At 46.6% G+C, this 65,487-nt stretch overlaps 3 protein-coding genes and 2 long non-coding RNA genes across 6 annotated transcripts in view; 2 read left to right on the forward strand and 3 right to left on the reverse strand.

Moving 5' to 3' along the window:
* Nucleotides 1-238, reverse strand: part of SETD1B (SET domain containing 1B, histone lysine methyltransferase) — a 53,111-nt gene extending 52,873 nt beyond the window's left edge. The window contains exon 1 of the mRNA XM_064466130.1: nucleotides 1-238. This exon is cut by the window's left edge and continues 427 nt beyond it. The gene's annotated coding sequence lies outside the window, so the exon portion shown is untranslated.
* A 506-nt stretch (nucleotides 239-744) lies between these two features.
* On the forward strand, nucleotides 745-3,124 carry LOC135315795 (uncharacterized). The gene is made up of 2 exons (XR_010375278.1): nucleotides 745-886; nucleotides 1,574-3,124. It is a non-coding gene; the product is annotated as an uncharacterized LOC135315795 (long non-coding RNA).
* A 13,235-nt stretch (nucleotides 3,125-16,359) lies between these two features.
* Nucleotides 16,360-29,282, forward strand: RHOF (ras homolog family member F, filopodia associated). Its single transcript, XM_064466134.1, has 5 exons — nucleotides 16,360-17,859; nucleotides 17,975-18,062; nucleotides 25,085-25,194; nucleotides 25,937-26,071; nucleotides 28,215-29,282. Exons 1-5 carry the CDS (start codon nucleotides 17,695-17,697, stop codon nucleotides 28,377-28,379), a joined length of 663 nt encoding a protein of 220 aa, XP_064322204.1. The 5' UTR covers nucleotides 16,360-17,694; the 3' UTR covers nucleotides 28,380-29,282.
* On the reverse strand, nucleotides 18,138-25,089 carry LOC135315797 (uncharacterized). The gene is made up of 3 exons (XR_010375280.1): nucleotides 24,130-25,089; nucleotides 22,004-22,181; nucleotides 18,138-21,546 (listed from the first exon to the last, which is right to left on the reverse strand). It is a non-coding gene; the product is annotated as an uncharacterized LOC135315797 (long non-coding RNA).
* Nucleotides 29,283-30,274: 992 nt separating the features above from the next.
* TMEM120B (transmembrane protein 120B) lies at nucleotides 30,275-45,694 on the reverse strand. Of its 2 annotated transcripts, none has more exons than XM_064466132.1 (12): nucleotides 45,535-45,694; nucleotides 41,082-41,200; nucleotides 39,989-40,105; nucleotides 39,179-39,238; nucleotides 38,491-38,586; nucleotides 37,353-37,442; nucleotides 34,790-34,855; nucleotides 33,782-33,843; nucleotides 33,438-33,530; nucleotides 32,953-33,017; nucleotides 32,667-32,735; nucleotides 30,275-31,659 (listed from the first exon to the last, which is right to left on the reverse strand). In XM_064466132.1, exons 1-12 carry the CDS (start codon nucleotides 45,601-45,603, stop codon nucleotides 31,546-31,548), a joined length of 1,020 nt encoding a protein of 339 aa, XP_064322202.1. In that variant the 5' UTR covers nucleotides 45,604-45,694; the 3' UTR covers nucleotides 30,275-31,545. The 2 variants fall into 2 exon arrangements, with proteins under 2 accessions (XP_064322202.1, XP_064322203.1); XM_064466133.1 differs by having other exon boundaries at nucleotides 32,663-32,735.
* Nucleotides 45,695-65,487: the final 19,793 nt, after the last annotated feature.

Consider the following 65,487-nt stretch of genomic DNA (forward strand, 5'->3'; position numbering starts at 1 on the left):
GCGAGTGGAATCTGCCCGCTGCATTTACCTTAGCGCAAACTGTTTCTAAACAAGATGGACCTATAGGTGGGACAAGTTGTTTTTTTTTTTTTTTTAGGGGAAGACTTCGGCGAGCCCCGACCGGGCGGCCGCGGGCGGAGCGCGGAGCTCACCGCCCTGCTGCGGCGGGGAAGGGGGGGGGCGCCGCCGCCGTTCAGGAGACACACGGCCGGGGAGGGGGTGAAGGCGGAGAGGATGGGGGGGGTGAGCAGTTTTGCTTATTAAAGGTCCGGGGCCGGCGGCAGCCAATCAGCGGGGAGCTTCCATTTTGTTTTAGGTATTAAAGGCCGGGCGGCGCGGTCCCCCCGCCGCTCGCCGGGGCGCGGAGCCGGGCGGAGCGCGGCGGGCTCATGGCGCGGCTGCGTTCGGGCCGCGGGGCCGCGGCAGCTGGCCGCGGTCGGGCAATTGGCTGGTTAAAGGCAGCGGGGCGGCCGCAGCCAATGGGCGAGCAGCTTCCATGGGGCTTGAGTTATTAGACGGCGATGTAAAAACATCCTTCAGCAGACAGCTAAGGAGAGGCCAACAGATCAGGCAGCCATTTTTCTGCAATGGAGCGAAATGGCCAACTGGGCTTTTCCTTTGTTCCAAAAGGGGGATCCGCCATGTGAATCCGCACCGTCCACTTGCGGGGAGCGCTCGGGGTGGTGTTCATATCTGGCACCATGCTAGAGGACTCATGAAGAAGGAAGACTTAAAAAAAAAAACCAAACCAAACAAACAAACAAAATCTTAAACAAAAAAAATGCGGACTTTTTTTCCCTTACGATTCAGGATCCATCTTTGTCTTGTGTAACTAGGTCATGGCACACCCTATGTCAGCAGTTAACAATTTCGAATGCCAAAAAAAGTAAATACATTCTTTTTAATTTTTTTTTTGTTCTTGTTTTGGGGGTTTTTAAGCTTTACAGAGCTCTCTGATGACTGAGCAATAAATTTTAAAGAGTATTTCCTGTATTAAACACTTGATTACTGGCCATTTTTATTAACTCCTTTGGTGCTTATAAGGTAATGTTTTAAATATTAAACATAGAAATAGTGCATTCCGGAAAAAAACAGGCAATTTTACTATGATAAGCTTTTTTCTTTCTTTCCTCTTACGTTGTAAGTACCCAATCCATTCTGTCCTTGCTAAGTGTAGTTTTCATGTTAATGTTACTGAAGTGGTCCTTATTGCTAAGCCTTCATTTGCATGTCTTACGTTTTCGTCTGCTTATCTAAACCAATTTATGCTTTTTGAAATATTTTACTTATAAAGCAAAATACCTGGCTAAGAGATGCTTAAAAGTTGTTTACAACCAGTAAACGTTAGCCAGGTGTTTTCACACTAACATGTGCAGCCTAAAATTGTTAAGAACATTTTTAACGTCTGCGTGCTCTGTGGAAAAACACTGAATGTCCTTTTTATGTACAGAGTAAATCTGCCACAGGAAGGTAGATTTAAGCCTCGAGTAGGAGTCCTCGATGCGTACGGTCAGTCAACATAGCTGGACAACTTTTTCTATAGCTTTTTTTCCCTTTTTTTTTTTTATGCTAGCCCACTGCCAGACAAAGATCCGTAACTATCTTGTCAAGATCCGCTTTGACTTGCAAACTTACGAGAGAAGTGGTGATCCAGATCATATATTTATAGCCGTTATTTAAAAAAAAAAACAAACGCGTTAACTTCACCTTCAGAGCTGCTTTCAACTATGGTGCGCGGGTAAGTAAACCCTTTTGCCCTTGCAGAGAAACATATAGACCAGGCCTGTGCGGCTAATGTTATTGTCCTGGGCGGAAAAATCCTAATGGTCGTCTTTAGGAGCGGTGGCGATCTCCTTCGCCTCAGATACATCTAACAGCGTCTCTAAAGCGTCTATTTTTCAGGGAGGGATTTCTTTTTCTGCACAAAGTGCTTGGTCGTCTGCAGCCCTGGGTTTTGTTTTTGGGTTTTTGGTTTTGGCTTTTTTTTTTTTTTTTTTTGCGGAGAGACGCCGTGAATCCATTGCAGGCGTTACGTGGCTGTTAAATTTGAACGCACACACACAAAAAAAAAATCTGCCTGCGAACAGTAAGATGTTACTGAGGTTGATTTTTTTAAAAGGCGAAAAGGCGTTGGTGGTGGTGGTAAGGATCCCTTACATGTTTTATCCGTCTAATTACTGAAGCTCGACAAAAAAAGCAACAAAATGGGGGGGTGTTTTTCAAGACGGTGAGTCTTAATGGCGGATGTATCACTAAAAAGCACTGTAAAATCCTTCATACCGAGAGGCAGTGACTTGGAGAGAGGGGGGAAAAAGGAGGTCTGGAAGTAAATCCAAAATGAGGGAGTTTCCTTCCAAGTGAGGGACCCTTTGCAGCCTGAGTTTTACAGTTGGAGAGCCGTGACGCAGTTGATATTCACAGCAGTTGTGCTTTAGTGCAGCCACCCAGCCCATTAAATGGCCTCCCCGCCGAAGTCTGGTGGTTTTATTATGTGAAAGCCTGCGGAAGCACCGTGTCCCGGGCGCCGGGAAGGGCGGTTGGCGGCGGGCAGGGCGCTCCCGGTCGCGCTCCATGTTGTGTGAGAGTAGCCGCCATCATGGCTTCTCCTTCGGTGCCGCGTTCTCCTCAGGGCTGGGGCGGCGGCGAGGCGGGCTCTCCCCCACTGCCTGGCGGCGCTTCGCGTCCCGATCACTGGAGGGAAATGGCCTTTTTTTTTGTCTTCCCCCCCCCCCCCCGCCCCAGTCTCCTTTTTCCCGCCCCCCCCTTCCCCCACCACTTTGTGAGGGGTTGTGGAAGGCGAAGCCGAGGAGGGAGCGGGGCGCCTGGCAGCTTTTTCTCCCCGCGGCTGCCGCGCACAACATGGCCGCGCCGGGGAGCGCCCTGCAGCAGCGGGAGGCAGCGCTGCGGGCGGCGGGGTTGGCGCCGCTCCAGCCCGGCCGCGGGAGGGGGGGCGGGCGCCGGCCGGGCAGGGAGGACAAAGGCAGCTCGCATTAATGCAGGCGAAGCCCTGGGTGCCTATAAATAACGCCGCCCGCCCTCGCCTTCCTCCCTTCCCCCCGCCGCAGCTTCCCGCTCGCTGGCTTTTATAAATGCCAAAAGATGAAAGTATCCTAATGCGGGGGGGGGGGGGGGGGAAGAGGAACAAATAACAGCCTTCCCCCCCCCAAAAAAAAAAAAAAAAAAACACCCAGGCAGTTGTGGAGGGGGGGAAGCCAAGCAAATGAGCAGCCGGCGCTGGCCGCGGGAGGAGCAGGGCGGCGTCGCCAGGCTCCCCGCCTGGAGCGGGCTGCGCTGCGCCCCGCCAACGCGCCGGGGGGAGCGCGGCCGCCGCTCGTCACATGGCTCTTTGTTGTTCTCCTTCTCCTGCCCCTCCTGGGCTTCCCCCCCCCCACCTCCGCCATCGCCCAGCCGCTCCGCCGGGGCAGCCGCTGCCCTGCCTCCTCCCGCCCGCAGCCGGGGTGGGATGGCCCGGCCCGGCCGGCCTGCAGCGCCCAGCTCTCCGGGCCCGGGCTGGCGCGGAGCCGGCTGCCGTGCTGCAGTGCGAGCCGCCATGGCCGTCTGAGGTGTTACATGTGCCTTTTTTTTTTTTTTCTTTTAATTTTTTTTTGTTCTTTCCCGAGCAGATTTTCCTGCAGCTCGCTTTGGGTGGAGGCGTGGGGGTTATTTCGGAGCTTCACAAGCCTCGCTGTGCTCTGCGGGGAGCTGCACCTTGTGCTCCACTGCAGACCCAAATTAGGTGAGCTAGGAAAGCCTGGCTTGAGCAACCACTTCAGAGGGCAGGACAGGGAGGAAAAGCAAACACTTGTAGAGAGGTGGCCTCCCTGGTAAGGCTAGAGCAGGACCGTCCTGCGGACCCTGTGGGAGGGAGAAGGTAAGTGGCTACTTGGCAGAGGCTGCCTGCGGGAGCGGCATGTGCCGGGCAGGGTGCGCCCTGCTCGCCAGTTCCTGCGGCTCAGGACCAGCCGCTCCGTGGGTTTGTAAAACCTGTGCTGTGGTATGTGCCGAGGCTCAGGGGTGTTTTCCTGCGAGGGAGCAGGGTGCTGCCGCGAAGGAGGCACCGCAGCCTGCGCCTTTCGCAACGACGCGAGGGATTACGCTCATCTCTTCATTTCTTGTTCCCCCCCCCCTTCCTCCCCCCCCCCCCCCGGGTCAGGCTCTGTCGAGAACAAGCGAGAAACCGTCCGCACAAAACATAACACGTATCCATGGAAGGGAAAATAAAAAAAATGTCTGCGCACTGCCAGGCTGGCTTTAAAACGCTTCCTCTGCGCCCCTCTCTCGGGGCCGCGGCGCTCGGAGCCATGGCTCGGACCGCCCGGTCCCTGCGAGACGCGCCTTCCCCGGCCAGACCAGCTCTGAGCGCCTGGCCCTTGCTCCTGCCAGCAGGGTAACTGCCTTCCTGGTTTACAATTGCTTTAAATAATAATCTGCTAATAAACTTGGAAGAAACGGTGACGTTATTCTTAGCTAAACACCATTAAAATGTGCTTCCACTATTTCTCAATAGAGGTGAAAAGCGTTTCAGCTTCCTGGAAATGGCCGAAACAGGCGACGTGTAGATCAAAGTACGGTGTAGATCTGGGCTCGGTTTATGCAGGGGTTTTTTGAACTGTAATGAAAACGTTTCTGCAGCTTGCATCATAATGAGTTAAGTCAGCACGTAAAGTGATTTAGAAAAAGCAGATTTAAACGGCGTCGGCTATTAACTTTCCTGGGATTTAAAATTTCTGTTTAAATACCTATTTGGGTATTAGTAATATCTGCATTGAAACCTTAACGTTGGTCTGTTTAACCCTGAAGCAAACTAGGGTATGCCTAACACAGGCTTTGAACAGATTCAGCCAGACCATAATACTGTGGGAGCTTAGACAGCTTTGTCTGTACTTGCACCTCTCTGCGCATTTTTCCAGGACTATGATCTTTGTCTGCAATTAATCATTGTTCAGGACGGCCGTTGCCGATGGTAGAATCCATGAACTGCTCCAGCAGGGAGAGGTCCTAAAGCGTGTGCCTGGCGCCGCGTACGTGCAGACCAGGGCCAGAAATTGCTGGGGCAGCAGGCGTTGTACAGGGAGCCCGCTTTGCGGACCCAGTGAATTGTGTGGGTCCTCAGCACTTCTGGAAATTGTTTTTCTAAGTCTGAGCTGAAAATTTATTTCCGTTTTTTAAGAGTTTCTAAATGACTATAATGTTCAATGTAGTTTAAAAGTCATCAAGGCAGTTGAGACCGGTTGCACTCCCGGAGTGGGTGGTTTCATGGCTGAACCTCGTATCTGAAAAGCTAAATGTTCTGGTACGGCGTGTTTAAATCCCAGAAAGGTCAAACCAGACTTTCATACTTGAGTTAGATTGACCCTGGTTTACTGCATGAGACTCTCTGGAGGAAGAAAGAGATCTTTCAGGGGAAAGGGGAGGGGAAAAAAAAAGTGTTTTTTTTTTCTCTCTGAACAGCTTGTGGTGACTCTCTGCACATTCTTGAAGCAAAGGGGTTTGTTCTTGCCCACAGTGTCCCTCCCCTGCATTGTGGAGTGGAAAACTCTTATGCTAATTATGTCACTGTCTGTTATCAATAAGAAGTGATTTAATTTCTTTGGCCAAGTGTTGCAACAAGAGCAAATTAGATTGAGAGCCAAGTGAAATGAAAAATATGCAGCTGTTCTGCCAAACAATGATCGTGACTGCTTACAACATTTTGTTTTAGACTGGCTTGTACACAGAATCCTTTATATTGAAGGTTTTCATGTCACAATCCACTGCTTGTGCAAGGAAACTAGATTAATAGATCATAAAGGACAAAAGAGACCTAGGTTCATCTGGTTCAACTTCCTGCATTATGCAGGTCATGAGATTTTTGCGAATTTGTTGCTTTTTCTCATTTCAAATAATTTAACTACAGCATTCCTGCATCTTAGAAAAATATCAGATTTTCATTTTAAAATGGGTTGTGAGAGAGAGTAAAATAAGAGTTAGTAAACTGTTTCCATCAAAATCTACCTGACAGACTAGAAATCAACATACTTTTCTAAACTTGTCTAGTTTCTGCTTTCGGTTTCTGGATGTTGCTGTATCTCAGCCTGCTTGACGGAGGAACTCTCCATTATCAGATTTCCGTCCCCGTGTAGCTGTGTACAGGCTGTTTAGCTGAGCATTTAACACTCCCATCGCAGACTTGCAGAGCTCCCCCTTGGGTCCATCTTTGCTAATCCTGTAATAGTTCTGTTGCGGTTTCCTATGAACACTCCAGTGTTTCACTATTTCGGTCTAGGCAGAAGGGGACAGAGCGATCAGCAGTGATTGTACCCGTGCCAGCAGCCCCCCTGGCTGAGGTGTCTCTGTCAGGCATCGAGGGATTACACCAGCCGTGTTCAGCTGGTTTCCCAGCATGGCTCCTAAAATACTCTCAGACCTGCTCCTTCTTGGGATGGCATCCCTGTCCCATTGGTTTGTGCTCTTTGTTCGGAAGGTACAGCTTCACACTTGGCCCTCTTGAAAAGGGCAAGTCCTTAGGCAGCATTGCTGCTTGCAATGGCTTTTTTTTTTTTTTAATACCCCTTCCTGCTACTGTTGAGTGTTGCCTACAAACTTGATTGGTAATGATTATTACCAATTATATTTTCATCCAGAGAAACAACTGCTTCTGTCTCCACTGTAGGAGTTTCCCGGTTCCGGGTGTGTGCACACCTCAGCTGTGTCAATATTGTGTCAGGAGGAGGTCTGAATGTACACCGTCCTCTTGCCACACCCCAGTTTTGTGGGAAGAAAGCCCAGTTTAGGAGCTGGAAGGGAGCCAGGAGGCACGCTGCGGCATTTCCCTGCCCTGGTGTCTATAACATAGCCAGTAAATATGTAGGGCCCAAAACAGGTAGTTGCAGGACCCATAAAAGAAAGATGACAGCTCTAGGACATAGTGGTTACAACTGCATTTTGAGACCTTCCTGCTAGATGGATTCTAATCCAATTGATTATGCCTTCTTGCTCTCATAATCCCGTAAATGCTTCACAGGCGTTGAAGTATGGCACATGAGCCCTCTTGCAGAAATCGTCTATTAGTGCTATTACCATTTACCACTGAACCTTAAAATTTCTTGGAAGTTTCTCTGTCAGCAGCTAAACTCATGAAGCTTTGTCTCCCATGGATTTGTGTCTGTAAATGCCCCCGACAAATATTCCAGCTCTTACCCAGTCTTGCTTGCCCTGTCTGGCTGAGCAAGCGGTAACATGCTGACTGGGAGCTCCACAGGGGCCAAGCCAGCAGCAGTACTGCCCCTCGGTATGGGCAAGGGCTGGATTCTGCCTGCCTTTCCGCGACACTACGGTGGTGCCTATACTACATATTCTAATCAGCTGTTCATTCAAGACCTAAATACGTTTGGGACTTCTTCCCCACTGCCAAATTTGATTGAGATTGGAGGAAGGAGAGGAAAAATTACATAGAACAACACAGTCACATTAGGCTGGTTTATTTTTAGGAAACCAGGCTAAGAATATCAAAGGAATATTGAGTGGGAATATGGACAGGGTATTTGCGTGTTCAGTTTATTTGCCATTAAATTTTTCATTTCTTCCTAAGAACAGCAGATGATCTGTCTAGGGAATTTCTCAGCCAAAATAAGCAACCTCCTGATGGATTTCACCTGTGTCCCAGCATGCTCTGAGGATGCATGGGATGTAAGCATTGAACAATGATGGGGAATTACTGCTCTGCTGTGTTGTTTGGCTGCCTGGGTGCAAAGAGGAGTATGGTGATACCCAGTATTGGAATAAACATTTATTTTTATTAAGATCCATACAACTTTCGATGGACATGTTGGATATTTGCCACGGCTGGGTTTTTTGGTTTCTTTTTAAACTGTATCTGTCCACTGTATTTCTGCTAGTTTTATGACAAAAGCCACCTGTGTAAGATAGGTAGTGAGTGCTTTCAGAGATCTAATAATTTGTGAGCTATAAACAAATAAAGAAGCTGTTTCAAGACTTGACCTGCAGAATGCTTTGTGTTGCTTCTTGCCTATTGAAATGCAGCTGCTATTGAAATGCTATGATCCCATCAGAATGTACAACTGGTTATTTTTTAGAATACTTTAAAGCTTATAAACTTGAAATAAATCAAGAAAGTTGGTAATTCTAATCAACATTCTAAAGTCACCAAATTAGTAAGCACTTCAGTTCAGTGCTTCATGGCCTAAACAGCACAGTTAAAAAAAAAAAAGTACCATTTAAAGAACTTGGGCATTCACAGAGCTTGCATCAAAAGGAAATGAAGATACAAATTAAGTAACCTAAAAATATATTTATGCATCAAAATACTTGTGTATCTGGACACCTATCATTAAGCAGTCTAGATGGCGATGGTAGCTGGAGACCTGCGAGCCTTTTTAACATGCAGCACATACAGGGAACATTCTCATCATAAGTGATGGCATATGAAATGTTGCAGCCGGAAAAGTGATGACAAAGATCAAATGGAATGAGTTTAGCTTACAAATCGGAGCGGTGTCCTCTAACTGGTGTGATACAAACAAGGTATGACACAAGGCTGAGACAGTTCTGCCCTTGACATTGTTGCCATTGCTCTCAAATCTGCAGTTAAGGATCCCCGTCTTGATTTATATTTTGACAGAACAGTTGGGAGTGCCCCAGCTGGTTCACTAAGCCACGGTTTTCAGCCGAGTGGGCCAGAACACCATGCAGAATTAGCGAATGCTGTGCCAGCCATTGCCTTTCTATGGTGCTGCGTAACAGCAGCTCCCAGTTGCTAAGCAGCTGCAGAGCTGTCCTTGCCTTCCCTAACAATCAGCTGTACTATGGGAGCAACATGGGTTCCCCTTGATCGGTGGAGAGGAGCCGGCAGCATGAAAACAGGAGCAGTGGCCATAGCAAAATTGTTCCTTTCCTGGCTGCCTGACGGGCCCCCTGGCAAAAATGCTGGAGTGAAGTGAAGGGACACTTGATGGCCCAGAAGCAGGGGGTGGCGGGGAGGGGGGAGGGAGAGCCAGCATATGTGCACAGCGGAGGTTACAAAGACAGCAGATCTTAGCAGAGCAGGGGGTGCGCACCGAGGAGAAAGAAGTGGGAGAGAGGCCAAATGCACAGTTCGGAATGAAAAAGACCCAGGAGGAGAGTGCGGCATATGGAGAGGGGAAATAAAGCAGAACTTGTACAGCCTGCGAATAATTGCATAGAAAATAGCAGAAGAGAGGGAAGGAGCTTGATTCATTACTGCCCTTCACCTTGTGGAGACAGCTACTCCTGGGAAGAGGAGGTGTGGAATACAACAGCATCGTTCGTATTTCACAGTGAACTGTAGGTTTTACATTTCAACCCCTGCCATTTGTGGTTTTCTTGCTGCATAGCCCCTGCCTTTTGTTTAGACTTTATTCCTGCAGGCTCTGTTCTTATCTTTGCCTAGTTTCTAATTTATTTTCATACTTGCTTTAGCCTTTATTGTTTTTTCAAGGTAAGTCTTTAAATACCTTTTCCACATACTTTAATTGTTTTAGCCTTCAAGAGGGTAGGCCATTGCTAAGTCCTAACTGAAGTTAGTTTCCACTAAACCCGCAAAGCCATCACTGCTTTTCTCCCCCTGTCCCTTTGGGAGCTGCTGATGGGAGAGCAGGGTTCCCTTCCCAACACCTTCCACTGCAGGTTGTCGTTCATTTTCCCTGCGCAATGCCTGCCAGCAGTCCGGAAAAACTTGCTGCTAGTAGCATGCAGGAAGTGGTTCCTGTGGCAGTAAATTATCACAACTGCCTGACATGTTGCATAAGGGGGGGTAAAAAAGTGTCACGAACATCTAGGGGAGGGGGGGGTTGTGACCAAAAGAGATTCTAGTTCCACCACTGCTCAGCTGTCCACATGAAAAAACACTTCATGGTTTCAGCACCTAACATACAATTGGCTGCATAATAGGAAATACCAGTAGAGCTGGCAGTGAAGCGGAGTGGCTACGCATTCCCCTTTCTGGCTCCTCCAGAGGATTGAGGGGCATATTTGCACGGGAGAGTGGGGAGAGGAATTAAAGCTTGTGCAGCTGTTGCCCTCCTCCATGGCCAGCCCTGGCTTGCTCGAAGGCCTGTCAACTGAGAACACTTTTTGCCAGGTCCAAAATTCGAGTCCTAAAAGGAAAACGGGTGCCCACCCAGATCTACAGTGGAAAGGATTTACCATGGGCTCTGTGTGTGTGTATTTCAAGCCAATAAAAAACTTGACAAATACTCAGCCAGATGTGTTTTATACTTGGAAGATTTTTGTCGAAGATACCTCATTCGGAGAGACACTATATTTGCTTCTTTCCATTTGTCTGGAGTCCTGTATCTTTGAACAGGCACTGTCTATACTATTGTTAGACTCCTAAGACCATTAAAGGTCTAGGGGCACTGACACAAGTAGATTCAGCCGCCTTTCACAGGGGCATTTTTAGCATTATGAGAGTTGTAAGTTTAATTAGAATCGTTTTAACCAGGAAATCTCCCCACCTTAAGAAATCAGAGCTACTGTGTTAATCCCAGTAAGCAACTGTGAACTTGACAGTGTGCCTGTTGTTACAATGAGAGTCAGGAAGGGTGAAATGCATGTAGGAAGGGAGAAACGCACAGGAAACATGCCATCAAGGACAGCGGTGTCAAGCTCATGTAGGGCAGCATGCCAGTCCACGTTTGGCGATAACCCATGGGCTGCAGCAGTGCTGGCAGGTTGCTGCCCTCTACGTGCCTTCACACACCAGACCACGCCACTGTCATGATTGCTCAAACACCTTCCCAACCTGCTTCAGTGGCTTGCAGTGAGCACCTCCAGCCAGGCCACTCTGCACTGCCAACCCATCCAGCTCCCACAAGCACAGCACAGGCCAAAAATCACAGCTCTAAAACAAATTACACAATTGCAACTGGGTTTATTTCCAGCGCCTCAAGTTATTAATTAGCCTGCTCTGAGCATCACTGTTTCTTTGCAGGGTTTGCTCTGGCTGGATTAATGGATACTCTCAGGTCTCAGATAAACTCAGTCTGGGCCTGTCCTTTGTCTAGGGATGCTCTGACAAGCCACAAACCTCTCTAGATCCTGGCAAAACTCCATTCCTACGTATGAGCTTCTTACCAGCCAGACAACGACAGAGCAAGTGCTTCCTGCTTAGCTCTCCCCACACATTTAGCACTGAACAAAAACGAGGCAGAAAATTATGGTGTCTTGTGTAAGGATATAAACAAAGGATTTTATCATCTCTTCAGTCTGCAGTTGCTGCCTTCCTGTAGGAAGTTTGCACAAATATTAGAGGGGAGGACACAAACTTCACACGTTAACTACCCTTCAATGTCAGTGCCATCCATTACTTAGCAAAAGCCTGTCCCTATTTCATCCACAACCCTTCTTATAGCCTACTTTGCCATCCTTTTTTCTCCTGTAAATATGCCCAGTTTCCCCACATTCTTGTCCGAAAGGTTTGAGAGCTTCCTGTCCGGGCCAGGTGCAAGAGGGATGACTATTGCATATCCAATGCAGCAATGCAAAGCCTGACTCTTCCAACGGCTATGAAAACACATGCTTGTTCAGATTGCATTGTAGCTCACATAGTAGAAAACATATTTAGCAAGCCAAACCTGGGATTATTTAAACTTGAGGTTCTCAAAAGCCTCACAAAAAAGTACAACCCCTCACATTTCAGGATTAGTGGAATCTACCAAACAACTTCTGGGGACCATAGCCCAGATTTGGCCATCCACAGAGGTCTCACCTACTCCGTACTTATCCCTCCTGCGCAAACTGAAGGAGCTGAATGCAACTCCTGCTCTGGCGCTGTGGTCATCCTAATTAATGTACACCTCTGTCGGTCTCAGTCCTGCCTCGTCTGTAAACCAGTAAGTATATGAAAAGAAAACCTCTCTCTACCAGGAACTGCCTACTTTGGGAATGGGAGAAAAAGGGGAAAATAATCTGAAGAAAGCAGATACTGCAGAGAGCACTCTGATTTTGAAAAAAACAACATCTCAGTGCTTGCTGGGTCAGGTGGAGTGTTGGGAAATGAAACCACAGGAAGGCATGTGCCAGAGGATTTTAGGGGTGTATACTAAAGAGAGGTGTTGGATATTGGGTTACAACACATTGTGTTGCAAGGAAAGCTATTTAAAGCCTCTTTCCCTATGTTTCCCAAAATTACTTCCTGATGGGGTTATTCTCTGCTGCAGATCTGAACGCAGAAAAGCATCTGATGCTGATTAATTTAATGCAGTTCTGTAGCAGGGCCCTGTGCTCTCACTCAGCCACAAGCAAGCCTGAGCATCACTCCTGAACTCACTGCTTCTGACTGTTCCCATGGTAAAACCAACCACAGCTACCAACGCAAACACAACCTGCAGATCTCGCCTAAAACGAGGCATTTTGAATCCCTCTCTCTCCGGCAAATCTCCAGATTCACTGTTAAGCACAGAGGCAGAGGATGAGATCCAGCATCACTGGGATAGCTCTGCCAGCCTGCGCTGACAAATTCCTCCCCATCACTCAGTGAAGATGTGCCAGTACATCTGGGAGACACACATACCGCCCAGATCCATGGGGGCAGAGTTATGGTGGTGTTGGCAGACACTTCCTTGTTCGTTTCATGCTTTTCAGAGATCAGTCATTGTGTTTGATGTTCCAGAAAAGCATAGGATGGTCTTGACTTTGTTAGTCATTTTTTACAACAGAACTTGGCTTAAGAAGTCACACTTCAGTGAGGAGCAGAAACTTGAAACTCCCCCTAAGCACCTACTGTATCAGGCTGAGACATTACCATGTTGATTTACACTCTCTTCAAATTTGTAAAGTGGAGGGTTTTTTCCCCCACAACTGCAAAGCCAAGAACTCAGTTTCTAATGAAAGGTGAGATTCAAAATACGGCACGTTGGCCACACATGCATCAGGTAGGGCATATTTGGCCCACATAGTTGGCACCCCTGATTTAAAGCATACCAGAGAAAATAACCCAAGAAACCGTGTGTGTTTCCTATAAATAGCTGCTCTCTAGGCAGTAGTCAGTGCGTGGTTTATGAAGAAAATCTGTCCAAACTACATCAAAGTGCCTGAATATTCGCTGCCTGATTTTGCCGAGTTGTGTGTCTAATTTGGCCAACACCTCCTGTTGCAGACCATTGCCTGTTTTCTTTCCTAGCCCTCTGAACTCTATGGTAGCATTTAGACAGATTTTATATAGAGTTTCATGAAAGATTTTTGCACTGATTTAGTGCATGGGCTACTTGAGCCAAGTGAAACAGGAACTATATTCCTAAGGCATGAAAAGGCAGAAAGGAAATATTCTTATTGAAATATAATTTTTCCACATTACTTAATAGTCTAGAAAGTTAATACCTTTCTGGCAGCACTTCCCACTGGGAAAAAAAAACATGGTTCCTACTCAGCCAAACAACAATGTAATAATGTTCTGGGTTGCATTAGACGCCTTAGAAACTGGCAGGTGTCACAGCCACCTTCCCTTCAATGAAAAAGGCAATTGAGAGCCCTTATGACACAAGGGTTTCACATCAGTAGGGGCTACTACACAAAAAACAGGCACATGGCAAGGTCTGAATAGATAGTGAATCATGTGGCCCAAGGGATTTTTCAGGGTGGGGGTGTGTGTGTAAAATATCAGGCCATGAGGACCAGATGGTGGAGCTCTGCATGTGCAAGAGAAACAGCAAGAAACACTACAGAAATGGATATTGAGAAGCAGCTGAAAGTCAAGGAGACAGAGCTCTGATTTTGAAAAAAGGTATTTCCAGGGTTGAGTGAGGGTCAAAAGAGGCCTGGGATTGTGAGCAAAAACACAACTGCAAAAAGAAAATTATTATGTAAATAAATTGAATCACCTTGAGTATATATCTAGTTTTGCCATAGGCTTCTCCTCTTACGCTGACACTGTCACCCATAACTTCTTTGTGTGTGCAAGGTACACTCAGCTCTCCTACATTACAGTTTCCCCTTCACTATCTGCCCTGGCAGTTCACACTAAATTCTGTGGGGCAGCGATTGTTCTTCAGTAAGGGTCTGTGCACATGACAAACAACTGTTGCCCTTGCATAACATCTGAAATTTATTGGAAATTCACTCTACTTACATGGTAAGTTCCATTCTTTAGGGTCTGTCTTTCCTATTGTAGATTCTTCAGGGGATTGTCTCTTGCTTTATATGTACATGCTGTAGTGGGAATTCATTGCTGAAAACACAAATAATATTGCTGGTAATGTTAAAAAATAAAAATTTAAGGCGGCTCTTGTCTTGTTATGCACATTCCTAAGTTTATTAATATTTCCTTTGACATAAATGGGGCTACTTGTTCTTATTGCTAATTTAATGTTTAAGCCTTCGTAAAGCTGGTGTCTGTATCATCAAGAAGGAAAGTCTTAAGTATATTTCAAAAATGTAGTTCTAAAGACATTTAGGAAGAACATGTCCCCATTCTTGTCTAGTTTATATTATCATATAAACTAATAATATGAGTATACAGCAGATGTTACTCCTCTCTGCAATTGTAGCTACAAGGAAGTACCAGTAGCCTGAGACCTTGCTGGTTAGCTAAAATAGTTGTATTTTCCATTAGAAACAGTACTGCAAGCCATGGTTAGTAGCATGTACTATGATAAAGCCTAAGTGATTGGAAACGTAAAACTTTGACAGTATTCAGAGTTCCTCCAAATGGAAGAACATAGCTAACCAGAATATTTTGTCAAATCTGTTAGCATTTTTACCATTTAAAACGCTATTTTTCAGCAGAAAAAATTACAGTTATGCTTGTTTTCCCCAACTTGACTCTATATAGTCACAAAACTCAGGGGCTTTTGATATTATTAAATCTCAGTTCCCTAGTCTTTTCCAAGCACATCACAAGGGACAGGGAGAGAGACTGCACCAGCACGTTGGTGGTGTTTCCTGAGGAGGTCAGGCTAAGGATATGCCTTGAGGTTCTTCCATTGTACCAGAACTGCCCAGAGGGTCGCAATCACTTTCCCCCAGGCTTGATATTACGAGAAATGGGAATATCAGCTTATTTCATCACTGTGTGTTGTAAAAAGGCCATAGCTTCAATATTAAACTGAATCTGTGAGTCTTTTTTTGGGTATCCTGATAACTTATCTGAATTACCCATCAAGGTTGAATTACCATCTGAAGTGTTAAAGCATCTTTTAAAAATCGTACACTTCCAGCAGTTTCCTAGGCAGTGTGCTAACCTTTCACTCCTTTCTATTATTTTCCTTGGCAATTGTGAAGCGACAAATTGATAACAAGATTGGAACACTGATATTTACCGTATCCCATTAAAGTCTTGATTTTGGTACGCTCGCTGTTAATCTCTATATGCATATTGACTCTTCACTGCAGATGTGTAAGCTTTTGATGAAACAGAACTTGTGCCAAAATCAATACACAGGCCAAGACAGAAGTAGGAGGACACTTGCAATTAATAATGATTAGATCTGAATTTTACTAACAGAGGGCTGAATCTTCTTCCATTTAAATCAGTGGCAGAATTCCATATTAGATTTTACTCTTTTGGAGTCAGCAAAATACACTTAGCTTTTGCATAGGACTTTATATGCCTAAAGCACTGCATACCCGTTAATTAAAAATAAGTAACTGAGTAACTATACTAAGTTGACTCTCTATGAACAGAATGTCCATTACTTAAAAACAGTCTTTGAGTGTTTACAGCTGATTTTATAATCTACTCATTTTATATTGTTTTGTCCCAAATCTAAAGGTGTACTAGCCTGAAGTTTCCTTAACTATAAAATGTAAAAGGAGACAAAGCTGTGAGAAATGTAAAGATTGTTTTGTGAGACTTGGGAAAAAAAAAGGGAAAAAACCCCAAACTAAAAGTGACCCACAAGATACTTTTACCCCTCCAAAAACTTTTATGGCAGTAATTGACTTGAAAAAAAACCCCATTGATATGAATGATCGTATCATTCATAGTGTGACGCTAGTTTTGAGGCAGGTCCAAATAAATAGTTTCAGGGTAAAACAATTATTTCCTGGTGCATTCATTCCTCTGTGATATTGGAATGCCCTCAGCCATTACAGTCAACAGGAGCTGACGGCTCTTACCGTGTTTCACATAAGATATATAAGACTGCGGTTCATAAAGCATCTTTTTGACAGCTTGTGTGTTCTCCATGCTTGCATCAACTTTTTACTCAGTAAAATGGTTGGCTTTACATAGGTGTGAATTTGGCTGCTTTTTATTGTTATTATTTGAATTACAGAACACTTTGTTGGGTATTTACACATCCCTCCTCCTCCTATCAATGAAATACCCTTTTCTTGTGTTTTGTTTTCCCTCTGCACAAAGTAGGGTCTTCCTTGAAAGAGACTCGGAGCGCTGTCGTGTTTGCATCTGGTCTGGAAGGCCACCTAGTGACACAACCGTGCAGGAGAAAATGCACAACCCTGTTTGAGTTGCGATTTCTTTTTTCTTAGTCGATTTAAATGATCTTGCTACACTCAAGCATGGCCTTGGGGGTTTGTTGCTATTCCCTCAAGTGGTATTTCAAAAATTTTAGAGTATATTTTGATTTCTTAAGAACAGATGGGGTTTATTTGAGACGGGAGCATGCAATTAATCCCTGCTAGGAAAGAAACAATTTTTTGTGCAGAATGGTGGTAGATAGACACCTGAGCAGATCTGTCACAAACACAGTGTCACTCTCCTGACCAGTTATCGGAGCCAAATGTATCCAGCGGTTGTGATCCCCTGCCTTCCATGGTACAAACCAACCCCAGGTGGGTGCCTGGGGCCATGACATCTCTGCAATTAAAATGTAAAATTCTGCTTTGTTTTCATCACAGCTCACCTTGGATGGGTGGCACTGGGTGAATAAGCAATGAGCAGAGCTGTCAGTTCCTACTCAAGCAGTAAATACAGTAAAAAACAAGCAGAAAGTCACCGCCACTCCCGCTGCCAGCAAGAAGACATGTTTTGGGGGGTAACTCAGGGGGTCTCTGCTTCTCCCACACCATGGCTAGCACTGCACCTGCTGTACGCCCTCCGCTCAGCCGTCAGGACTGGGATCCACCGCTGCAGACATTGAGGTTGAAGAAGTCCCCTCAGCTGCTGGCAACCTGGGGTAAAACGACATGGTGCCTGAGGTCCGAAGGGGCTCCCTGGAGGAACAAATGAGGAATGGGGACACAGACACACATGCGCGCTGGCAGCACAGTTGCTGGACAGGGATGAGCACCCAAGCATGGGGTAACGTGGCAGGTGGATGGGAAGTGCAAAGGTGACAGGGCCCAACGACCCTGTGTGGATGTAGGCGTTGGAGGCTCGCCAGGAGGACGGGCGCGCAGCCCCTGTGGGCTTTGGGGCGAGAAGGCCTCACAGGGCGCTGAGGGGGCTCCTGCGGTGCCCACCGGGGCTGCACCCCCCTCAGAAGCGGGGCCCCGCGGGGGACCGTGGGCAGCCGCACGCCCGTGAGGAGCCGACGCCGTGGGCGCCCCAGACCCGTAAGGGGAGCTCAGGGCTTCTCGGAGAGGCGCCCCCGGCCGCCCCGGGGCTTACTCTCGGCTGAGGCACCTGAGGCGCCGGCGCCCGCGGCGCGGCCACTCCCCGGCGGGGCGCGGGCGGTGCCTGCCCGCTCCGGGGCGCCCGGAGCGCGGCGGCGGCGGCGGGTGGAAACCGCGTCCCGGCAGTGCTGAGCCCTGCCCGGCCCCGCTCCGCTTCGCTCCATGGAGGCGGCCAACGGGGCCCTGCCCGAGGGCGCGGCGGGGGCCTCCCGCGGCAGCGCGGCCGCCCCGTCGGGCAAGAAGGAGGTGAAGGTGGTGATCGTGGGGGACGGCGGCTGCGGGAAGACGTCGCTGCTGATGGTGTACGCCAAGGGCTCCTTCCCCGAGGTGAGCGGGCCTGGCCTGCCCGGGGCGCGGAGGGGCCGCGACCGCCCGGCAAAGCGGCCGGTGCTGGCTGCGACCTGCTTGTCCCTCGCTAGACCTGCTTCTCCTCCCTTTGCAGCAATACGCGCCGTCCGTCTTCGAGAAGTATACTACCAGCGTTACGGTGGGGAAAAAGGAGGTCACCCTGAATTTGTACGATACCGCAGGTAAGGGTGGTTTCAGTTTTTTATTTTTTCACAGGCACTTTCCATTTTCACAATCCCAAAACTGCACGAGGCGGTTTATGTGTGGCTGCTGGGATGGGACCAGCCTGGGACTAGGCCCAAACGCAGCCCCCGGGTTTTAGTAATTTCAGGTAAATAAGCAGAAACTGCTTTTACTGGTGTAAAATGCTGCTCCTGTGAATGCACCCGTATTTCTGTTCCAGCAGCTTTGGCTGTGTAAACTTAAACCAGACTGATACTTGAAGACTGTAAAACTGGACATATTTTCAAATTGTTTTTCTACTAGCTTACTTTTAGCATGTTATTGCAGTTAAGACTGATAGAGTTTAAAGAACAAACAAAACAACAACCGTTACCTTTTGCATGCATAAAAATGTGCCTTCCAGAAAAAAAAAAAAAAGGGTCACTTGCCTAATGGCAGTTCTAGCCGTGGACTCGTTCATTATTTTAACAGCCCAGTTTATTAAGAAAATCATACCAAATAGCAAACATATCTGAAGGTATTAAACCCCATTCCCAGATGCAAAGCATAACACATTCAACCAGGAAAATATTTTAATCTCCTGCCATGTGTGATCAAACAGCAAAAAAGGCTTGTTTGTGTTCAAAATAAAAAGGCTGTAGCAGTGAAAGCTATTTGAAAATGCTGGTAGTTTGTTCAGGTTCATTTCAGGAACTTGTGAAATGGTTTGCATTCAACGTCATTCAAAGTTCCTAGACTCTGTTATCCAGCTGTGTTCCTAAACGAACCCTAAAATTGACACGTGCTCTCTTTCAGCTCAGCATAAATCATCTGTTCCAGTTCAAGCCTGTGGAGTTGTTCCAAATTTACACCGAGACAAATAAGAACCGAATGCAGTCTATAATTGTTTTCTAATAGCAATAAGATACACTTACCTTATTGTATACTGTACCTGATATCGGAATAATTTTAAACGTTTTTACTCTAAAAGTGATTTTTATTGATAATCTTTACTGCAGCATAGTAAGATCCTGAGTACCCAGTTTGCCAATATATCTTCTTGTGTTGATATTACTGTTCTCGAGTACAGTGATTTGGATAACGTAGCTTCTACCTAATGGCAAAGCTTTTGTGTTTAAGTCTTAGAGGAAGAGAGAAGGGCTGAAATCTAGCATGAGCAACCAAAGAGAGCCTTCCTTAATATAGTGTGTTGGCACAAAGAACTTGCCACAGTGAACTTGTTAAGTTTTTATGCTTGTTTGCTGTCAGTGTGGAATTTTTGCCTGTCACACAGTTCTTGATACTTGGCCAGCTCCCATTTGAAATCACCATGCTGCAGCTTCCAGCATTTGCCTTTGAAGTCTCTTCCAGGCTTTAAGGAACATGGGCTGGATGCAGAAATGGCGATAGGTAGGGCAAGTTCAGTATTGCAGCACTAGACTCTTGCAAGCCTGACGTAAGTGCCCAGCTCCTTGTGTCACGCAGAGAGTTCAGCTCTGTGCAAGACCTACAGCCACCAGCAGCTCAGAGAATGCTCACTAAACCCGGTGCTGGTGACTTGTCTTACCCCGTTTCCTTGTTCATGCATGTAACTTTAGCAGAAAGTGCCTACTCTTCCACATTTAGTTCACAGCTATAAATACTGTCTTGGACCAAAGCACTGCCCCGTTGAAGAACAGAGCGGGGCATATTTTGTGTCTCATAAGAAACTTTGGGAAGTGGAGATAGCTAGTTGGCAGAGCACTTTACCATGAAAGAGCAGTTGCTTTCCATCTCTCATCTGGAAACCTTGAAACCCAACATGTTTCACCTCCCAAAACAGCGTCATGGCCACCGGGCTACAAGTGCTAGAGGCTGCTGACACTTGGCTCCTCCCTTCCTGTTAAATGGCTTTTGGTTTGCATGAGACATGTTCAGATTATCAGGTGCAAAGAAAGGTGGGACACTGCCACTGCAGTTAAGGCATTTGCTTCCGAGGGGGAAAGACTTGAGTTTTGGTTCTGTTTCAAAGCTGCTTATGTAGTTCTGTAAGTTACAGATCTGTGTCATACTCTGTAATTCAAGCAGCTTTTCATCCTCTTTCTGAAGCTGGAAGTTATGCTAGAGGAAGAGCTCACTTGAACACACGCTTTAATTCCATCCTGTTTTTAATAATGCAAAACTGATGTTGAGTTCCTTAAGGGTTAGATTAGGACAAAGAGTTGCATCCTGTCCTCTAAGTTCAAGTAGTGCAGTAAGAGAAGAGCAAGGGGAGTGTCCAGTTCAGGAGACAAGACAGGTCCTGTACCTCTGTCACGTGGATGCAGCATGGGAGATGCAGTTTCAGTTCAGCATTTCACTATGTTGACTTGCTTCTGTCATATCATGCAGCAGCAGCTCATTAAATTCCTCTCTCAGCCGTGTGATGATGCTCTGGGGTGGGTGTACAGCAGCAATTGCAGCTTAAAGAGGAGACTAAACATAACTTACTGGAAGTACAGTGGATTAACAGCATAGCATATTGGCCAAATTTTATGAATCATCTGACTTACTGAACTGCTTGAGTTGGTCTTGCTCTTCTCTAAAATACTAAGACAGCTTTACACTTGTGTTTTGCTTCTCAGTCTGAAAGGTTCCCAAATCATTCAGATTATCATAAAATCATTTAAATGCGATCAAAAGGATGTAAAACCATTTCTGAGGTGCCATGTAGCAGTGTAGGGGAGAAGGCAAAGCTATTCTTCTAAAAAGTGTCACTAGATCTTCATGATGCACCCACTGCAGAAGAAGCTTGGATATTTTTAGGATCTTGCTAAGAGCAACACTAAATAGAGCTGCATGTACTTCAGTGTCATGGGAAGGTAAAGGACAGGTTCAGCTCTATCGGCTGTTTAAAGTTAGAAGGATTCTTTGTATTGTCAAGTCCTGTGCAGCTTGAGACTTTGAGCTTGACCTACTTACTGAAGGAGAAGGACACAAAGTGCCTAAGAATCAAACATTTCAAGCTACAAAAAGTTTTTTTTTTCTTGACATGAATTTCGGTAACAAATGAAATTAATGAGTTAGTCTAAAATATGCTAGAGTAACAATTTTTTGTGAGACTTTTGTACTATGCTACTCTGTCTTCCTCACCAGAGACACCTCTTGCTGTTGCAGGAAGTTGGTGGTATAAATACGCAATGCGTAAAGGCTTTGTAATATCACTTTTCTCATCTGCAAACAGGCTTTGCCGCTGCTTATTCAATTAAAAGTTTCTGTCTCTTGCTGTGCTCGATAGAGGCAAAGGCATTAAGAGGTAAATTAACTCTAATTTTTTACATACTGAGGGAGCAGTGTTGATGCTTTAGCTGCAGTTCAGGCACAAGGTTCAATTTCTGATGCTGTTTAGTGCAGGAGTTTCTCTGACCAAAGAGAAGAGCTCTTCTGGACTGGGGAAGGCGGGGGAGGAAGTAATGCCTCATCATTGTGGGTGCTCGCTCTGACTGGCAGGAAGCACACGCAAAGCCTCCAGTGGGGTTTTCAGGTCTGTAATGACAGATGCACAGCAGTCTGAGGCCTTAAGAGAAATTTTAGAAGCTGGTATATGAAAGAATAATTTTTTGTACCTTTGAAAGGGAGGATGTGCCTGAGGGAGACAAAAAACCCCAACTTTTTAATTGAAGTGTGCTTCCCCTGCACCCCAAGTGTCCTCCTCTACTTGTTTTATCCATGCCAAGAATGCCTCTTTCCCAATTTTTTTTAAACTGATTAGTAAAAAAAACATAGCTGGCAAGCTAATAACCATGCTATTCCCATGGAGCCTGCAGAATAACAAATAAAACAGCATTGGGTGCATTTCTGTGTGCCTGTGAGGGCACACCATTGCATGGTTCTATGTCAGTCCTAAACCACGAGTGTGGGGTATTACAGACAACGTGTGGCCGTACATAGGAAGTGGTTGGCTGGTCTGGACAGGGTGGCAGGATATTACATTCTTCCTTACCTATAGGCAGCTGGTGGTGATGGACAGCGCTGCTGTACGTTAGGACAGCACATACTGGTAAACTCCTAGGCTGGCAAGTCTTGACTCTCATCATTGATCCTCTCCTGTCAATGACAGCGGCTGCTGAGCTCCTTTATGGACTGAGCAACGCACAGGCTGACACGTGTTGGGTGGTGAACTGGTGAAGAGCAGACAAAGGGGAACATGCATGTGAAACCAAGACCTGTGGTTTCATTTCTTCCCCCGTTCATCCTCAACCATCACCTGAGGCCCCACCTCACCATAGGGCCCTGACTGCAGTGATGTGGGTTACACAGCATGTCACAGAGGCACGCAGGAGTGAGGTCTTTGCAAAGAATTAGCAAAATATTGGTGAATTCAGCTGGACAGAGTTTTTCCTTTAAAAAAAAAACAAACAGGGTCTCTGATGCTACAATGAATTGAGGAAGGCAGAGGAGAGTCACAGATATGCTCACATGTAGGCATATAGTTGACCAGTTCTTCCACAGCATGCTACTTGTTAACTGGGGAAAGAAAACAGCTACCCATGCTTGAGGAAGCACACTTGGGGCCTTTGCGTATACGTTCAGTTACTGCTTGGGTTCAGCCCTGTTCTTTCATTTTAAAACTCTTTTACTGGAAGACCTGCATCTGTGCCAAAGTAGCTCTGACCACAGACTGAGCAGCTTTACAGAGAAAAAGTCTCCCAGACCCTTTCTTGCATTTCATCAGCAGCATTTAAGGATGGGGCAGGAAGGGGATTGTTTGCAGTGACAGGGACATTGATGTTTAGACACAGCTTGATCCAGGTCCTGTTAAATCCTCAACAACCAAAGAACTGCATCTGCGCTTTAAAAAAATGTTTCTTCTCCTTCCAAGTGAGCGCTGCAATCATCCAACCATAATACAAGTTAAGCAATTACCATCTAACCTTCCCCCTGTGGTCTCTATGCTATACCTCGTTCTGCACTCTGTATGTGAAATTCCAAATATGCATGGAGCCACCCACATTTTATACAGCAGCATTTTATCATGCATTTATTTTCTCAGTTTGCTTAAAAACCCATGGCTGCACTGCTGGTTTTGAAGATGAAGGTGCTGTTCACTAGAGCATATCTATAGTTTTTGATTTGCAATACAGCATATTTGTGTCACACCATTGAAGAAACCTCTTCCAGGAGAGTATGGTTACCCCATCCAGGAGAGTATGGTTTTAGCTGTATGTTCTGATTCCAAGCAAGCAAACATGTTTATTTCAAGGGGACAGTCCTGTCTGCCTCACAAATTGCCAGCAATAATTCGGGAGGACCTTTTGATTTTACAAGCTATATTGGTAGAAGCTCAGAGGCATGAACTTGAAAGGGAAAAATCATACACAGCACATAACACTGGAGGAAGTTAGGAAGAAAACAAAGTTTGGCACCTGATATATTTAATGCATTTAGAAGATTATCTCAGCAACAAAATGGTAAATTGGCTGCAAACAAGTAGGTGGATCTGGGAGAGTAAGAAGGGCTAAGCAATAGTCTTTGCTCTGAATGTTTATACAACACGCATAATTTTATCAATTGTCTATTATTTCTAGATTAAACACTGAGGGATTGATCCTTCTTTGTCCTGCACTTCCCCCACAGAGCATGCTGCTCTTGGGGGATCTCAAATACAGAGTGGTTCAAACCCAAGATTCCGATTTTACAGACATCTCAGGCAAACTGAGTAATGGCTTATTCAGTAGGATTTGCCTTGTAATAACCTGTATCTCGATCCATTGGTTAAATTGACGGGGGGAGGGGACAGGGGGGGACACACAACACACAAAGTATTGTAGAATTCTTGGCCTTCTGATATCTGCATTTCTTCAGATTGCGGCTGTGGACAAGCATGTTGGGTAGAGTGATAAATATGTGACTTGGGACTGAGCCAGGTGCCAGGGCAGGAATTATTGGTGTAAAGTTGGGGCACACTGAAATTTTCAGCATCCCTTCATCTGAAATATCTGTACAAAGATTTGAGATGTATAAATTCCCTGTAGGGCAGTTTCTGGATTGTGTGTATATTGTGGTGATCATGGTAAGGAATGGCATTCCAAGCTCTCATTTGGAAAATTCGGTGCATCAGAGACATACCTGATTCCAGGGAAAGCATTCAGGGGGCAAATAGCTCTTCCACAGAAATCATGGTTTCTTCCATGGTACTTAATAAAGTCTCTGAAAAAGTTGCAAATGAAAGACTGGGTTTTTTTCCCTGAGCTGTCAACTCTACCTGGTAATTATTGCTTTCTTGAACTTCATCTCTCAAAGCAAGACACCTTTAGACCCTAGCATGGCAAATACTGCTAAGTCACATGTACGGCAAGGGGAAGAGTACAGGTCTGAAGCAAATTAGCTTCCTCTTGTCAGATCACATACTAGACTATCCCTAATCAGAAGCATGACAAATCCTCTGCTCTTCCAAAATTCAGCAGCGTCCCTAAGATCTGCTGTGTAGTCCTGCTTCAAAGACTACTTGAGCCTGGCTTATGTTGCAACATGTTTTGTGAAATCACATGTGTGCTGCTACAGTGAGCAGCGGTGCTAAAGGCATACTGCTAATAGCTGCTTCCTCTCAGCTCGCTGAGTGGAAAACTTGCTTCTCCCAGCCAAGATTTTTACTTCAGCCGTCACATCTAGCAAATATGGTGTTTCTTCTCACAGCATCGCATGCAGAAATGTATTTGGGAGAATGGAACCACTGCCAAATTGCAAATGTTTTAATCAATATCTGTCAAATTCCTTTTGCTGATTTTGCTTGTGAGCAGCAACTTGGCAATTAGAACTACTTGCAAGTACTTAGAAGTTGGACAAAGCAGGCTTTTTATTAAAACTTGCCAATGACATGTTTTCTATTCTAAAGCATCACTTTTGTCAGTGAAGAGGAATCTCCTGCACTTAACGGAAGGAATTCTACAAGTATGGAAAGCTTTCAGTCTATGCAATTATAGTACTGTTGGTTTTGATCTCAAGTACATATCTTTAACATGCAGTATGATGGAGAACATGTAAAGACAGATTTCTTTTACCCAAAACATGCTCTGTGTTTCAGGCCAGGAAGACTATGATCGGCTACGACCGCTCTCTTACCAGAACACAAACGTCGTGTTAATTTGTTACGATGTCATGAACCCCACTAGCTATGATAATGTAGCATCTAAGGTAAGAGACTTTCATAATTGCTTCAACCTTTTAAATTAATTACCTACGCCTGATATATGGCAGGATGTCAGATTAAAAAAGCTGATGCTTTTAGCATCCTGTACCCTGGGCATGTAGATGCACAGATCACTCATCATTCACTGAGCTGCAGGTCACAGACCTTAGACCTGGAGCTCACCTCTCCGTGGCTCATAAGCACTCAGAACGGGGGTTGACTCTGCAGGACACTAAAATCACAAACCAGTGGTGAAATCACTGCTTCTGTAAGGATGTCACAAAACCAAGATTCCACCCAGGCATTTAAGATTCAAGTCTGCTTCAATCACATGCATATTTAAATACAGGGGAGAGACATATAAGCAACCACTTGTTTGTACTAGGATTTCTGTAATCCCCCAAAGTAGAAATTAGCATTCCTGTACATAGCACCGGCAAAAGAAAGCAAGACTTGGTCCAGATTCTGCTCTTAAATATGACTTTAGAGGAGCTCTTCTGAATTTAAACAGATGTTAAGCATACACTTTGGCATAGCGGCAGGTGTTACAAAGCAACTGACTTTGGATAGGACTTAAATGTTTCTGTAACCTAAATAGCACATGTTGGGCCCCTACCACTATATTAATGACTTTCAAAACACTGAGATTGCAGGGTATATTAAATGCTGGTTCTGTTCCTTGGCTTTATTGTTTTGATTTGGGGTGGGGGGAAGCTAGATGTTAAAGTTTTGTTATTCTGCCATCAGTGGTATCCTGAAGTGAATCACTTCTGCCGAGGTGTCCCGCTCGTACTGATCGGCTGCAAGACAGACCTTCGGAAAGACAAAGAACAGTTGCGCAAACTCAGGGCTTCTAAGCAGGAACCCATTACTTACAACCAGGTAAATACAAGTGCATTTAAAGCAGTGTCCTCTTTACAAGAGATAAAGCACACTTAGTTCAACGGCATCATTGCTCACAAGTGCAATCACAGATACTCCAAAAGTCGGTGATCACAGTGTCCAGATAAAGAAATTATTGACAGTCAGCACTAACGGGTTTCTGTAAGTCGTTTATGGAAGTGGCCAAATTTTTGGTACCAAAGTACCACCCATTTTTAGTACCAAAGTAAAGAGAAATTTGAAGAGCATTTTGTATATCTTGCGATGTCTGGAAGGAAACTGCTAGCTATGCCTTCTAGGCTCATTACATCTCATTCTTTCTTTCACAGCTGAGTTATTACTGTTACAAATTTGTAAGCCTCAACAAGTTTGTTGGACTCCCTTCGTAATTTTTATTAGGATACGTTGCTCCCATCACTGGTACTTTGATTGGGATTGTGAGAAAGACTGGAGATGCTAGGTTACGCATTACAGGATTGATACACATTACAGGATTAAAAATACTGACCATTCTGGAAAAAATGTGTTTCGCAAACCCTATTTAAAAATAAATCCTTTCAATGACAATAGCAAAAACATCTGCAAGGCTTCTCTAACAAAAGAAACTTTTCTTTGAAGTCTCTAAAGTAATCTTAAAAAAAATGCGTATTATCTTTTCAATTTAGGTATTACAAAGCAGCGAGACTTGAAACTAGTGTTACAACACTGGCATAGCTGTCCCTGGTACAGGAGAAAGAGTCAGTGGTGGAACATTGTCCCACGTCATGCGAGACCCTTCTGCTCTAGTCTTCCCCCCACCCCTTTTTTCTTTAACTACAAAGCTGTCCTTCTCCTCTCATCTCAGAGCAAGAACAGCAGCTCTTGAACTGTTTGAGACACAAGTCCAGGGAACAAGGTTAAGTGTACTAAGATCTTGAATGCATCATTCCTTTTTCTAAACACCATGAAAAGAAACAGCAACTGCATCACCGCTAAACCATTCTGGGATTTTTAACTTGTGTTCCTTGTGCTCAAGATGAGATACCCATCCTGTTGCTTTGTGAACAGCTGTAGGTTGTCCCTCATTTGCATTAATAACTCCATCACCCTCACACAGGAGGTTCAGGGCAAGCAACAGACGCTTTTGGCAAGTCTGCTGAGGCCTCGTGCAATTAAATTCCAGGGCCCACATGATGTACAAACTTTGTCTCCTATGTGAGCCCTCCCACTTGGTTTTTCTCCCCTTACATATACACTACCTCAGTCTTTTACAGCCGGTGGCATCTCGAGTCACATGACGTGATGCTTCTGATCCCAGGCACAGAGGACCCGAACAGTATCTGCCAGTACTGCAGCTTGCAACAACTGGAAGGAGACAAACTTCGCTTAAATATGCTGGAGAAAAAGCCCCCTATAGAAGCTTAAGTGCTCAAGTGAACCCGCTCCCAAGGCTTATAATGAATAAATGCAGAGTTTGTGAGCTGTGGGTTGCAGACCTGGAATCACACTCCAGGGCTCACAAGCATTCAAATACTGAGGGCTGACAATGAAAGGATCACAAGCAAAGTAAGAAATCACTGTGTTTTGTCTGTAGTGATTTCGCGCAACCAGAATTGCATGCAAATATTCTAGATTCTGGTCTGTTCCCATTGCATGCATTTGGGTGAGGCTGAGAAACAGGCACCCATTTGTGCATATGAGGATTTCGGTCAAGCCGTTGTGATGCTCCAAAGCAAAAGTTAGGGTTCCTGCATGTGCACCAGCAAGACACGGGGTTAGATTCTGCTCTTGCATGTGACATTCAATGCTAAAGGTGACATCACGTAATAGTTAAGGTCAGGCCTGAAAAAAAAAATCCCCATGTAGTCATCTTATCCTCACTTGGGTATCCACCTCAGCATTTCTTTTAAACGAACTTAATACTGAGAATATTTTTATACTATCAGCAGTCAGCATCTCAGAGTCTCCGATGCAGTGAACTGTTAGGCCAGGCAGAGAGTTTATTACCAGTGCCACACGCTCTAGCACTATACTCAGAGGCAGCTCCTTTCTTCCTGACCTCATGACACAAAGACATACAAAATAATTCCCTTTCTTTCCTATCTCACCTTCCTTCTCTCATACCTTGGGTTTTACATCTTTTCTTACCTTTTGTTCTTTCCAGGGTGAAGCAGCTTGTCAGCAGATTAATGCAGAAGTTTATCTGGAGTGCTCAGCAAAATGTCGTGAAAACATAGAAAATGTTTTTAAAGAAGCAACAACCATTGCACTGAATGCCATGAAAAAAGCCAAGCGCCAAAAGAAACGGACAGTATGCTCAGTGTTATGATCTGGACTGGAAGAGAGCATTGACTGCACAAAAGCAAAGTGATTCCGATGTTAAGAACAGTGTAACTTTAAAGAACTTGTTATTTTCCTTACATCTTTATATTCCTAGAACAATTTTTATTTTAAAATTTTAATTATTTTTAGTATTTTTGCACTTTGTTGAACTGCTCTCAAAGTTTTCAAAGCTCTTTATCAAGGTTAACCAATGCTGCATGCCTTTGTCCATCTGGCTTTTGCTTCTAACTGCAAACGACCACCAGTTGCGTGTCAGACTCACTATTTAAATTGCAACAAACCATGACTGCTACTATATGACTTAAGTAGCGTGGGGTTTTTTCCCCCTGCAAAATAATTGTGGGATGTTATAGCTACAACATACTGTCTTTTTCAAGCAGAAAAGCTGAAAAACCACATCTTTTTAAAGGAAGTTGTGTTAGAGCAGCTTATCAGGCATCTTTGAAGGGACAGAAATGAAGTTCTGCCTTAACATTTTCAAATTAATTTATTTGGTGGCAGTGATACGAGTTAGCCTCCAGTTGCCCCCAGAGTGTGCAGACAGAGCATCCACTACTGCCCTTGTGCCACTGGGCCGGCTTCACAGAGCTGCTCCTTTAGAGGTCTCCTTGCAAGGCCTGTTACTGTAATAGAAAGTAGTATTTATCAATGGAAATACATCAGTTGCTCCAATTCAGAAATGGAATATCATGGAAAATACTTAATTTACAGCAGTCAGTAGAAGTACTCCAAGCAGTGTAATCTAAAGTCAGTTTTACAATAAACTTACATAGCTTATTTAAAACGTGACAGATGCAAATATGGGTGCATACTTGGGGAACTACTTAACTCATTTATTAACTGATAAAATAATCTCTACTGCTAGAAATTAAAATTTTCCCTTTTGTGATTGTGTCAGTTACCTGTTTAAGGACAAGGGATGCTACCACTGCACAACCTAGTACATGTGCCTCAAATCTTTTTTTTGCACATCCTCATGCAGCATGACCTCAGACTTCAGGAGCAATCACTCGTTGGTAGCCATCATAAACCAAATCCTTGACAGGGAAGGTTTCTGCAGTACAGGTGTTGCCGAAAGCTTTCTGTACAAGGCAAACGACAGCCCATCCTAAGGGAGAACAGGCAGGACTTGCGCAATGGTAACAAGACACAATCTTTTGCCAAGAAGTTTAGGTGGGGTGTGCCAGGAGTCTATTAGACAAACATTGCCCAAAGAGCCTGGTAACTATACATCATACAGAGTTCATGTGACTTTATCCTGTGCTGGTTACATGACCAGCTGGTGAAAAACTAACTTTGAAGCAAGCCATCACTAGTTCTTTTTTGTTTGGTTTTTTTTTTTTCTTACACACAGCATCGAGATCTCAATCCTTGAAACGTTACTTTTTTTGTCTTCCCCTAACATGTTTTGGTTTAATTAAGGTTTGTGAATCCCTATGAGCTTAAAATGGAAAAATTTAAAAAAATTACAAGCCTGTGCACATTGTGGACTATAGAAAAATCTTGAACTGTGCAGCCCTTTCTCCAGGAGACGATGTTTGTCAGTGAAAGACAGAGAACCACCCATCGCCTTACCCAGTACAAAACTGAAACATCAATGTGCAGGAAGTTACCACATTTACCCTCAGCTCCACAGCAGGAATCTTTCTTGCTTTTTTTTATCTTGAGTTTCTCATGCTGCAGAATTGAAGTTACTCACCACATGCAGAGCTCCCCACCCCTGGAGAACCAGGTCAACTGCTCAGATCCAGCAGGTTCCAGCATTGCTCTCAAAATAAAACAATTTAAATCTCATAAATGGAGAGTTCAAAGGATAAACACCACCCAATCTCAGAGGGTGTGCAGAAACCAAATAGCAAGATACAGCCCAGCTAGTGTGAAAGTTGTTCAAAATCCGCTAATTGCGATTTATTGTTCATGCCCACAGGACAGTGACACTGTAAAGCTAATTTTGCTAGCCTCACAGCAACAGAAGAACTGATGAAAACATTGCAAGTCTGTAGTGCATATGTATTTCTTCATGAGCACGCTTACTGGGAGAAGGGCATAATTTTCACACCACACACTGCCAAAGCACGTGCCCAGCTTGGGCTTTGTGCTAGGCTCAAAGGAAGCCTTCACCACTGGGGAAGACACTGCCTATAAGGCAGCTCACAATACTGCAGCTGGCCTTGGGAAGTACAGATGTTACAGCACCCAAAACAGGCTTATTTGAATGAGTAAGTTTAAATTCAAGCAGCACAAGTTGTTAAGCAAGGTGGCAGTCAGTATTTGTCCTCTGCCATCCTCCTGAACGAGTGTTTACATTCTTTTAATTATTGGTACAAGCACAGCGTCTAAAGCAAATATTTAATATTTCTGCTGAGCCTGTCCTCCCCTTCCCAGAACAGCACTGGGAGCAAAAGATACTGAAAACAGAAACCAAAGTTATAGGTTATTAAAAAGGGGCTGAAGCAGCTACATATTGAACAGTTTATTTTAGGTCTTTTCCAGGCCTGGACAGCTGACCTGGTCTCCCTGGAAAAGGGCTAGCAGATTTCCCTGCCATTTAACAACTGGTTTTGCTTGCTTATTTTTGATTTCAAAAGAGGATTTCTCTTTAAATAGCTTTTTTAAAAGTGTATATAGCAGCAGTATTGTACAAAGATAGGCATTTTTTTTTCACAGTACACACAGGTTAATATTGCCACTGAAAATATGCGTTAAACAGATGCCTTTAAAAAAACAGCATTTGGTCTGTTTTACTGATCAACCTGGAGTGTTCATAAACTTTTGCAAATCCAATACCCAGAATTTAAATAATAAAACTGGAAAGTATTAAATATCATTCCAGAATTGGAATTACAGTAGATCCCACATTCTCCCAATGCTGGCGCTTTGCTGGGCAGGTGCATGCTGCTCTATGTACAGAAAAAAAGGTAAACATGTTTTGTATTAAATATACATAAATAGCAGGACTGTGGACTGGAGAGCCATGCTTGCGTAATACTGCGTCTGTGCTGGCAGAGTCCCTATCCTTCACCAAACATTGGGACAGATGAGTCTTTCCAAGCCCACTGACGGCATAGCTGAGGTTTATAGCAGGATCCGTCCCAAAGCCAGCGCCTGCTGCGGGCGGAGGGACAGCAGCTGGCACACCAGGGAGGGGGGGTTCACAGCTTCTTCATTTTGTCTTTGTTTTTCTGGAGTTTAGTGTGCACCACTTTGAGAGTAGTGAGGAAGTTCCCGAGGAAGAGCAGCAGAAATGTGAACGCCAACACAAAAACCTGAGAGGGGAGGAGGAGAGAGAGAGAAAAAGAAAAAAAAAAAGGTGAGAGCTGAGGGTACTGCTTTGGCCACATTTAAGCAAGCTCTGATGAGGCTTGGTTGGCAAGTCCAGGCATCCATTAGCACATGAGGAGAGATCGTAGCCAAATACACATGCATGCATCCAGGTGTGTGGGTTAACAAGAAGTATATTATCATCATCATTTAAGTAGCATTTACTGCTTTTTAATACTACAACATGGATTATATTCAACATTGCTGGAGTCCACCAGACAGTAAAATCAAATCACTAAGTCCAAACTAATGGATTAACGTTACACTACAAGCACTTTCATCCAACAGCAGTGGCACAGGTGTGGGGGAATGACACATTTCTGCAGGAAGCTGCGTTCCTCCTGTTAAGGCAGGAGGACAGCGTGACAAAGCAAGCACACCAGCTACAGCGACATCATACCAAAATAAAGACCATCAGATTATCTGGACCACTGCACGCGTGATGTGTTCCAATCTGGTTCTACAGGAGCAACTGTATAGTTGGAAAATGGATAGACATGTTTGATGGGTGACAGCAACTGAGAAAACAAGTCGAAGGATCCCTAAGAGTGGAGCAATAAAGCGGATAATATGTTTTTTCAAGTGATTCACTGCCATAATGTTTTTGTCATCACTTTTTAATATGTGTAACCCATGGATCAGCCATAAAGAACCACCAGCAACTCAGCAGCCATTGCTATTAAATGCCTGTATACACAAACAATATGGGGAGATACTTACCTACATGTATTTTCTTCTTCCTACATCCTCCGCCTTTCTGTTTGTGTGGTCACCCTTGGGTGCAAGTTCCTTACAGTAACTCACATTTATTTCAAGTTCTCTTGTATAGGCTCTGTGCCGCATCATCCCGAGATATTTAGATGGGGTCAGATTCCCAAATACCTTTTAAGGATGTGGTTAAATACCTTCCCTCCCCTGCTCTGTGCTTTTTCTGAGCAGAACCAACACCCACCTGCCATTCTTTGCACTCCTTATGCCTCGACAATCCAAAAAGCGTGACTGCGTTGTATAGCTGCCAGAACTAAAAAGGAAAAAAAAGTAATTTCATTACTAGAAAAGAAAAACACCAACACAAAACCCACACCAACCCACAAAAAAAAACAAACCAAAAAAACCCTTAGAAACATTTGCCATGGGTACATGTGATACAAAGCACCTTTTTATGGTGCTGCAACTGCAGTGGCAGACCCTCCCAAGGCCCCATGCCACAGAGGGAGGAACAGGGTTGCCCGACTTACATGCCCAAAGAACAAGAAGGGAAGGAGAAATGTCAGCCCCCGCCACATCCAGGACTGAAATCCTTCTGGAAAAGGTTAACAGAAGAGGCAAAGTGAGCATGGAAGAGCCAGAACTGGAGGTGCAGCCCTCCCCACCCAGACCACCCCATAAGGGCTATTTCTCTTCAGCTCTGCAATAACCAACCAGTTTAAAATACGTACTTGAAGGTGTGGTAATGGTAGGAGGATGAAGATAGGGATGACCAAAACCTCCATCTTAACCCACTTAAGAGCTGACGGAGATCAGAGGCCTCTGCTCCTGAGCCACAGGACCCGAGGAGGGGGATAAAAGACTCACTCCCCTCCCTACTGAAGGACATGGCTGCAGGGCAGGGGGGTGGCAGCTCTGCAAAGCTTGATCTTGGAAGGGCACACAGCCTTCTCCTTATCACTGCTCTAAAACCTGTGCAAAAACTTTGCAAACCAAGTATTCCAGAAAACCTCACCTACTGTAAGGTCCAAGTGGTTTCTCTCCCCCAAAGCACGGAGTCTATAGAGGCAGCCCCTTTGATAATAATACTGTAGGAACTGAACACAACCTGGAGGAGGAGAGAGGAAACATCATTGCATTGGCTATTCAGAAGTATGATAAATGTAACAAACTATTTTAATAATGTTTAATCCAACAGCATTTCATTATTGTCTGTATTTCTGCATTGTATATTTACATGGTATGGTTTATATTTGCAGTTTTATACCCCAGTATTTACCAAGCAGAATTGTTTTCTTCTAAACACGTAAGACACAAAACTATTTTATGCCATGAATTAGCAAGGTAAGATATACTCACTCTGGAATATTGAAAACGCTAAAAATTGGCTGCGAAACATTTGATACATGAGTCCATCTGGCCTGAAAGCAAAATACAAAGGATGTCTATTTGTTTGATGAAAAGCATATGATGCAGCACCCTTCCCCTTCACCGCTAAGCCAGATCCCATTAGGAAACGAAGCAAGCAGCTGGCATCCAGCCTGCTCCACCCCATGGGGAGCCCAGAGAGGGTGCTACAGCCACACATAACTCTGGCATGTAGGAAATGCTCTAACTGGTTAGATTTCCCCTCTCAAATGTGTATGAACACTGTCCCCTCTTATTCTTTTGCTTATCAGTTTTCTCTAGGCAGCAATCAAACCCCTTCAGTAGCATCTGCATCAAGAGTCCAGTTGGTGGAGCAGGGGGTGGTTGTGCTTCTTATCCTAAGGGTAGTTCAGGATAGACAGAGGACAGGGGACCTTCTGCTCCAGCCACTATATCATCCCCTTAATGATTCAGGATTGTTTTAAAACAATTTTTAATTATTAACTAATCAGTTCACACCAAAGTTGAGAGAGGCTGCACAGGGACCGTACGTGAGGTGTGCCGCTGCATTGTTTGGCCAACACCACCACCCGTTGGAAGGTAACTTTCATTTTGGACTTTATACTTGGTTTGTAATCTGGGTTCAGCAAAGGCACCAAAGAGATTCATCTTGTGGTGTCCTCCCTCTGAAGCAAAGGGCTGCTTGTTTGCTTAGTTACACAGAGACAGAAATTGGAAGACTTGCAGAGATTTTCCTATTATCAGTGCAACTACCGCTTAGGGTTTGAGTTTGTTTCTTTTTCTGAAATCAGCAAAAATAAATACATGCTTGCAGTGTCGTATTTACCATTGAGAACACCTGTAACATCAGACAAACATTAAGTCTGATGCTTTGCCATGTGCCCATAGCTTCATGGTCATGCTGGATTTAAAAGCTTAGATGATGCAAACACTTTGCAACAGGCTTGAAGCACCTGGAGAAGGCAAGAGCAGACTCACCATGTTAACATTACTCCAGACAGGAAAGTGGAAACATAGTGATGAGACACCCACCATCCTTTGATCCTGAACAGAAAAAAAAGGTGGCAGCTAGATGAGAAATATGTATTTTAACATTTTATGTGGCTTTAAAGAAAAAAAAATTATCCTACTTGGGGGAAGAGGGAGCCCAGGGAAAAAAATACATGGCCCAACTCAAGCAAAAGGAGTGTTATGGAGTACTGATCTGACAATATGGCTTAGCTGAGGGCACGAATCTGCGACTGCTGGAGGGAGGCTCAGGACCAGGGCACTTCTCGTGTGCTCCCACAAGCTCTCCAGCACAGCAGACGCAGCAGTCCCCACAGCACGTGTGGTGACTAACGACGCACAAGTTTCAGCCCACACACCCTTTTTTGCCATGCAAATAATTGACATTTCCAAGTCCTTCCTGTGAGGCTGTTTCTTTCAGGCGTGAATGCTGCAGAAAGCTCAGAAAATTACAGTACAGCAAGCAAAGGCTGTAGCAAGGCAGAATCAAGAAGTGAAGAGCTGCCCCAGGGATGGTGCTGCTTTGGAAACAAAATGGATTAATTTGGGGCACTTCCAACCAAAGGTGTGCAACCTCCAACACAGGACAGCACCGAGCCACTGCAACCCACCTCTGTAGATGCAGCGAGCCCAGGCTCAGAGGTTTCTCTACTGGCCTCAGGCAAGCAACTTTACATCCCCACTGCTTGTCTTTTTTCCTCTTTATCCCTGGCCCCACAGCAATCCCCTCCTCTCTGGAAAGCACCCCAAAACAAGATATCCTGTCCGCAGCAGCCCTGGGGACAGCCGTGCTTGCAGAAGAGACTGCTTCATCCCTGCTGCCTGCAGTCAGTGCTGGGAACTGTGTCCTCGAGCAGGTCCCAAAAATCAGCACATTTTAAAAATTTTTGCCCCTGGGCAGAACAGGAGGGCCTTGATTTCCCACTGTACATGCTACACTGGACAAATGCCCTCTTGCACTGGGAGTGGGGACTACAAGCATCCCACTGGCAATGCTGAAACAAGACTCCCAGAAACACTCCCTCCTATCACCATTTCATAGAATCATTAAGGTTGGAAAAGACCTCTAGGATCATCAAGTCCAACCATCAACCCAACAGTACCGTGTCTCCTAAACCACGCCCTGAAGTGCCCCCACATCTACACGTCTTTTAAATACCTCCTGGCACGGTGACTCCCCCACCTCTCTGGGCAGCCTGTTCCAATACCTGACCATGCTTTCAGTGAAGAAATTTTTCCTAATATCCCCCTGACACAGCTTGAGGCCATTTCCTCTCATTCTGTCGGTACTTACTTGGGAGAAGAGACCAACCCCCACCGTGCCACAGCCTCCTTTCAGGTAGTTGTAGAGAGCAATAAGGTCTCCCTCAGCCCCCCCTTCTCCAGGCTAAACCCCCCCAGCCCCCTCAGCCGCCCCCCCAGCACACTTGTGCTCCAGACCCTGCCCCAGCCCCGCTGCCCTTCTCTGGACACGCTCCAGCCCCTCCAGGCCCTTCTTGTCCCGAGGGGCCCAAACCTGAGCCCAGCATTCAAGGTGGGGCCTCCCCAGGGCTGAGCACAGGGGCCCCATCCCTGCCCGGCCCCTGCTGGCCACACCAGGGCTGACACAAGCCCGGGGGCTGGTGGCCTCTTTGGCCCCCTGGGCACTGCTGGCTCATGGTCAGCTGGCTGTCAGCCAGCACCCCCAGGGCCTTCTCTGCTGGGCAGCTTTCCAGCCACATGATTTCAAGGAGATCATGGAAGCAACTGGCTTCAGACATGCAGGCTCAAGGCCAGGAAGAGACGTGGCAACTACTGCGGTTTCCCTGTGTCAGCCTACCTGGATGATGAAAACCGGGGACATGCAACCATCAGGTTACTGCTAAAATCTAACACCAGACTCCTGGTTAAGTTACACAAGTGCAAACTTGAGAAACTTCTCGACCCAGACCTAACAGAGATGCTCCAGGAACAATTCACCAGCAGGACCTCACCACCCTGCCTTAGGATACTAAAGATGCCATAAAGAAACAAGGACTTGGAATAAGGATCATCTCTCAGTTAACTTCTCCCAGGGTTTTACTTGTGTTCCCCGCTCTTTATACAACTATCTCCTAACTGCCAACTTTCCCTCGACACGACTGTAATTTAGTCAAACGCTTCAGGAGGCGCAGCAGTGACCCATGGGGCAGCCATGCTAACCGCAGGGTGCAGAGCTGGTACTTCGGGTTGGTCCTTTCACCAAAAACACACACGCACTTACACTCCAGACCACAACTACAACTAACCTGCAGCTACCAAGAACATCCAACCTTTGGACAAATAACTTATGGACTTTTAGGAACAGCACCTTCTCCTCCCTCCCCACACCTCAGGTGGCCACATCCACCCTTGGAAGTGACCAGGGAAGGGGACTGAGACAACAGGCCCTGCAGAGAGGCATCAGCATCTCTGACTTCCTTGGCTTCAGTACCAAGCTCAATCCCCTTTTGTTGTTTGTTTTTCTTTTAAGAACATTTCATGCTTTAAATAGTTTTTGCAGGTGGCACAGTACCTTGATCCATTGCTAATGAGAATGCTTTCCCGTATCGTCAGTGTGCAGTAATACCATACTAACAGAAAGTTAAACACTTCATCTGTCACCCTGTTAAACAGAATAAAAAAAACACATACAGTAAAAAAAAAAATCCCATTAATTGTAAAGACACATTCAAAACACCCTTACTTTTCCTCCCCCGCCTTGGGCGAATGAAAACCTGCCCACGTGAGCCACGGACATGAAGCCCCAGTCCTGAACATCTCTAATCCACACGCAGAGCCGCGAGCACTGGCAGTGCCACTGGCCTCAGAGTCCTTTCCTCCAGGACACACCCCGTGATATAACACTGCAGATCTTGAGCCGATAAGCAGGTATGCAGAGATGACATTAACTCCTTCTGAAGGAGAGAAAGCACCATGGAAGCAGCGGATGATCCAATTTAGAGAGGCATTTCCAGGCTAATTCAATGAGGAGATTCCATGATCTATATAAATCCAATCAATTAAAACAGCACAAGATCATTACACTCTGGGGGAAAAAAAGCCTTTATTTTGCCACTTGCAAACCCCTGAAGCCACAGAGATTTGAGGCACCCTCTGTATATGGCAGCATCATTCCTTGATACACTCCTGCATTCACCCCAGACCCAGAGACATCTTAATGGAAGTGCCTGGCTCCAACAGCTTCCTGGTTTTTTTAAGCAAAACTGAAGAGTAGAAGCCTGTTGGTGCTCAGATACTGTATCGTCACCTAAAGACAATGTTTCTGGTCTTATCTCATGCAAATCCTCTCTTGTTGTGTTTGCAACCCCAGAGCTGCAGCAGAGCGATGGTCCCTGCCTGGGACAACTATGAGCAAAACCAACCAGTTGTTCCCAGGCACAGCATGATGCCAGAAAAACAACAGGTCAGGAAACACGATATTGGACTTCTCTTACAAGAGACTCCAAAAAAAAGTTAAACAAGGAAAAGCAAGTAGCTAAAATACAGGTCCTGCCAGCATTGAAGAGGTGCAGAAGCTGTCCTGCTGTCCAACTGCTCAAAGCCTGAACACTGACAGAGCCCATCTCACCATCCTTAAGAGAAAATAAGGTAGTTCAAACCCAGCACATTTTTATTCTAAATACTTGATTGAAAGTAAAAATGCAGCTTACCTGTAGTGGAGAATAAACCTGCAGGTGACGGCCCCAAGTAACAAGATTATCGTCAGATAAAGTTTGAACTTCTCATACTCGTCCTTGTAGGCAAACCTGGAAGGGAACAGCTGCCGTTTACGGACACAAACGGGTGTTTTACCAGAATGTAGCTTCACTTTTTTCAAACCAGAAGCAAATCCACATGCCAAGCCCAGAGACAGAGGTTTTGCCTGAAACACTTAGAAAAACAGCTGACGACAGTGAAAGGCAGTGTTCTGCCTGCAGGGTCCATCTAGGCTGCACAGCCATTACACTTCAAGACAACAGCTTAAGTCCATAAGAGCTGGTTTCTGGGTTGGCATGATAAGATTGAAAAAAAAAAAATCTCCATTTCTGGAGGACCATATGCCTAGAAGTTACAATACCATTTTTTATTGTAAAAAAAAAAAAAAACCAAACCCAAAACCACAACCTGACAATTAAGGCAATGGACTGGGCTGAGCTTTTTAAGCAAGTGGTGGACAGAATTCATCAGAGCTACACGAAGCATTAGCTTGGCCCCATGTCACAGTCCAACTTACCCACCCTCGACATTTAATCTTTCATCAGCTCTAAAAGAAACCCATTCCTGTCCCTGGACTCCTGTCCGCATCCACAGCTGGCCCCTAAGAAACCTCAATTCACACACGTGGAAACATTCACTCACTTTGCTTGGTTACTCAGGAGAGTCACATTCACGTTCCCCAGCACCAGATTTAAGTACAAGCTAGAAAACAAAAAACAAGAGCAGACCCAAGTAAGTTGTTTCATTTGAAACTGAAGGATGACCCAGAGCGGAGCTGAAGAGACCAGCACATCTGCCAAAGCCTGGAGTGATAAGACTACAGAAGAGGATTTAAACGTGAAAAGATTGGTCAGCATTTCCAAGTTAGAGAAAAGGTTTATTTTCCTGGTCCCTTTTCTCTGCTACAGTCTAAGGGTGAGATGCAGTGTGCACTGACCAAAACCAAAAATAACAGGGATAAATTGGAAGAAGAGTTTCTGATAGAAACTTCCGAGGGGCTGCAGCATCGCACAGCCCTTGACAACTCAAAGAAATCTGTCCTAGCAACTCCACTTGAAGTAAAGTGTAAGTTTTAAGTCAGTTGAAAACACTGTTTAAAAAAAAAAACCCAACCAATACATGAAATTCTTGTGCTGATTTAGTCTTTAAAAAATTAGCACAGGAAAACATCAGCATGAAACAGTGAATTGCACGATCTCTTGCCAATGCAGGGTTACTTTTATTTTAACAAGAAAACCTGCACTGCCTACACACAGTACACATTTATATACGCTTCCAGCTAATGAATTCTGTGTACGACTGACACAGCAGCTCAGCAAGAGATTTATGACTAATCCATTTTTACATGTATTTCTTCAACATGCACATTATCCTTCGGGAACACTGCCACTGCAAATGCTTTAAAAAAAAAAAAATCAGCTATCCCAGAGCACACACCAGCAAAGCACGTACCCATTCTTCTTTGGTAAGTAGGCTTCCATGTCGAAGAAGGCATTTTGCCTCTCCTTGATCTGGGTGCTGATCTCCTGAATGAGAGCAAACTCTTCAGGACTCGCTCTGGGCTTACACCTGCAAGAACACAGAAACAAGATATTCCTGTTCATGTTTTTACCTCCTTTTTATTTAAAGGAAAGGAGTGTCATAAAATCCATGCTGTTAAAAAGCCAGCTGCATGAGTTGATGCCATTGCACACTTTGCTCCTGTATTTCTGCAGCACAATTTCGCTTACCATGATTTAATTTCACTGCCTGGTTTATGCTGTTGTAGGTTATTTCAACCAGCTGTTTTATAAATCAGCTTCTCTTTTCATCTCAGCTCACTGACAGGATTCCATACTTCCTCCCTAGCAGAGCACTTAGGGAATATTGTGCTTTTTTGCAGGAACTCCTTCCACTTTGGGAACTTTGTGCGCGATTTCAGGCACTGCCCTTGCAGAGGCTGCAGCTCTTCAGGCATGAAATATTTCAGAATGTAACAAAATGCACAGCTGATGATTTACTGACAATTGCAGTTTTACCAATTAATGTAAAACAGAAAGCAGAGCAGAGCAGCAATAGCAACCCGTGGTGTTGGAGGTGCTGCTTTCAGACCTGCACATAAGGAATTTAGCCTGTGGCTCCCAGGGATCAGCTGAGCAGCCAAAGACAGTACCCTCCTGTAAACCCACCCAGGAGTGAGTTATGCCTTCAGGTTCAAGGGTTGATGCTGCTCTTCCAGCACGGCTTATGGAGCAAAGCTTTGCTCATCCAGCAAAACACACATGGACCAAAAGCTGTACAGCCCTGCAGGGTATGGCACATACTGCAAGGATGCAACACACAGAGGCTCCCTCAAAGATCTCATTTACAGGACTCCATCTCTCATGGAGTTACAAACATTTTACCTGGCTGTGCATAGATGGAGGTGACTCAAGAATAATACGGAGCAAAATTAGCATCACAACACAGACTGCATATCAAAATGCTAAAAATCCAAACATTTCAGCCCTTTGGGAAGAAGAAACATCCCACCCCTGCCCCCTCCACCCTCCAGGTCTCCCATTACCGTTGCAGACTGTGCTTCAGATCCCTTAATGTCTTTTTCTGCCGGTGGATGGAGCTGCTGCAGGCTGTCTGCAAGCTGGTGACTTCTTCCAGCTTCTGCCTGTAAACTTTGTGTGTTTCCTGCGGGAGAAGAGGAGATGATTGGTAGGAAGAGCCCTTCTGGGTTACTCATTGCATTTGGTCCTCGCCTCTGAAGGAAGCGAGCAAAACCCTGGGTTTTTGGGGTTAACAGGCACCCCTTCAAACAAGCAAGGAGGGGGCAATGCCAAACTAGCACAGATCCAACATGGCTTAAATGGACACTAATTAAATCCCTGCAAAAGGAAGAGCATCTTCTCTACACTCACCTTCTCCTTCTAATGAGCTTTCCCACCCAGGAACACCCCATTCCCCATCTCACCCCGTGTAACAATGCCCCTAAGCCTCCGTTTGATCCAATCTGTCCCCACCAAATGGGTGGCTAAATCACAGAGTGGAACTCTGATTTCACAGCCAGAATAAATCTGAGGAAAGAAGAACAAAGATGAGGACAGAGGTGGGATGGGGGGTGGGAAGAGACAAAAAGACAGGCACAAATCCACACCTGGGGATTTAGACACCTCCAGGCCACCAATGCCGTCTGATCCCATGTATGTTCAAGCAACCTACTGCCCCATACTCTGGTTTAAGAGCTTAACCCATCCCTTCCCTGCGGCGTTATATGCTCCTCGAGAGAAACTGCTTTATCACAGCTCATTGATCCTCTGAAGCCCCAAATTAGCATTTGACTGGCTACAACGAGGACGTGCTAACCAACTGCAAGCCCACCGAGAGGTGCCTCTGCTCTCACACCCCCTCCCCAGGAATAAACATGCTCTGCTTTTCCACCCTTTGCAGTGATTTCACCACCTTCCCAAATGCAGGGAGATCTCAGGAAGGGCTAAGGACACACCAAGCAATGCCCTCTGGGCAAACTGTAAGATCTATAACAACTTGGAAAACAGAGTTCACAAAGTAAGAGCCAAGAGAAGGCACAAGTTAAATGGCTATCTGCACAGCTGCTTTATCTACCGGCACATCAATGACCACAGAAAATAAACCACCAGTTTTCCCAGAGCATAAACATGGTGGTAAAACTATACAAAACAAATCTTTGCTCTCCTCCTCCTTAGGGCCTGGCTGATAGCTGTTGATTATTTACAGGAGCAATGCAAAACAAGCTCCCATATCCAATTTAGGAACCTTAATAACCAAACTAACCATGTCCAGGCACTGCAGCTCTCGTCATTTCAGGATTGGTTTGGCTTTGCTTAGCACAGGCAGGACTTCGGGGCTTGCTGGATTGAGCGGTAACTCTCTGCTTCTCCACGTGTCACGCAACAGCGTCTCTTAAAAGGCTCATTCAAAGGGTGTAAGAAGCTCTTTGCCAAAAAAGTGTTCAAGTATTTATCAGAAACACAAACAGGCGAGTTGAGAGCTGGTATATTCTACTACTAGCCAAAAACATCGGGATAATGATTTCAAAATGACACTGGTATTTAAGAACAACATAACATTTGCTAGTAATGAAGTTATTTATTCATCAAGAGAGGCAATTGCTGACAAAGAGGTCGCACCAGCAGCACGGGGAGCTCAGCACTGCCTTTACATTAACACATATAACCCACAGGCCAAATACGTGCCTGGAGGGTCCGGTTTGGCCACAGCTCTCTCCACGCAGGAAACAACATGCGCCGAAAAACAAAGGACCCGTGCACCAGGGAGAGTATTTCTGCTCCGAGTTGAAGAGCTCCCAGCAGAGATGTCAGAGTTGTCTCTGCACCCAAGTTTACAAGATTTACAGTGCCGCAGCCATGACTGCCTGGTTCGCAAGTGGAAATCGCGCTGCCCAATTTGCCTGCAGACTAAGGGCAGGCAGCGGTTCTGCACGGCAGCCCTGCACTGCAAGTGCTTGGTGCTTTCTGTAGGTACCCTCAAGTCTATTTTCCATTGCACTCGCAACAGCCCTGCTTGTGGTCAGCACTTGTTCATTTGCAGGACTTAAGACACATTCATGGAATGCCCTTGCAGGGCTTTTTCCTAATAAAAATCTGATTTATGTGTTCATATGCAGGGTTTAAATTAATAAGCTGTTGCAGGGCAACTTGCATTTTCCCATGCCCCTGCCCCAAAACTGCAATGCCCCACGGCCCTGAGCTCTTTCTCAGGCTGCTACTCTAGAGACGAGGCGCTGTCCTGGCAACACCAACAAAAATCTGCAGATGTGGCTGGTTAGAATGCTTTGCAAAACTTGATGTCCCCCAACCCCATCTCACAGCTGGACCCCGCTGCCCCGAGGGGACACTCAGTGCTGCTGCATGGCAGCATCAGCCCCTTCGAAGCCCCCAAATACAAGCATAGCCCCAAGCACCCCATGCCAGCCACCCAGCACATCAGGGGCAGAAGCTACCACCAGAGTCCAAGGTCCTCCTCTGCAGCAGGAAGACACGGCCCCTGACCCAGAACTTACAATGCAATTACAATACAAGATGGGGCAGGAGTGCCACGAAACAGAGATCATTTTGCCCTACAGGGCTGACACTGCTCTCAACACAAAAAAAATCTGCCCACCATCAACCTTTTTCCCTGCTGGCATTACACATGAGACCCCTTTAGTGGGGGTGACCAAAGTACCTTGGAAAACGCCAACAAAGAGCTCCTGCACAGCCCTGGACCAGCATTCCAGCTGGCAACAAGTGTCAGGCCATCGAAAAAGGGCACTAAGGGTGGTTATGCAGGGGGGGTGAGGGGTGGGGTTTATTAAGCTGCTGCCAGGAAAACCAAGCTCCTCAAAAACAAGAGATGCTGCAAGCCACTTGCAAGGGCAAGCACGAGCAGACACTCACACCGAAGTACTTTCTTACTGAAGAGTTGGGTTTTCTACCCCAACACGTCACAGTTTGACTTGAATCCAGTTCAGGAGCACAGAGCCTTCCTCCAAAGCACATTTAAGCACCACCAGCATCTCGCAGAGCTGGAGCAGTCTCATATCCTTACGACTGCGCCGTGTTCCCCTCTTTTGCGATGCCGCCTCCAGATATAAGCCCTGCTTGCGAGCCCTGAAGTTCTCAGATAATGGACGTTATTCCAACTTTTCACCTCTAGAGTGCTAACCACTGGGCAAGGATAGCTCAGGCCACCAGCAGCTGCCACCCCATCTAGAAGCGCTTCTACTTTTTTACAGCTGGGGAAACTAAGGCAGGGATAAGTCATTGACATTTTGCTGTGGTTTAGGTCAGACTTAAGCAGCACGCAGGCGAGAAGGCTGGTCAGCACACATAGCAAACAAGTGATCAACAAAACCACACCAGCTGGTGCTCCCCCAACACCCAACCACCACCTTTCCTTCTGTTAACAAGCATACAACCTGAACTGACTTCCAATTAAGACAAAGAGCTAAATCTGGAAATCACACTTCTTTTTGCAGCACACGTTCTGTTTAACAGCCTAAAAGAGGCTAACAGCCACGCAGAGCGAGAACAGCCGGCTGTGTTTTAAAGCTGGCTTTTTTAAGATTTAAAGCACGTGTATAGGCACAGCATCGATGACATACAGGGAAGGGAAGGTTTCTGGAGGTAAAAGCATTTTGCAGAAAAAGCTCTCAGCCCCTGCTTCAAGGTCCTTCTGTCCCTCAACACGCTTCTGTGAGAAAAAGAGCACTTGAACACCTCGTATCCAACACAGGAAATTAAACTCTGGCCAGGCAATGCTCAGCGCACAGGCGTTACCTGCGTCACTGCTTGCGCCATGCTACGGGCGCACGAAAACGCCTGGTGTCCCTTCTCCCCCTTCACTTTAGCAGCCGGAGCCACAGCACCACGTCCCCTCGGGTGCCTCATCAGACATACCCAGGGCATGGCCATGGTTGGGTCTGGGATGTCCCGTGTGAACGCAGCACCTTCCTGGGGGTACCGGGGCACAGCGGTATTTCTGGGGTGCTCTGCAAGGATGTGCATCTATGCACAGCCGTGCTTCGTGCGTGCACCCCGGGCCTGCGGCGAAGGCGTCGTGCATGCGTGACCCTGCGGGCACAGCGAGGACGGGGTGAGACCTTCCGCACCCCTGGAATCTCCTTGCTGAGGCCACCCCGAGGCAGGCTCCCCCCCGGGAAGCGGTCAGCGGTGGGGACCCCCGGCGGGGGCGCGCCCCGCTCCGCCGGCTCCTCTCCTGCAGGGCTCCCTTCCCAGCCAGCAGCAGCGTGCCGGGGCGCCCAGGGAGGGCGCGGAGGGAGCCGTGGGAGCGAACCCGGCGCCGCCGCCCCCCGCAGCGACGCGCAAAGAACGATGCAAAGCAAAACCGGGGAAGGCAGCGGTGAGCAGGGCAGTGCGAGAGAAGCAGCGGGCGCGAAGGCGAGCAGCGCAGCGCTGAAGGCGACGCCGCGCTGCACCGCACCGCACCGCGCCGCACCGCAGAGCCCCGCCGCCCCCCCGCCTCACCTGGAGCTGCCGGAACTCCTCTTCCAGCTCCCGCCACTCGCCCCGGCACCGCTCCAGCTGCACCCTCATGGCGCGGCGGCGGCGCGCTGCAGCGCACCCGGCGGCGCGAGCCCTGGTGGCGGCGCGAGCCCGCACCCGGGCCCGGGGGCCACGTGCGCCCCTGACGTCATCGCGCGGGGCTGGGCGCGGCGCCGTAGCGTCGCGCGCCACCCGCCGACCCCGCCCCGTCCTCCTCCCGCCTGAGGCGAGGGCTCGCCTCAGCCGCCGCACGGGCGGCCGCGGTCTCCTCGCGGGGTTCCCCCGCCGCTCCGGGTCCCTCCGGGCTGTGGCAGAGCCTGAGGCGGCTCCGTGCGGCTGCGGGGGAAGGTAAAACCCTCCGTGCGGCGCTGGCGGAGCCCCCGTGCCGCGGGGACAGTCCCCTCAGAGGGACCCGCTCCCTGAGGTGACCACACATCTGGGCTGAGGCGACCCGGCCAGGCGTCTGCCTGGGACCCGGCCGCGGCGGGTCACTAACATCAGAAAGAGAAAATGACGAGACGATTCCTCACCTCTCATAATAACAACCTGCTTGGCGGCAGGACTGGCAAACTGGGAGCGGGGCCTGGTGGCCTCCGGGCTGTACATGTGCAATAGCGCACAGCCGCGGTCCGGGGAGCTCACGGTGAGAGCAATGCACAGGGCAGGATGTGGTGCACAGAAGATGCAAAAGGTGCGAACGTGACGTTGGTACCACGCTTCTTAAACTTATGAAAGTGGTATAAATGTCACAGGAGTTTGATATGCCTGTATTAAGTTTTCCCCAGATTCTAGCATTTGTCCACAATCCTGTGTAATGGGACTTTATGTTACAGGAAGCCTGCAGGATTTTGGATTACAGAAAGAGAATCTTATCTTGGATCACAGCTTTAATTCTGTGCTGGCTACATGCTGAAACTTTCCAGTTCACCGCAGGTTGGAATACTCCCTACCTGCAAGATTATTTTCCATTCCAACATGAAAACAAGCCCTCCACCTTTGCAGTTACTCTGTTCTCAGCTCAGTTTATGACAGAGCCACTCCTAAAATGTAGCTGCATTTGTTTAGGGCTGGCGCTGCTCGTTACATCACACTGAGTGTGCACTCAGTTCAGAGTGTGATGTAACGAGCAGCGCGAGCCCTAAACAAATGCAGGTACATCTTACCCCTCCTTGCTCAGGGGAGGCTGGGGTGCTGACACCCTCCTGCAGACCTGGGTGAATCCAGTCTGGAGGGTGCCAGCACACTTGGTGGGTTGCAAGGTGCTCAGCAAGGTTGGCAGAGGTTGTTTGACCCAAAAAGCGGGGACACTGCTGCCTGAGCCTTGTGTGTGTTTTGCACGTGGCCAGAGCAAAGACCCCGCTCTGCACTGTCAGTGGGAACGGTCAGTTTAAGAGCAGGTGGTTCTGTGGATGTCTCCTTGTTTTCTTTAAGTGAAAACATTTAAGTAAGAGCACCTCAGCATTTGTAGGACTGCTTGTGTCGATCCTAACATTCAAGAAGAGGTACTTACAGAATACATCATAAATTGTAAATGACCCTTAAAACCATTCATTTCACGCCTGAGACATAAGCCTCAGAAGAAAGCTTAGTATCACTCGCAGATATTTGCCCTGGGCGGTAATGCTGCAGCCTGATGCCGTGCTCGTTAGGGCTGTGATCTGTGTGTCTGCAGGCGCCGTACGGACAAAGGCAGGAAATGTTGTGCATCCCCCACTCAGAGCCATGCTGGCCCCGGAGCTCTCCCGGAACAGCCTCGCTCCCAGGGATCGCCAGACCTTGATTCAAACCTCTCTTACCCCTTCCCGACACCTCTTGACAAGGAACAATTCTTACGCTTATTGAGGCTGTGTATAATTATAACGTCAAAAGATTTCTTTCAAGGTCTTTTAATTAAGACATGCTAATTATTACTATTCATTCAAGAGATCTGTATTTTATTTAAAACGGAAAACACAAAAGAATTTCATTAAACACAAGTAACGTGAGTGTAGCTCGGCTGGCTGTACTGCTCTGGTTCGAACAGCATTTAATGTTGTGCCGTTACAAAAGATTTCAGAATTACCTGTAATCTCTTTCCACCTCCTGGGAGATTATGGCTGTTTGCATAATCTCATTATTTCAATCACATCTTTGTGAATAAAACCAAAGCAAGGTAAGATAACAGTGCTTTTTTTTTTTTTCAAACTAGAACTAAAGAATTTGTTTAGTATGGTCTATATAATTTTACTTGCTAAGAATGGAAACTGTAGATTTTAATTAGATCTGTCAGTTTTAAAAGGACTCCAGTTTCTGAGGAGTTGCAAAAAAAAGTCACATAATAATATCGCAGTCTATTGTCCTGAATAATTTAAGTTTCCATATCCACATTCTTGGCATTTGTTTTATTTAACTATCAACCACTCTTTCAGTTTTCTGGCTTTTTGCAGTTCTTTATTTCTACAAATAAAATATGCTCCAAAACTCGATTTCTTGAAGGAAGAGACTCAAAAACCTTTTTAAACGTTCATCCATTTAACTTTGAGTTTTCAAAATGGTGGTCTCCTTAATATACGGATCCTGCAAAAAGTGAGAGGGTGTGTACTAATCCAGAAAGCCTTCCCAGCGATACCTGTGGAAAATTGTAGACCTAAACCACATTTTCCCACTCCTGAGGCTGAGGACAAGGGGAAGGGACAGCTGGAAAGGCAGCAGGGGTTGTGTCTGGTAAGGCTGTGCTGGCCGATGTCCCTCTGCCTCCAGGAGCAACTCCTGCAGAAAATACATTTTAAAAATCCAGTCTTTGTGCATTACAGCTCCTGTCTGGCTTAAATATTTGTCCTGGGGGAAAAATATAGTTAAAATTCCCTCATTATGAACAGATATATAGGAATAATATAGTTTGAGGTTTCATTTTTTTCTGTCTGACTAAAATGTACCCCTAAATATCTGCACCCATTGCACCCAGTGGACAATCAAAGACTTTACTGGACTATTCTAGGAGTGCAAATTCTTTTAGCAGCTGGATGAAGGATTTAGAGGGGGAATTTTTAAGAGCCCAGAACTGCCCTGGCAGCTTCCCACCCCTCAGCCCCAGGGCAGCCGGCGCTCCTGGCTTCCCGCAGCTCGCCTGCCCTGCGCTGCGCTGGGAGCAGGTTCTGCAGCTCAGCTGGGGTGAGGGGCAAATTCCTCCCAGTGCATACCCCGGGATGGGGCTGTCACAGCCCTGTCTTGTCTTCTGGAGCCTGGTTTATCTCAGGAAACAATCCGTTCTTTCTGCATATCTTTCCTCACAACCTGCTAAACAAGCCACATATGCTGTTTGGTCAACAGCTAATTCACCTGGTCGTGTACAGGTTTCATACTGGATTTCAAGGCTGCCTCCCCACCCACCGTAGCAAACAAAGCCTGGGCAGTTGCCCTGCCTGGCTACATCCCCATTTCTCCCTCTGCTCCCACAGCTTAGGTGAGATTTTGATTCAGTTTATCATTTTATGGAGGCAAGAAATGCTGCTGTGCAGCTTTAAGCAGTGAGAGGCTTCTTAAAAGAGGGTTTGTGGCTTCCTTGAAGTATGTGTTTTAAGCACAAAAAGTTAAAATGTACAGAAAGGCACCAGTGCCTTCATGCAACAGCGCCACACTGTCTTCGCCGTTACTGGGGCCAAGAGTATTGCAAGGGCTCTTCCTTCATCATCTGCTTTTGAGCATGAAGTTGGTCAGCTGGTCTCTGTCCTGCCCGTGAGCAGAAAGCTGCCCGGGAGGAAGCTCGTGAGGGCTTCTGCCCTGCTTCCCAGCATCACTGAATCACTCTCAAGTTCTGGACCCGGCTCTAGATTTAAGGCTATAAAATCATGTCTTTCGCTTGTGGCAACACATGACGAATGGTGCCTTTCCTCTGAATCTGAACATTTTAAGAACACTTTTTTAGGTACCTTGCAGATCTAAGCTTCCAGCTTTTGAAGGGCTGTCTTTTGCTGCCAGAGATCTCCTAAGGCCTTTGCACAGCAAATCAACAAATACGAAACCTCTGTTTTGCCTTTACCTTAATTAATCCCCAACTCATCAACCATTCACTGCCAGAAAACATATCAAAGAAATTGAGTTAATAAATCAAGTTAAAGATCACAGTGAAATTGTGATGATTTGTTCTTTTGGTGTTAAATTTTGCTCGAGTACATGTATTTATGTGTGTGCAGTCACGTGCGAGCTCCTTTCCTTTGCCCTCCGGACTATTTCTGAACACAGATTCCATTCATTCTTTTCTTTTATGATAATTGAGGCCGTTTCCTTAGATGCTTTTCCCCTGTCCTAGAAATACCAATTCATTCCAGCACAGTGCAAACTGGAAAATACAAACTATAAATGTGGGTAAGTGCCTGTTCTAACATCAGGTGACAATAAGCCACGATGAATAAAACACTTGGCAAATGTTTCAGCTGGAAATTGGTACTGCTGATTCATCTCGTGATGTGGATTAATTCCTCAGTGAAGGACTTGAAGCTCTAGTATGGCCAAATTTATCTGCCTCCATCTTCCTACTGTGATCTGCCTGGTTTAAAACAATATCAAGGGGGCTGCAAAGCACTCTACAGTTGTGCAGTAAATAATCCTCAACTTTGGGTAACTTCACTAATTAACACAAGCCTGCCTTTGAACAGTCTTGTTGCAGGTAGTTAAGTCGAGAATTAGCTGTAAATCTGCAGCAAAAGACACTAAAGGGGAGAGGGTATCTCCTAAGCACCAGCTTCAACAACTTCAACATTTCACTTGGCGTGAATATGTAAGTGCTTGACCGCTTCAGATAATATCGGGTTCTTACTTTAGGTCGTTTTGATGTAAAACCATCGTGGTCGTTTTTTATCTTGAGAGTGCTGCTCCCAGCAAAGAGGAGGGAAGAGTTTTAAAGAAACGCTTTCCCACAAGGCTGCCTCTTAAGCAAAAGTCAACCTGTGAAGTTTACATATCAAACCTTTCGCTTCAATCCTTCCTAAATGCCACTAATAATAATTCTTAAAAACAGAGCAGTGGGAAGCTCCTCCAGCGCTGCACCCACTCTGTGCTCATCCGGCTAAACCTGACACACACTTGGTCGGAGTCCAAGTCCCTCCCACCGCTTCTTCTGGCTTTATCTTTTGAATATAGCAGCAATAAAACACACATCTGAGCATCCTACTTCCACAGTATGTTGTTGTCACATTCTTCACCTTTAAAGAATTCCAACATATGTTTCTCTAAATGTTTTTTCTCTATTTATTTTACAAAGTTCCCAGAATAAACTTAAATTATTGATTCTGACAGTTTTCAGTTGGTTTGGGGATTTCACTTGGGTGATTCCCCAAGCTTTGTGAGAGCAGCTGTCTCCTTTCATTGCAAAAATGATTGGTTTCAGATGTAGAATACCGAGGTCCTTTGGGTTTATTTAATTTTTAAAAAACCTTACTGTTTAAACTGAAAAAAATTAAGGCGTATTGTACATCATGGGACCTTGCTCCACAAAAGGCGTACTTCTGGACATTTCCCCACGTATCCTCCCCTTGCTTGGTTTGCTCTTCGGTGTGTCCGAACTGGAAGAAAGTGAAGCGCTAGAAGTCCATTGCAACGAATTGAATTGGCAGTAAAATGGGCTGAGTTAAAGCATAATTTACACTGACTGATTTAACAGCTTCCTTTCAGTCTTAATAAATGTAAGGTCTAATAAAATGCCAGACAACCAGAGCGACAGTATGAACTGCCAGACAACCAGAGCGACAGTATGAACTGCAATACAACTGAAGCCCCGTCACTCCCTGGTGGAGGAGGCTTTGCTGATGCTCTTCAGTGGCAGTGACCAGTGTCTGTGAGAGCAAAACAAGAAACTAATAAAAATAAACAAAAAAAAAAAACCAAACAAACAAACCAAACCAAACCAAAAAACCATCTGAGAAGGAGATTTGGGGCCAAAGTTTGGCTGTAAAGGCCAGAACAAGGGGAATTGCATCAAGGAAAAACAAGTTCTGCTCCAAGCCCGTCGTCACCTGGATTTTGACCCTACTTTTCATAGTGGCCTCAACCTTTTACCTTGAAACGACTGCTCTTGGGAGAGGAAGAGGATTTCGTTAGGGCATTTCTGGGTCAGTTTGGGTTGATATCACACACATTGGCTGAATTATATATTCTACATATCAGACATGCTTTACAAAAATTATCCACACTTCTTACTTATTAACAGGGTTCCTTCTGTCGTAATGGAATTACATTTTTAAGTAACATTTCAGTTCAGTGAGTCAAAAAAGCTTTGTGATAAAGATGAAAATATCACCAGCTTCTCTTCAAGATGGTCTATTTCACCTTTTTTTGTGGGAAAAGTACACTGACATTTATCTGCTCTGTACTCCTGAGTACCAAAAAGTACAGAATTATAATAATGAGTGAGAAAACAATTAAGTATAATTCAGATGTTTGTACCTGGACTAAGAAAATTAATCTATCCAGCACCTGAAACTCCATGTTTGTATTTTCCTGTGGCACGGATCTCCCTCCATCATTTCCAGGCATGTTGGATGTGGAGCACCTCTTCCTTCCCTCCAGCTCATTTTCCTTCTCCACATGGTTTCCCAGGGAGCAGCGCTGTCTCCTCCCACTCCGTGACACTCACACACGTCATGGGAAATTAAGGATTTGCCTTCAGTCATGCTCACACTTGGAATAAGTCCGAGGAGGAGGGTTTTTTCCTCCTCTGCCCATACTGACTGCAGCAGAGACAGTCCTGGGTGAAACAGCCTTACAGTTTCACTATTCACTATATTCCCTGTTGCTCAACCACCATCAAACCTGAAAGATCATTCCCTGCTTGCAGTTGAAAGTTGCGCATTACCCCAGCAGTCACCGTCCCCTCAAGGGCACCCCGTCCTACCTGAACATGGACACCGCGTTTAAGCCACCTTCAATGCCACAGATATTGAAGATAGCAGATGAACACCCACAGGGAAGATGGAGCTGTATCTCACCTCCGCAGAGGCGGGTGCTTTGTTTCAACCCAAGGTTCTCCACCTACCTCAAAATTTCTACCATTCAGCCTGCAGCACTGTGCATGAAAGATGTGGTAAAAGGATGAGAATAAACAAATGCGTTAGGCTCAGGGGAGTGGTATGAGAACTTTGGCTTTATACTTGAAATGTGCGCTGCGAAGTACCTGTTAGGGAAGATTATTACAGATGCCCACAAGGCCATAATGGCAATCCCTGATCCTGTGGCTACATAAGAAATGTCATGGACAAGGGAATTAGTGTCAGGTTCATTCAGATTTCTCTTTTAATATGGCCAATGTGCATTTTCAGGAGGTTTCTCCTTGTTCTTCAAACATTTGCAAGGCTGAATTATTTATCACCCATCAGGACTGTAACCAGTGCTTTCATTCCAGCCTTCTGCTCCTGTGAATACGAAAAAACAACCAGGGGTGAAACACCTGTTGCTTATCAGCATTTTGAATTCTGCTGGATAATCCTTAACTCAAAGACACGTGGCTCCACAGAGTGGTGTGCACTCGGCAGCTTCATGGAGGAGCCTGGCTCCGGCTCCATCCTTTGGGCTCACTGTGGATGATCCCACCATCATCCCCCTCGTCCCGGCTGCCCGGCCGCTCAGCTCCCGCAGCTCTGGCTCTCCCGGCCGCGCTCCCGTGACCCTTCGCGCAGGAGTTTGGCAGAGTTGCTATGACGACCCCGCCGCTGCAGCCGGCAGCACCCAGCCCGCACCGAGCACAGGTTGGTGTCCACTGGGTGGCTCTCGGGGTGGGGGGGCAGCAGGAGAGCGTGAGCCAAACTCGAGGGTGCTTTGCACACCGAGCACATGGGCTTTCCCCGTCATCTGCTTCCATCGCTGCTCTGGCACCCTGGTCTCGCTGGGGGGGAACAGCAAAAGGTGCCTGCTCAGAGACACTGCCGTGGGGACGAGGAAGGACTGGGCATGGCTCGGCTGCTCCAGAGGGTACCTGCAAAGGGTACCCAGCATAGGGCAGCGCTGTGGGGCAGGGGTCAATGCAAGGGGTGAACTCACCCAGGGCATCCTTGGGGCTGGGCCACGGTCAGGCAGGGTGCTCCTGCACAGGCAGAGCTGGCATGGAGGTCATGCAACGGGATGTGGTGCAGTGGCAGGCAGGGTGCTGCCAGGGACAGCCAGCAGCCCCTCCTCTGCAGCCAGGTGTATTTTTCACCTTGCTCTTTATTAAGTTAAGATGTAAAACTGAAAAAAAGTATAGTTGTAGCTATATTGCATTGCTCTGAAGTCCTGTGAAGGGCCAGGGGAAAAAAATGGGCTTCCCATAGGACCATGCATACTAAAGCTGCATTTTACCAGAGATCTGACAAAGCTCCAAAGTGAGAGCATAGAGCAGCGTCTGGAGGAGGACGTGGGATCTGGAAGATCCTCATCCCCAAGCACAGCAGTGGCAGCAGAGACACATGGAAGCAGCAGCCTCTAGCCGTCAGCGCCGAGAGCTGCAGCTGCCATTGGGAGGCTGCAGCCAGAGCGGCTCTGCACCACCTGCCTCTTGCTGCCAGCCTCCCTGCGCCCTGGTAGTAGGTGGCTAAAAACATCCAGGGTGGTGAATACCGACTATGTTAACACTTACGCAAACCTGGCATCGCTGTTGTAAATTTGGAAGGGAATTCAGCAAATAAAGGTGGCTCCCACCGGCCTGCATTACCCTGGGTGCTTTGTGCTGGCTGTGCCTCGGAGGGTCAGGTGAGCAGACGGCGGGGTGCTGGGGCTGTCCCTGCAGCTGGGAATCCTCCCTGAGACTTTTAAATCCTAAGCTTTGAGTTAAAGAAGTGGTCAGATGTGGTGGAATGGCGATGCTCCCACCTGGCAGAGGTAGTGAGGGGACCTCTCTTCACAGCTGTGAGCTGCTCAGAAGACATGGCTGGTGTCAGGGTGGGTACACATAGCTGTAACTTGGCCCTTCAGCTGCCCCAGCAAGCAGAGGACAGACACGAGCTGGCAGCGTGCAGCTTTGTGTCCTGCAAACCCCCAGCCCTTGACAAAGACCCCCCCTCTCCAGGGGCTGCAGCACCCAAAGGCAAGGGAGGAACTTAGCAGCTGTGGTGTATGCTGTGTTTGTATTGCAGAATAACCATCGTCTGCAGCAGGCTGTGTCTCCATTGTACCAAGGGACAGATCGTGCCCTCAGTGTCATCAACACAAGATGCTCCCAGGTGGGTGGCATGGGCAGGGGCCTCCAACTGCAGTGACCACTGCTGCCAAACCCTCCTCTGCCACCACAGCAACCCTGGCCCCAAAACGTCTGGTTTGAGGGTTGGCAACATGGTGGTCTTTGCCTTCCTCCCTCTCCTTGAGGTCGGTGGAGGAGGTACCTGCATTTGACAGCTGAAGGGGGAGTGACCAGCTCGGAACCCACTCTCTGGCCCTCTTCCCACTGCCACAGCCTGGCAGGAACCCATACTCCTCCCCAAGTCCGAGCTCATAATGCAGTGCCCGGGCAGGTCCCCCAGCCCTGCCTGTGCTCCCCTGGCCCTGCCAGGGCTCTCCTGGCCCCACCCCCAGCCCCAAGGTAAGAAGCCATGCGGGACATACACTAGAAAACACAGCTGCCTTTGGGTCACAAAGGCTTGTCATGGACACAGAAATATATTTTTTTAGCAATTATATCCCCCAAATAGCTGTTAAATGACCAGTTCACACAGCTACATGGAGAACTGAGGATGAATGCTAAATATATAGATAAAATTTCTAGCTTTTTTTCCCTAGCAATGACCTAAAGCACCTTCCTTTCCCCTGTCCTCCAAGATTTCCTCCATGCCATGCTCCCTGACACCTGCGGTGCAGCAGGAGCAGAAGCTCTGCTTACACCCAAGAAGGGAGAGATACAGAAAAATCACTAGATATGGCCCAGTCCAGTGAATCAGGACAGAAGAGGGAGCCCAGGGGACAAAATCAGAGAGCATCCCACCCTGCTGGGCTCTGGCCAAGGTCTCAATGTCAACGGCAATCATAGAAGCTTGCTTTTTGTTTCTAAAGCCATCTCTTGGTGTTTATTTATGGTTTATAGGAGACCACTCTCACCTCCAAGTCCGTGACGGCATTCCCACTGTGCTGAACAGCGAGCCGTTCCACTGGCAGTGCCCAGAAATCACAACCACACTGTACTCTGCTGTAGTCCTCTCTGTATCGATGGGGCAAAACAGCTTCTTCTCTCATCTCTTCCCCCATACTGATTGTTTCACTCCAGACCTCTGATGCCCAAATCACCCCCTTGCTGTGCCCATCATCCCCTGCCTGCTGTTCATGCTTTAAAACCCACATCACTTTGGAAGGCACCTCCTTGGCAGCTTGCTTACCTGACGAGTGCTTGTCCTGCCCTGGGCAAGTTCACAGCCTCCTGGTAGAGAGAAATGTTGTGGTTGCAACCCCTTTTAACAAGACACCTTCAGGACTGATATTTTTAGCTGTAAGGGAGCCTGAGCTACATTACTGATGGACAGAGGAAGTGTCCCAGCTCTTGGTGCACCCCAGGGACACCAGCCAACTCTCTGACCCACTCCGTCTTGTGAATGTTTTCCAATGTCCTGAGATATTTCCTAGCAAACAAATAATTTTCTAATATACATAAACAAACTGCTCCTGCCTCGCGCAGAGCCAGCGGCAGAGCAGCCATGGGAAGGAGCCCGGCAGGGTTTCAGCTGCATGGAAAAGGGGCTGCCTTTCCCCGTACTCCCCAAAGACGTCTCACAGGCACAGAGACCAATACCCACCACAGACCTGACTTGCTGAGACTTATTTAACATTTCCTAACAGGCCAGGCTATGCTGCAAGCCTGTTTTTCAGATAGTGCTCGTTTGTACTTCAGTATTTTTAGGTACCTTCTGTTTGTTATATCTCTATTTTACCCCTCCAAAGCCAGACATCAAATCCCTACTTGGGTGCATATTAAAACATAGCTCACAAATAGACTGTTCTGCCTGTACCTGCCTTGTAATTTCTCTCTAATTCATTGCTGACAATCGTTTGTTTTCCTCCCCAGCCATGAACAGTATGTCCATTGTAAAATACCCCAGGGCTACAGAGCCTCTCTGGCATGAATGGGATGAGAAAGCACAGAAATGTGGATTAAGACACACAGTCTATGCTGTAAATGGAGATCAGTATACCGGAGAATGGCTGGACAACTTGAAACATGGTAAGATAGATAATTTTGAGAAAAAGTACCAATTTAGATGTCTTTACAAAGGTTCATAGGGGCAAGGAGTGGTCAGCAGTTGTATATGCTCCTGGAAGACCATTCATTCATGTATGTCATATATATATATATATGTGTCTTTGATATATGTCATGCAAAAATGTACTCAGAAATATTTTTAATAGGTAACTTGAAGATCTTTTGCATGCACTCAGGGGCAATCACCTGAAATATCTAGATAATAGATGTTTAAAAATCCTGCGCAAACACGGCAAACTGCAGTCAGCTCCACGCACTGGGATGTGCCCTGGCTGCACAGTCTCTGGAGCTCTCTCGGCTCCTGACTTGGCTTCAGGAACATTAATTTATCCTCGAGTCATGGCGAGTGCTGCAGGAGACAGAGCAGGGGAAGGAGACCCTGACTGAGCTCTGAGCAGGCAGAGCAGGACAGGTTTGTTTACAAGCAGTAAACCAAGGTTTGGAAGGACTTAAGTGCATTCAGCAAAGGCCACACAGGAAGCCCCTGATCAAGATTAATGATGCATCTGACTCTGGAAGCTAACCTGAATCACAGACATAAACCTGCCTCAGTGCAGGCCGTGCCGCCTTGTCTGTGACGGAGCTGTAGGAAGGCAGCCCCGTAATCCCCTCTTACAATGGTGATGGTCTCCCCGTTCTTCCTCTTGTTTAACAGGTAAAGGCACCCAGGTATGGAAATGCACCAGAGCTATATATAGCGGTGACTGGAAGTTTGGGAAGCGGGATGGTTATGGCTCCTACAGCATTCCTGACCCTGTAACCAAGGAGTACAAGAAGGTGTATACAGGCTGGTGGAAAAACGACCAAAAATGCGTAAGTGACATTTCCTGTGCCTGCTGGCAGTGAGGCAGTGTTCCCCAAAATGTAGGGAAGAGTTGAGTACACATGTGCAAAAAGATCACTTAACATACTGATTTTTCAAATACTGAGGCTGAATGGAAGGGTTTTGGGGAAATGAGTATGTAGAACAAGAAAATAAAGCAGGAGCAAAATCTCTGGTATTTAAGCCCTCTCTCCCCACCCTCCCCTACCTTGCTGCTCCTGGCGTTACTCACCTCACGTCAGATGCTGCAGGAGCTGCACTGTGTCCCACACACTGTGTCCCACAGCCAGCAATAGGGAAGCAGCAGGGTGACTCCAGGCAGAAGCTACAGGAACAAACCTTCCTCCAGGATTGGGCTCTCTTTAAATCTTAGTGTGAACCTGCAGAAAGCCCAGGAAGCTTCAAGAGTAAAATCCATCATTCATAAAAAGCCAAGCATGACCGAGAGCACTCCATTGCCCGCCGTCTCCCTGCTGGAGATGGAACCATCCCACCTGTCTGGTGGTGACCCGGCTACAGCCCCAACCTCCCACCAGCTGCTGCAGAGCAGCGACTGCTGCTCAGATTCATCTGCAGCTCAGCCAAGCAGGATGAGAAGTTCTGTAGCCTGTGCCTTAATCCTCCCCACCCACCCATTTCATTCCTTTCATCCTTGAAGCAGTAGGGGGAACCTGTATTGTAAGCACCGCAGGAAAATGTACCTTCTTCTGAGAGTTTTACAGCATCTTAGACAAATAACATGGGTTCTTTTGGAAATTAAGCCTGTCACATAAATCACTGGGTTTTTTTCTAAAGGGAACATAATGAGGAAGTCGTCTGGTAAAAATGACTGCAATCTTATGTGCAAAATCCTTGTAGGAATGTTTTCTGATCTGCCAGTGGAAACCTTGTGTTCGCATTTGTGTCTGCTCTCAAATTAAATTAATAGCCTCTTATAATTCTAATTGGTGTGCAGCTCTATGGCTCTGGTCTCTTGGCAGGAGCTTCCCCTCCCGTTCTTTGAGGATACATTTTGCATGATTGAGCTTTGGTGAAAGATTTACAATGACATCCAAATATCACTAGGGTTGTTTTTTTCTTCTACAAAAGCCTCCCCTTTACATCCATGCAGTTTAATAAAATTAATGTGCAGAAAAATCAGTTATTTCCAGAACTGATTATATTTTTTGTTCAGAGGTAAACTAACACTTTATTCCTATGGGAAAGCTTATTGGTAATATGTAAATATTTCTTACTGGTATCACTCCCTGGTATAGGGGTACCTCTGGATTTCTTTTAATGGCAAACAAACCTGTAAGACAAGCACCTCCTGGGTCCCTGGCTTGCCCACACCCCATGGCCTTAATTCAGAAGTTCACCAACAAAACCTGCCAGGGAGATCGAGTCTGAGGAGAGAAAGCAAAGAGCGGAGACTGCTCAACGTCAGAGCTCGCCTGCTCCGCCGGGGTGACGTCTGCTGCCCTGGGAGCCTGGCCTGGTGCCCAGCTGCGGGGAGGCACGCGTGGCATCACTGCCTGTGCCTGCCAGTCTCACTGCAGGTAGCCTTCGGGGCTGCCTTTGGTTTCTTGTGAAGGAGGAAGGAAGCAAGGCAAGGGGCTGTTTAGGTCATTACCTCTTTAGGGGTATGGATAGAGGAGAAGGAAAAACCGTTTCTGTGGTTAGCATCACTTAGAGACCTTTGCTCTGCCCAGGGGCAAGGGAAGGGGCTGCTCAGCCTGGGACACACTGGGTGGTAAAAAGCATCATCAGGGTTGAAAGGCATAAAATCCCTGCGTTGAGAAGCAAGATTTTTTTATGCTGCACGTCCACAGGCAGGTTTGTATACTGGTAAAACCTGCTTTTAGCTAAATATTAGCAGTGACCCTGCCAATGATAACACACTGAGATACAAACCTGGGATTTTGTCGTGGGAATAAAATCATTTGCCAAAAAAAAATCCCATGCCATCACCTCTCGTTTCCTTCAACACAAGAATGTCCACTGAGTTGGGCTGCCAGCAGCCATGTGTAAGCAAAGGACTAGCCTATTAAGAAAGTAATATCCCAAAACTGAACACTGACCCCTTTAACACAAAGGCTCCTAACCGGCCATCTCTGTACTGCCATCCAGGGCTACGGTGCGACGTTTTACCCTGGTGGGGAGCGCTACGAGGGCGAGTGGAGCGGTGGGCTGCGGAGCGGCTGGGGACGGATGTACTACCAGGACGGATCCATCTACGAAGGGCAGTGGTTGGCAGGCCGGCCTAGCGGGCAGGGGATGCTGCGGCTGCGTAAGTACTGGCCACCCTCACCCAGTGTGTCTGCCTGCCCCCTTCAAGGTATTTGGTGTCACGCTGCTCTCCGGAGGCCTCTGCCGTCTGGAGTTCTGGATGCTGCATCGCATGGCCTGCTGCAGCCTTGCGGCTGCTCCCAGTGTTGTCCCTCCCCTCCTGGTCTGGGGCTGGAGGCAGCACAGGCTGTGCAAGGGCCGGCCTTGCGCTGCTCAAGCCCACACACGTGAAAGCTTATTTTTGCTGTGATTTACATTTAAATGACTGGGATGGTTAGGGTTAGAGATAATATACTGTTGGGTCAGGGAAGAGCAAATCTCTCTTTTCAAGCCAGGCACTTTGCCAGACATACTTTCTAACTGCTGCATACCAACGAGGAGTCCAGTTTCCAACACAGAAAAAAGAAAAAGAGAGAACTTTTCTTTTTGAGTTCACTCCATCCCCTCTCTTACTTCTGACACTGACTCATGTTGAGTGAACACAGGGGTTTCATTAGTATACAATTCCTTCCCAGAAATAACACCAGGCACATAATGGATTGGCAATGTTGGGGGCATTCTCAGCGTAAAAATAGAAATTTGGAAATTTTTTTCCCCTTATTTTGCTTGGAGTTTAACACATTTTTCCCTGAAGCCAAGAATCCCAATTCTTTGCAATACAAGGCACTGCATTCCACGAACATTTTAAGAAATATTATCTCCATATTATTGTTCATCTTTTTGCCTGAAAGTGATCTCAAGGCTAGTAATTAGCTAAGCAAAGCAGCTGGGGGGAATGAGCATGACCTTCACTGCACACCACAGGCATGACTGTGCTCTCTCTGCTGACTGTAAAGTCACTTTGGACCAGTGGCTCATCCAGATGAAATCAGCACCTGCTTCCAGGAGCAACTCCTTCCACTGATCGGCTTGGCTCCCACCAAAGTCACCCTCGGCGTTATAAATTGATGGCCCCTCAGGGCTGAGCTGAGGTTGGTGCACCATTTCAGAGCCTGGTTGCCTCCAGTATAGCCTGCAACCAATTGTGAGCTGGATTCCTTTTGGTTAAAATTAGCCAGAGCAATTATTTCATACCCACAAGTTTAATGTATTCAGCTCAGCCACTGGAAGCTTGCCCACGTGCCGGCAGCTTTGTGATGGTGAAAGAAAAGGAGTTCTTCAGCAGAGGTCACGATGAGCTGCAGCTCAAGATTAAATTGCTTGTAGTGGCAGTGTGCCCAGTGAGGGCGAGCTTGGCTGCGAGCACCGCACTGATTCGCTGCCTCCGCTACAGCCCGTTGCTGAACAGCTTTTAAACCTGAGCGTTGCACGTCTGTAGAAATCTCGTCCGTGAGCAATGCAGCCTCTGAGGTGCTCTGGGAGGAGAGTGGATGGGTGCAGCCAGTGCCTTTGATGGCCCCTCCATCACAGCTGGGTCTCTGATTTTGGTGGTTTCAGAGCCTGTCAGTGGCCAGAGACCAGAAGCTGAGCTGCTCCCACCTGTGGGCAGGGCAGGCCGGCATTGCAGATAAGCACACCACCAGATGCGAGCTGAAGATAACCACTGCCACGATGCCAACCTGTGAACCAGGCCATGCCTGAATAGCCCGGCAGTGATAGTCCCCAGACACATTTTTGGTTTTTTCCTCTTGCCTTATGGCGTTCTGGCAATCCCCAGCTCCTCTGCAGCACTGTGCTGGGTGCTCTGGTGCTTTGGCCACCTCCTGCCACAAAGAATAGCAGAATTTGGCTAAGACCTAAAGATATTTCCACTAATTAACTCTGTCGGAAATTTTTGGTTTAGAAACACTGTGTCTAGAAGGAATGGACAGAGAGGACTCTCCTAGTGAGAGCAGGGTGACCTGGATGTATCCCAGCACCATCATCACCATGGGTGAGATGCGCCTTCTCAACCAGCGTCCCTGGACAAGGCTGCTCTCTTTCCCTACTGCTCTGCTTTCTCTGTTGGTGATGGATGGATTCCTGGAGAGCAGCACAAAGATCAAAAAAGCCTCTCTCGACTTGCAGAAAAATGCCAAGGGATGCAATACAGCTGGAAAAACAGTCTGTAACTGATTGCCTGAACAATTCAGACACTCACAGCAATTCTTGCTCTGTAATTCATTGAGAAAAAATATAACTACAAGTGTTACTTGAAATCAAGATTATTTTGACTGGACAACAATCAGACAGTGCTGCTGTTCCTTGCTCTGACAAGCAAATCTCTCCAAGCCAGAGATCCTGCATGATTTGTTGCAGTGACAAATCCAAAACTTCCGTCCTATAATTTTTCATGTTGTGAAGAGTGACTCAGCGACTACTCTTACACTGAGCTCACTCGCCCTGCATATCAGCAAGAAATTAGTATCACCAGGCAAAGAACAAAGTAGGTGAATGCAGTTCTTGTTCCAAGTGGGCAAACGTGGGCTTCTTCTGCAGCCTTTTCTGGCTCTGCAGCACACCAAAAGGAGCACTGCAAAAGCAGAGCACACCATGCCGCAGGCCCCCTGAAATTATTGAGGGGACAAACAGATGTTTTCCTCTTCTGTCGGTTTGCTGTGTTGATTGGTTTCATCTGCAGCCCCTTAATGAAAGTGCAAATTTCATGGTCTGTTCATGTGTTTAATTGCAGCAAATGAAAATCGGTACGAAGGAGGTTGGAAAGATGGAAAGAAGCATGGCCCAGGGAAATTTTTCTACTTGGATAAGGGACAATTGTTTGAAGGTATCTGGGCAGCGGATATACCAAAATGTGGAGTTTTGATTGACTTTGGCAGAGACGAAGCTCCTGCCCCTACTCAGTATCCAATCCCAAAGGTAAATTACTTGGAAATTTTGGTTTTGCTAGTGATGTTTGCATTCATCAGTGCTCAGGGCAGCTCTCCAGGTAGCATTTCACTCTTCAAGCAATTACCCCCATGGGGTTTCCAGCTCACAGGGTGTGTGCTCAGTCTTTTGGCCAGCAGCATCCTAAATGGCCCCACAGGGACATGGGAACCGTCCAGACACTGCTGGAGCCTCCTAATCGCCTACACCTGAAAAAATGCAGTTCTCATACACCAAAACTGCTTAGAGACCTGAAGTAGCACACAGGAAACGGGGACAATAGAGGCAGAGACAATAGTGGGATTTGCGTCAAAACCAAATGATTTTGCCAAGCCAAGCTGCTAAAGCCTGACTACACCACACCGAAACCCACACAGCTGCAGTGCTAACATCAGCTATTTCTTTTACCCAGGCACCCTGAGTCAGGGTCTTGTCCATGTCCAGCAGCCTCATGGGCAGAGCGGTGCCTGTAGCTTCCCCAAGGTGGGCAGACGGGTGTCTGAGAGCAGACGTGCTCTGCTCCCCTTTTTCCCTTATGACTGACACAGGCTGCAGTGGACAAGCCAGTCCCTGTCCCCCACCCAAAGACTCGATGAGATGCACAATAGGGCACACAGACACCCCAGGCCATCAGCCTGGCAGCTGCCGGGTCCTTGCACATCACTTTGGTGCAGGAGCTGAGGAGGGGAGAGCCTGTCCCCTGCTCTGTGCCCTCAGAGGACAGGGCACAAGCATCAGTAGGGAACAGACGTGGCTCCAAGTGACATAGCTGGCCGAAAGTCTCAAGCTTGAATCCCCATAGTCTGCCCCACATGTGAAATACAAAGGCATCACATTTCCAAGGGACAGTTACTGCAGGATACAGGCAGGGAAGCTCCTCTTTGCTTAGAGCTGAGCAGAACCACACTGGATCACCACAGTACACTGCTTTATTCCAGTAACGCAGGGAACAGCATGGCAGGTAAAGCTACCAACCTTCCTCTGCTCCAGGGACAAGGTTGTTGCAAATGATATTGGGCACACGCAGCTACCAAAGCTCACAGCTGTTACATCTTTGCTTCCCTTACTTTTTCAAATCTGGTTTCTATAGCAAGGGCCCTTTGAGCACAAGCATTTTTGATAAGCTAGTACTAGGCACACCCAGGGCAGTGCAGAAGAGTAAACACCAAATACTCACCAGGAAAAAACAATCTCAATTTTGCAAATGGAATGAAAGGAGCAGTACTTCTGTAGCTAAAAATATTTACCTTACAAGGTTTGTCAAAGGTCACCCGAGAACAGCCTCCTCAGCAACCCAGCCCAACGGCCTGGGATGAACTGCCACGTCACTAAGGCAGGATGTTCAAGCCTGGCTGTTTATTTAACTCCCTGAAGACCAGGTTATGACCTAATTTTCTTCTGCTCTACGAAGAAAAAGCATCAACTTTCACTGCCATTATTGCACTTTCCATCAGAAGAGTTTTGTCTCAGAATATGAAGGAAGTAATGGATAAAAGAAGAAAAATTGACTGCAGATTCTCGTAGAGCTTTTGTCAAATCATGTCACAAGTAGCTGTTAGAGCAAAGTAGACGATGAGGGAGCATAAAGAACTGCCAAAACCAGAGGTGTAGTCAGCTTTTGCCTGGCAAGAGGCTAACAGCAAGGATCTGAGCTTCTGCATCGGAGAAGCATCACTGTGTGTCTTCATTGACAGGTAAAAGGAACAAATGGTGGGGTGCACAGGACAGAAAATGGCTGAAAACTAGAGAGCGACGGTCATAACCTTTGACGGAATGCAGTATGTAGATGATGGGATTGCATCAAGGCAAAATTTGAACATAACTGCAGAGATGGGACGTGTAACAAAATATGCCTGGAAGAAAACAAACACACACCCCACACCCCCCCCCCCCCGACACCCACACCAGAAAGCATCAGGACATAAAGCAGGTTGGAATGAGACGAGAAGATCCTGGCAGGGCTTTGGCGCTTCCCTCTCAAGAACGTGCATCCCGTTGCACACAGACTACGTGACTCCGGCCGGACTCCTGCTTTCCTGTGACCTTTGGTGCTCACTTGAGTGACTGCAATTATTCACCTCTTAAAACTACATGTGAGACCCAACAGGCTACAAATCAAATCCAGTCTTATCTAAGAAAGTGTTTTGTTAAAGACAACCAGTCCACTCCATGCAGGGCTATTTCAAGGAGATGATGTTCAACATGCTGATAAAATTAGGGAAGTGTAGCAATGTTTCTAAATCAGTAATTGAAAGGCTGCAATATAAACTGAAGTCCTGATACATGGGAGATTCTCAGTTAATGCTTGAGTAATCAAGATCTATAAAACCTTAAGCTTCTTCAATTACACTGCATAACTGATTTGTATTCTTTTTTATCTAGATTGAACTAGCTGATCCAGATGGTGTTTTAGCAGAGGCCCAGGCAATGTTTGATGACAGCCAAAATTAATAACCGGATGGCTGAAGGAAAAAAAGATGCAAGATAAGAACATGATCCTGGGTTACTTATTCATTTGGGTCTCGAATCCACATTGTGGTGTATCATGTCGCGGGCTGCCTCGCTTTTCCCTCAAGGCTGCCCACACACGCTTCGCCCTGCAGGTGGCTTTGCTCAGAAGCCTCCTCCCACCCCCCATTATTTTTTTGGGGGGGTTGGGGGGGCGGGGCAGAGAGAAAAACCACAAGCAGCAAAAAAGACAGGCACAGTGACTCTTTGCCCAGCCCCTCTGGCTTATTCCTCCTGTAAAGTAAGCGTGCTCCTCTTGGTTTCAAGGTCTTTCACATTGCCTTAGAGAAGAAGCAAGTTATTATATGCTATAAAAGCCCTAGAAAAATATAGTCAAATAATT

The sequence above is a fragment of the Phalacrocorax carbo genome, chromosome 15 (genome assembly GCF_963921805.1).
Source record: "Phalacrocorax carbo chromosome 15, bPhaCar2.1, whole genome shotgun sequence".
NCBI classification, from domain to species: domain Eukaryota; kingdom Metazoa; phylum Chordata; class Aves; order Suliformes; family Phalacrocoracidae; genus Phalacrocorax; species Phalacrocorax carbo.

What these genes read in the sequence shown, in the direction of transcription:
- RHOF (XM_064466134.1), top strand. Translation starts at nt 17,695, where the DNA reads ATGGAGGCGGCCAACGGGGCCCTGCCCGAGGGCGCGGCGGGGGCCTCC. An exon ending in GAATTTGTACGATACCGCAG is followed by an intron (nt 18,063 to 25,084) that starts GTAAGGGTGGTT and finishes TCTGTGTTTCAG; the next exon opens with GCCAGGAAGACTATGATCGG. An exon ending in AACCCATTACTTACAACCAG is followed by an intron (nt 26,072 to 28,214) that starts GTAAATACAAGT and finishes TGTTCTTTCCAG; the next exon opens with GGTGAAGCAGCTTGTCAGCA.
- TMEM120B (XM_064466132.1), bottom strand. Translation starts at nt 45,603, where the DNA reads ATGAGGGTGCAGCTGGAGCGGTGCCGGGGCGAGTGGCGGGAGCTGGAA. An exon ending in CTCCTGAGTAACCAAGCAAA is followed by an intron (nt 38,587 to 39,178) that starts GTGAGTGAATGT and finishes GTTCCCTTCCAG; the next exon opens with GTTTGCCTACAAGGACGAGT. An exon ending in AGGTTTATTCTCCACTACAG is followed by an intron (nt 37,443 to 38,490) that starts GTAAGCTGCATT and finishes TCTGTTTAACAG; the next exon opens with GGTGACAGATGAAGTGTTTA.